We start from the raw sequence: 72,089 nt of genomic DNA, 5'->3' as shown, positions 1-72,089 counted from the left end.
TTATTACTAACCGCAAATGCATATCAAACATTTAATTGAAGGTTTTCATTAATGTAAGTAAACTAAAGACAAATCTGAACAAAATTATTGTTATGATTTATTGAAACTTAACTCCATTATAAATATTTGCTAAAAAGTATTAACATCAAATAATAGGAAATAATAAAGTAAAGGGGAATTTTTTATTTGAAGGGAATTATAACTTATTTGATAAGATTATAAAAGTAATTTAATTTTTTACAGCAATAAGTAATCCATTTAGGCTCAAAAGTATTATAGACAGAAGACACTTTTATCAAGACCTATTTTAAAATTAATCTGATATCATTATCTAAAACTGTCAATTTAAAAATAAAGAATTGATTGATAACTTCAACTACCTATCCATTTAATTTCATGAATAAAGTCAAACCTAAAAGAGGGGAAGCTGAGATCCAATATTTTAAAGCCAACTTAAAACTTTTCCGCGGATAGAAAAATAAAAAAAATTCGATTAATTCCAGTTTTGTTTTCTCCGAGTAGCCAAATGCTTAAAGCTTTAAATTATACAAATATTCACTTTTCTAGAAGTAAAAAGTAAAAAATGTGCATAAATATGTATTTGTTCAACACAAATAGGATTGATTATATGCTGAATTTTATCATTTTAGACACTTCTTTTACAACATAGAGATGTGTTTGTACGTATAACTATACGTAACAAGGATGACATAAAAGCAAAGCTTAACATATCAGATATTGACAATTGTGTAACACAGTGAATTATTTTTAATTTGGAAAAAAGGGAACTTTATTAGAAGCCGGAACAATAGCTTTTGTTTTGCCTCTTCGTTATAGTATTCCCCACTCAAAAGCCCCCCCCCCCCACATCCTAAAAGTTGATTTTATAAACTCCCCCTTCCCCCTTAAAAAATATTGCACGTTCTTGGATGAAACGGGAAAACAATTCAGAATAGAACATTAAAAAAGACTAGGTACATACATTATATGATAAAGAATAGAATAATGATAAACTAGAGCCTAGAATTGTAGATTTGTTTCATCTTTTAATCATTTCTAATATATCATGTTTTTTTTAAGGCTATCAAAGACAGAAAAAGCAACCCAAAAATTGAGCTATTTTATCTATGTTTAAAAGTTTAGCATTTAAATGTTTGATCTTTGAAAGGATTAGGTTGAGTAGCTGTTTCTATAGTCATAAAAAAATATAGAATTACAGCAAGTTAATCTTATTCAATATGCCCGACAATACAGCATAAATGTAGCACAGAAATAACAAACTAACAAATTTCGACATAAAATCATAGTTACCTACCTATACATTTAAGATAAGAAAAAATTCCTTTTTTTCAAAAGCCAATTAATTTTCTACAGAATTTATTGTATTTTGTGTATGCTTTTAATAAAATTCCTGCTGTCTCAAAGTTTAACGGTATGAGAGCAGAGAGGGATGGGACATAGGGCTGTTTATAACTCTAGTCTCTAAAGTTTTATAATAACGTTTTCTTATTAATTTGAATTTTGATTGGTTGGTCATTATGTTAAGTGGTAATTTTGTGGATCGTCATATGGGATGTACATCAATTTATCGGCAATTGTCTTATCCCTCTAGATCCCTGGTAAAAAAGACGAACGCTAAACACAGCGTGGTGGAGCCGTTTGATTTTGGTGCGGCTCCGGCTCCGACCTAAAATCAAGAAAAACTCGACATATTTATCCCCCATAAAAAATATTTTTTAGTTTTGACTTTTGAAGGTTTTAAAAGTTCAATTTTTGATAAAAATAGACTTGAAAAGAGCATTTGTACATGACAAAACAGAGTTATCAAATTATAATTTTTAAAAATCTCTTTATTTATCTAGTCCGGAGCCGTTTTTTAACGAAAATTACGGCTCCGGCTCCAGCAAAATATGGCGGCTCCACGGCTCCCGGCTCCGCAACACTGCTAAAACATTCTCTGCAGAATTAAGGAGATGGTCTTGTTACAAAACCTAAGTGTAAAAATCCTATTTAAATGACTCTAGAACCAAGCAAAGTTTAGAATAGTTATTTCTTTCATCGTATTATAAACGGCTTTCCGCGGATATAGAATGTACAATTATAAGATTAAAACTAGTTTTTTTATCCCCGAGATGCCGAAGGCACGGGCTAAAAAAACTGATTTTAATCTTATGATTGTACATTTCTATATTTGTAGAAAACTGGATATAATACGATGCAAGACATAGTTTTTTCGTATGGATGAGAACCGGTTCCTATCCACCGGATTCGAATGTATACGAGAATAGTTGTTATGCATTACAAACAACTGTGTATTTGTATCCAGAGAGACCTTGCTAGGGCTGTGGCTCTAGATTTGGCAAAACACGGAAAACCAGCCAATAAAATTGATGTACATCCCAAATGATGATATCCAAAATTACTAATTATGTAGATAACAACTAGTGCTTGAAAAATTTGGGCATTTAACTTAATGAACCAACCAATCAAAATTCAATAAGAGTCCCAAAGGTTGTTAAGTCAAGAAAAACGTTATTTTTAAACTTTTGGGACTAGAGTAATATACACTACAGCCCTCCCTTCTTGCAAGAAAACAGTTGAAACCCAGAGTTATTAGGGATAAGAAAATGTACGATAAATTGATGTACATACAATCCCAATGACGATGAATAAGAATAGCCCTATTATAGAGTAAAATTATAGGTTGGAAAGTTTTAAGTAACTGATTGAAATTCAATAAAAGTACCCAAAGTTATTTTAGGCAAAATCCTATAAAACAAAGATCCATATTACTGGTTTAAGTTTGATATCTACTTATCTAGCAAATAAAGTTTAATGAAATATATTATACTAGCGGCTACGCCCCTAGAGGTCTTTAGGGGCACTTGAGAAGAGAGGAATCGAATTTGATTATTTGATAACCCTATTTCTTATTTTAGATATAATAAGAAAAAATAAAGATAAATTTTTTTTTTATGGGGGGGGAATTTTTTTCTAGGGGCGATTTCTCTAGGGAGGGTCGTGTTACCCTCTCCCAAAATAGTTATAAACCTTCCTGGGACCTATTAGAAGCTACCCTGTAAAGGAGGACCCAATCGGTTCAGCGGTTAGCGAGATCCTTCACTACAGACAAAAAAAGCTTACTACTTTATATAATAGGATAAACAAACTTTCTTACTATATAAAAAGTGTATGTCCGTAAGTTCATCTGGCTACCAGTTCTTTACTATAAAACGAATTAAGTGGTTCATTTACAATTAGCCTGCCTTTACTATCATGATAAAAACTTAGGAATTTTAAAATACTGTATTAGACTCAAATGCTTTTTTTCCATCAAACTGCAAGTTGCTAAATTATTAATTCAGTTTGGTTTACAATATTTCCAGGGAAGGAGGGGACATTGGGCTGTTTATTGCACTAGTTCCCAAAGTTTTATAATAACGATTTTTTATTCGTTGGCTTAGCAACTTTGGGGACTTTTATTGAATTTGATTGGTTCATTAATACAACAAATAAAAATTCATTAAAAGTCCCCAACGTTGTTAAGACAACGAATAATAAAACGTTAATAAAAAACTTTTGGGGACTAGTGTAATAACAGCCTAATAACCCCTCCCTACCTGACATGTAACTAACCCCATAAAATCAACAAATTATAATTATTCTATAACCTATAGTTTACATAGGAGCAATGTTTACATTATCGAGAATATATTAATGTAAGTTTGCAAAACAGCAAGTTTAATGCCAATATTTCATTTTGCAAAAATAAACTTGGTGAATAATATTCAAAAGTATGGCAGTAAATAACTGGTGTTGATCTTATAATTGTACATTTTATGTCCGCGGAAAGCTGACTATAATACGATGCGATAAATAACTATTCTTTTAACTTTTATGTATTTCAACCTTGTAGATAATGATTTACCGATTCCACAGAATAAATAAACTTGTAAAAGCTTTTAGAGTAGCATTTGTTTGTTTGTCTGTGTGTGTTTGTATGACGTCACACATAAAGTTCACGAAAAATTGTTTTGCTTGTTTTTACTGCGAATCTTATCATTAACATGTTTGTCCTTGTTACACACGAAACTGCTCTACATTAAGTGTCAGTCTGTCCGTTCGTGATGGATAGCTCTCATCCTTATTAAGGCCTGTTAGAATTGTCCTTAAGTTTTTAAACTTGGCATGTTATTTTCTGATACAGTTACATACAATTTAGGAAGCCTTGCAACTCTATAATTGTTACCTTAAAGTATGTACGTCCATTTAAGAAACATGCAGATTTTTTTTACTTTTTTGACAACTTTTTGTATGTTCTGATTTTAGAATACTGATTCCTATTGCCACAAATATAATGTTATAAGAGAAGCATCTCTATAAACCAGTCCTAAAAATGTATGCTGTATTTAAGAATTTTTGCAACAAATTTACTTCTAATTTTGATTAGACTTATGCATTGATAATCTGCTTATACAGTTCTGACTTATTCAATTCTGACAAGTTTTAATGTTCGTTTGTCCTACCGTTTCAAGGCTTCGCTTTTATGGATGTTGTCATCCTTGTTAATAAAAGTAGCAATCTAATATTATCGTAAGATCTTGCCTATTAGCACAACTATGTGTTATATAAATACATATGTTCGGATTTAATCAATTTTTAAATCAAATACAAATATTGATTTTATTTTCAGTTCTTCGAATTTTATACTTAACTTTTTAGCAAGAAAAAAAAATATCTACAAAAAAATAATCTTATACGACCGAGTTAAGAATAGAAAAAAAAGAAAAGTTTCTGGATTGATTTTGACATATTTTTACAATTATTTGGAGATTTTAACAAATAAATTATTTTTTTGGCCTTGTACGTTCGAAAAATTGAAAACAAGTTAGAATAACCAAAGAGGGCATACCTAAACTTTGTATATTGTACCTTATTATTTATCTGTGCGAACAATAAGATTTCTTAAATGGGTATTCTGATTTTAACTGGGATCTAAAGGGATAATCGCCGATATTCGCCGATAAATTAGTCCTACTATAGATTACAATTAGTGGTTGAAACGTTTGGACATTCAACTAGATGGACCAAGCAATCATAATTCAAGTGCCTAAGGTTAGGTTGTTAAGTTAACGAATAAAAAACGTTATTATTATACTTAGGGGACTAGTGTAATAAACAGCCCAATTTCCCCTCCATCCCTGGATTTTCAGGAATGATTCAGTATATAGGTTAGAGTATTTAGATGAGAGGGATCGAGGGGGGCTTTAATTTCAACAAATATTATCATATTGAAAAATTGAGGAAAGGGATAAGGTGAAAAAATAGGAGCTTTGCTTGCATGAAAATCTAGCCTTTTAAACGTTTTCAAGTTTACGGTATTGCTAGGTGATATTTATTTGTATAATTTTGTCTGACTGTCAACATTTTTACACTTAATGAGCAAACATGAATACACATTTTTTAAGCGAAGATTTTCTACATTTGAGGACAGGAATCTTGAGGGATAAGAAAATGAACGATGATAAATTGGTAAATACCCCCAATTATTTTGTACAGCCTAATCAAGATTAATAGTGTCCCCAAAAGTTTGAAGTTAACGAATGAGTGTACAAGTTTAGTATGTTTTATATGTAGGTATTAATTGTCATGATTTGACCTGGATTTTTTTATATGAAAATTCCTGGAACAATTAGTAATTATGTTAAAGGCTCAGTATCTGTAAAAATAAACTAAATAGGTAACACTAAAAGATATACATTTGTTTAATATTAAAAACAGTGACACTCAATTGTTCAAGTATGTTTGTCTTTTGCTTCGCATGTTTGAATTTTGACTTTCTTGTAAAACTTAAAAATGAATGAAACATTATGCCTCTTGTTAGGCTATATTATTTCAAAGGTTATATAATTTCTTGGATCTTACACAAGATTTTCATGTTCTCTAAAATTTAAACACGCAGCGGGCTAAAATAACGATATCCTCCTTCCATCCTTTATACTCCATTCACGCCCCTTCTTCTGGATGGACGAACTGACCAATAAATGAAAGGGGAAAGGCAGTGTGTGCTGTAACAATGGATTTATTATTTCTTGGATCGTACAATGTACTCTAATGAAGTGTACGCTATAGCTGGCTAAACTAACGATCTCTCCCATCGCCTCCCCTCCGACTGGATAAACCAATAAATGACAGGGGAAATATTATGACAGAGGAAAAATTTAGGTTGCTATTTCCCCTGTCAATTTGTTGGTCGGTTCATTTATCCAGTAGGAAGGGAGGGGATGGGGGAGATCTTTATTTTATCCAGCTACAAGTTTCACTTATAAGAGTACATGGTAATTTGGTGTAAGATCCAAATAATAATAAATTCATTGTTACAGCAAACACTGCCTTTATCAGGGAAGAATTGGACAATCACATGTTCCCCAAAAGGTCTCAATTTGACGAAGCCGCTATACTATTTATAAAAAAAAATAAATAAGTAACTTTGATGTAATTACTTTTAATAGTTTATTTTCTTTCTGTAAGAATGATTGAATTTTTATAATTTTTATGAAACTTAAACTATTACACAAAAAATCAAAATAACTAGGTATTTGTGTAAAGCATGCTATGTCTACTAAAATGTAAAACATGTAAAATGATAATTCTGTACAAATAATTGTAAATCTTATGTAATTTTTACGTAATTATAATTTTTTTAAACACGACTTTAAGGCTAATTTCAAATGAACTTAATATGTACACATTAGAGATACATGTACATATGTATGTAGAATGTATAGGCCATGTTTTTAAACAACTCTAATTACCCCTGGGTGTATAATAGCCCAAAGCTATGTTTAATCTCTGAAAAGTGTGTCTAGATAACGACTTTAAAATAACAAGTTTAGAAATCTTTCCATTTAGAATTTAATGATTTAAATCTCTCATTTAATAAGAAAATTTATCATTATAGTTTTTAGATTATAGCAATGACGCAAAAAAGGTTGTAACTTTAACGTTATTTATCGAATCGTATTATAGGCATCATTCCGCGGATATTAAAATGAAAAAATATTAGATTAAAACCAGTTTTGTTGGACCCAAGGGGCCGAAGTCCCGGGCTAACAAAACTGGATTTAATTTCATAATTTCGATTTTAATGTTCTTGGAGAATTGTCTGCAATACGATGCTGTACATTATTTTTCAGTATGGCTGAAAACCAATTCTAATCTAACGAAACGATAATTAATTGATTTCGAAGCCAGGCTGAAATTTTTTTTCTTTCTTTCTAAAACAAAAATTTAAGGCAATCTTTCGGACTTTAGGGGCAAAGCCGTAAGAAATCTTCAAAAATATTGATTATAATACTCAAAATCATTATTTTTAAAATAGATCTATGTACTTTCTAGTATTGATTAAACAATTCCTATGTTTTCTAAATTGTAACTAACTGCTAAAAAAATATAATACCATGCTTAAAATTTATAGGACAATTTTAACATGCCTAAAGTAACGTTAAGAGCTATATGTTAAGAAGAGATTAACCCTAAATGTACAAAATTTTTGCTTATGTTTGTTTTGACTAGCAGAAAAGTTTAAAACAAAAGTGATATCAATGTCCCCGCTGAAGGTTATACAAGTACTTTATTATCATAGCCTTTAGTATCAATGAAAAGCTGCAGGTGAAATATCATCTCCGCATAAGGTCTTGTTTTTCAGCTATCAAAATTGGCGTTTTCTCTCAAAGACCAGAATTCCCCCCTTATCTTTTAAAGTAATTGAAAGTATGGAGGAAGGGAATTTTTTTACTTTTAAGTCTGGTTAGGTTATAATGGGTAGACATTCTGGGTAAGGTACTGCAGGTATAAACCCCACAGGGAATAGGTATAGGAAAAAAAATACTCAATTCTCTTTTTCAATTCATTTACAAGGAAATAGAGAGTTGCAGTGCTTTATTGAAAATTTGTGGGAAATTAACTAACATGTTACAAATAAATAAACTGCCTCTTACTCATCTCCAAAACTCTAGTATTATATTGGCCATTTTGCTTTTCCAGAATATGAAACAATTTGCAGTTTTAATAATATTGAGGAAACGATTGCACACCATGGCTGCATTTTATTTGAAAACAACAATAATAATGGGAAAGTGTTCATTATAAACACCTAAAAATGTAGAGAAAAAATTATAGTTTATGAAATAAAATATAATATTCTATATTTGTGTTTGTAGCTTAAGAAACGAAAACTACCAGTTGGATTCTCCCTTTTAATGATACTTCACATAGGTCCTGAGATGGTTTAGGCAACTATATTTTTAAATTCAAGTATTAGTAAGGTTTTAGGCTATTTTCTGCTGATCACTTCACCTTCAAATTTGAAGCCACTAGGTGCTAGGGGCGTAGCCGCTAATTTGATTTAAAAGTAACAAAAATACTTATTAAAACTTTTTACTGCTGTGCACATTATGGACATTATTATCTTAATTTTGTCTGTTTTTAAGAAACAATAAAATACAATAGATATGGAAGTTAGGATTTCACTTTCTATTCTTGTTATATAATTACTAATTTTCAGGGAAGGACGGGTCGAATTTGGTCTAGTCATTAGGAAACAAGGATGTCAATATCCATGAACGAGAAGCTCTAAAATCAAAAGGTAGGACAAACGAACACTAACTTTTGAAGAGTGTCACAAAGCAGAACAATAATTTGCGTAAATACAGGATACATTTTTGGGATTTGATTTTAAATGGACATACGGAATTTAAGGTAACGATTATTATAGAGTTTCTACGCTTCCTAAATCATACCTAATTGTTATTGGAATCAACATGCAAAATTTGAAATCATTTTGTTTGAAATATCATTTCATTTGTATCCATATATACTTCAAATTTTTAAAATAGTCAATAAAAAAGAAAGTTTTAAACAATTTGTAATATTTCTGATCTTTTTTATTCCTGATAAATCTTGAGAAAGTTTAAATTGATTCGGAAATAGTAATTATTGTTTGAGGATGTAATAATAATTAGATTTTAAATTTGGTCACCAGGTCTCAATTGGTCATTGTCAAGAAACAAATTTCTACTATGGCATCGAATCCGATTAATATCCGCTGGATTAGAACCGGTTCTCAGACACACTGAAATATCATGTATAGCATCGTACTAAAGAATTTTTTTCAGAATATTAAGATGAAAATAATTTAATTTATACCAATTGTGTTAGCCAGGGCCTTTGTTCCCTTGGGTCTAACAAAACTGGTTTTAATCTTATATTTTTGATTTCAACATCCACGGAAACACTGGTGTCCTGGATAGAAAACAGGTTTTTTTTTAGTTACGTATGACAAGACCTGTATTTCTATGACCGGGCGTGTATGACGGTTCAGCACATAACTTTCATTAAATCACAGCTGATCATTTTTGTGGATTTTTTTGAAAATTACTTTTTTATCCAGATTTTCATAGTTTTTCTCCAAAAAAACACAATGTTCTCTTATTTACAGCTTAGTTAATCTAAATTTATTCAAAGAAAAGTATAATAGATGACAGCTGAACCAAAGATTATGTTATCATCAATAACAAGATCTTTCAGAATCAATTAACTAATCTAAGATTTGTAGTCTAGAAGTTGGGTAAGAGTTATTTGAATTAATGCCTAAACAGTTAAACAAAACTTAAGTTTGTTTTGGTAGTCAACACAAAAAAAATACTCACTTTTTAAGTCCCTCATGCATGCCTCATGAATTCTTATATATGGCATAGTTCCTGGCTGTAATAAGATGTCCCTCTGAGGTTCCACCAATGAAGTTTAAACTAACATGCTTCAGAATCAGCAATCTGTATAAAGTTTTCCTTGTAATATTGACAAGTTATCATGCTCAGTATTGATTCCTTGCTGACTTGATGTCTAAATAGTTCCTGTGTTATTGTTTGTTCCTGCTCATCACCATTAGAAACAGTCAGTTCAGTATTGTGGCTGCTTTTAAAGGTTTTGATGGATTGTGTTTGCAGTTGAAATGATGGTGGTTGTGTGATATTCTTGCCAGTGTCAGACACAAACTACACCAGATTCTTGTTTACTCTGGCCTTTAAGGTAAACATTGTAACCTGAAAGTATTGGGACAGGTTGGTTTTAGCTGTTCTGGGTAATGCATTTGGATCTACTGCAGTTCATGGTAAAATATTGCTGGTAATGAATGTTTCCTGGTTCATGACGTGACAGTAGATGGCTGTTCTCAGAGCAGCTTTTCCAACAAACAGTAGGCTGTCCCAGCTGGCATAACTAAATATGGAACTGCAGTAGAATATCAGGGACTGGCAAATTGCTTTGTATGTATTTACTATGACTTACTTTTCTTTTTCTCTGGTGGAGATAGCTTAAAGCATTTTGTTTTTAGGGTTTAGTTTGTTTCTAGGCTCCTTAACAAGATGGTCGATTTAGAAAAGATCACATGTAACACCTAAGAACTTAGAATGTCTGACTTATGGTACTGTTTCAACAATGACAACAGTGCTTGCTTCATTCAAAAAGGTAGTTAAGACTATTGTAGATGATTTGGCTGGAGAAATGAATGGGTTCTGACTTTTTAACTAATCATTAAGAACTGCTAAGTTAGCTTTTATGTCTTTGACATAAGGATAAATAATGGGACCTATGCTGTTGGAGTTGTCAGCACAGGAAACTAGATGTAATTAGAGTGAGGTGTTGGCATTTATGAAATTTACTGTTCGAATAGTACATGGTATAGGACCCCTCCTTGTAGGTCAGCCTGTTTGGCAGATTTGTATGCATATTTAGATCCTCTGATAACAACAAATTGTTGTCTACCTCCCAGGTATTCACATAAAAACATTACATGTACTCATTCAAGTCTAGTGCATTAATATTATGCAGTAAAACTTCATTGTTTACAGTGTCAAAAGCTATTGAAAAATAAATGGCAACTGGCACTGTTCTGATAACTGGTTTCTTATTGTTTACTAGGCTGTTGATTAAGATTTGATACTCTGTAAGGCAGTGGTGGTGAACCTGCCTGTGTGAAAGCTATAATGTTGGTCTGCAAGTTTAACAGCATCATTCAGGTAGGGACAAATCATGCAGGCAGGAAAAAGAAGTGAGACAGGGCAGTAGCTGGAACCCTAATTGTCAAGTTTCCCTGGTTTCAGTAATGAAATAATTTTGCCAGTCCTCTATATGCTTGGTATCTAGAAGTGATTTACTTTGTACATTGTACAAAATAATTGCTGATTCTGATTTGTTTAAACTTTTTTGGTGGAACCTCAGAGGATCCTTTTATCACATCCAGGAAATATGTTTTACCTACAAATCTTAGAATAGTAAATTGAGGTTATTGATCTTGTTATAGCTATCGTCTATTATACTTTTTTGCATAAATTTAGAATAACGAAGCTGGAAATGTGAGAATGTTGTGTTTTTCGGGGGGAAAAAATATGAAAATATAGATAAAAAAGTAATTTTCAAAAAAATCCATAAAAATGATCAGCTGCGATTTAATGAAAGTTATGTGCTGAACCGTCATACATGCCTGGTCATAGAAATATAGGTCTTGTCATACGTAACTAAAAAAAAACCTGTTTCCTATCCAGGACACCAGTGGAAACTGTCTATAATACGATGCGATAAATATATAATAAAGTATCAATGCAAAGAAAAAGTTACAAAAATGTAAAATATACGTGGATATTATAACAGGAGAAAAATTGTCGTCAATTTAGATTGCTAACATAGACATCATATTGGTCAGTTTGTTCATCTAGTAGGAGAGGAAGGATTGGGGTAAAGGGGGTGGATGGGGGGGGGGGGTCGTTATTTTAGCCAGCTAAATGTTTCACTTTATTAGAGTACATGATAAGTGCAAAAGATCCAAGTAATAATAAATCCATGGTAAAAAACAGACAGACAGACGGATGTTGAAAAAAATTAGTATAAAACCAAACCATCCTTCTTATGTAATGGTTCAAAAGTTTGGACACTTAAATTTTAGACCATCCTCCCTTCTATAGGCTTGACTTAAATGAAGAAATTATGGTAAAATTAAATCTTATTTAAGACCCTTGACTAGATTTGTCTGAAGTAAAGGATTATATGACAAAATTCAATTACTGAAAGGATAATCTTATAGCTGGAAATTTATGATTACTAGTAGATCTAGGATTTTTATTAAAACATGACAAGATGAATTTATTTGTCTAAAATAAAAGATTATATGACAAAATTCAATTACTGAAAGGATAATCTTATAGCTGGACATTTATGATTACTAGCAGATCTAGGATTTTTATTATAACATGATGACTTCACTTGATTTGCCTATAGTAAAGGATTATATGACAAAATACAATTACAGCAAGGATAATCTTATAGCTAGAAATTTATGATTACTAGTAGATCTAGGATTTTTATTTAAATATGATAACCTGACTTAATTTGTTTAAAGTAAAGGATAATATAACAAAATAAAATTCCTGCAAAGGATAATCTATAGCTGGAAATTTATGATTACTAGCAGATCTAGGATTTTTGTTAAAACATGATAAGATGAATTGATTTGTCTAAAATAAAAGATTATATGACAAAATACAAAACAGCAAGTATAATCTTATAGCTGGAAATTTATGATTACTAGCAGATCTAGGATTTATATTAAAACATGATAACATGAATTGATTTGTCTAAATAAAGGATTATATGACAAAATACAATTAAAGGAAGGATAATCTTATAGCTAGAAATTTATGATTACTAGTAGATCTAGGATTTTTATTGAAACATGAAAACTTTACTTGATTTGTCTAAAGTAAAGGATTATATGACAAAATACAATTACAGCAAGGATAATCTTATAGCTGGAAATTTATGATTCCTAACAGATCTAGGATCTTTATTATAACATGATGACTTCACTTGATTTGCCTATAGTAAAGGATTATATGACAAAATACAATTACAGCAAGAATAATCTTATAGCTGGAAATTTATGATTACTAGTAGATCTAGGATTTTTATTAATACATAATGAGCTTATACAGGAAGGAAGGAGAAATTGGAATTTAAATCATACAGGTGCCCAAAGTATTATAACAATTTGATTAGCTGGTTCCTGACTAGTAGTGACCACATCAATGGGGATGTATATCAGTTTATCCTCTAATGTCTTTTTCCTTAAGATCCCTGGAAGTAATCCTGGTTCTAGCATCCTAGATTCAAACATAAAAAATTTCGTGTGTCCATCCAATAAAGAAGGATTTGTCCTATTTTCCCCCCCTTGACAATAATAATCTTTTCTTGCAAAATAATCATGTATTATCACCTTGGAGCGCAGCTTCACTATATCTACTTATGAATGTACGTGCGTTCTGATGGTTCTCAAACAAAATAAACATACCTACAAAATAGAATGGAATTATTAAAAGATTTCCAGATAAAATAGGTACAACAATATCTAATAGTAGTACAGCACAATAATCATAATTGACATAAAATAAATTATTTTATCCTTATTTAAAGTACAGACATTGTACAAAATCATCTGTAAAAGCAAGACTATAACTAAATATTAAAAAGACACATTTTTCAATTAAAATTTTTTTTTCTTTTCTACAAATTCATTCTTGTTAACAAATAAATACACATATACAGTGTATCATCACTTCTGAAGGTACATTGTTTTAACTCCAAATTGTTTCATATTCAAAAAATTCCATAATAGTAAATAAAATAAACTGTGCTTTCACTCAAACTTACTTCTTTACCACTAAAACGATCCCATTAAATCTTTTTTTTAAAAATAAAACACATGTCTAGCCCCTGAGAGGCTCTAACCACACGGTATCTTCCAACCTTTATCAACCTAACCTAACCAAAAAATCATAAATAAAATATTTTTTTTTTCAAATAGTGTTTTGTGGTCCATGAGCGATTTTAGGGAAACCGCGAATTATAGGAATAAAAATCATAAAAATAAAGAAAGCAGGACAGAGCTGTTTGTGCTGTAGTAATAATTTGCAGTTATGATATGACATTGCCAGCAGTGATCTAAAGGCCAATAAGGCAATGGCCAATAAATTGATGTAAATACCAATTGACCCCTATATCTCTACAATGCAATGACATAAACTTGGCGGAAATGAAATCTCACCATAGAAATATGAATGAATATAGAAAATAAATATATTTTTAATAAATATAATCCTTTTCTGCGGAAAGACAATTACATTATAGATTAAGGTAAATAAATCCGGTAGTAAATACAATAATACAAATAAGATAACAATGATTTATAATGATTTTGGATGTGATGATTGGTTGGTGTAAAATACCATAGTTTAAATTTTCCATAAATAAGTTAAGCTACAGAAGAGGTAATTTCGTTCATCATCATTTTGAGTTATAAATCAATTTTAGAACTAGAAAGATATCGATTAAGAGTTAATAGAAGATTATTCCATTATCATGTGATATAAATCAGAGATTTATTTATCATTAAGATATAAATAAATGAGATTAGTAAGAAAGGGGGGGGGGGGAATTTTGACACATTTGCGTAAACCGTGTGTATTAGGCTTTATCTTTGAACTGAGAGGATAGGTTATTTGGGATAAAATCATTCTTATATGATAAATATTTCAAAGTTTTAAGCAAAAGTTACAAGAATGCCATCTAACTTATATAATCTTGTATTACAATAAATATAAATCAATTAGGCACCACCGAAATAGTCATCATGTTGGTTTTATGAAAACAGTACAGCCATATAAGGTGCATATATCCAAAAAACATGATTTTCAAGTATTGATGTTTTTAAAACTACCTAGTAAAAAAATAAAATTCTTTCAAAATATGTCCTATTGGTGTAATTAAACTATTGAACAGAAAAAAATATGCAGTTCACTAAATTCAAGTTTAAATGCACTTCGTGCAACTACCCCTTTCAATTTTTCAAGATTAAACATAGAATTTTAAGTAAAAAAATCTTTTTCAAAAAACACTCCTTCAGGTGTCACAAAATTTGAGCATGCGAGCCGCAGTAAAATCCACAGTTGACAAGCTATTAGATTTGAGGTGGGGCTTATATGTAAGTATTTCGCTGGTGATTTAAGTAATTATGGCATGTTATAGAACTATTAATCTAGTAGGTATGAATAGGACAGTCAGTCAGGCATTATCATGCTAATTTACTCACAACGATATTCTTCAGGGAAGAGGGATAAAGCTTCTGAAAATAAGTTTTTCTCTTACATGCCAACTATGTTGGTGTTTTCCTTGAAACGGCTTATTTAAAAAAAAGGGATGTTCCTTTTTTCCAAGCCTAACCCCAGTTGGAGGCCCTTGATTTATTGATTGATTAGCCATAGTTTCTTAGGGTTTGGGCCTAAGTAGTCATGGAGTAGGCTGAGACACTTTTGTCTAGCCACTAAGGCTATCAAGCTCCACGTTCAAGCACATTATGACTTGACCCGCTGTCTCATGAGAGCTACTCATTATTACCTCACCCTCGCCGAGTATAACAGGTGTCCCAATTTAAGTCACCGTAATGAATGACACTCTCCTCAGAGAAGCTTGGGATAAGGGTAGTACTGATATTATGTACGTGATTATTTGATTATTTAGTATCCAAACTTACCCAATAATCCCCTTCTAACACAACAAGGGGAAGTTGTGTGATTATTATTGCGAATGAGAAATTCGAGTCAACACACGGAGAATTGGACTCGAACTCTCACCACCGTAGTTCAGTGTGTTACCACTGAGCCACGGCGCCCCTAACCCTGACTGGCCTATACCTTCGATCAGTAAACTTACCCTGTGAAGGGCAGACATGTAAACAATATGACAAGACCTAACTGAAAGTAATAAAAAAACGAAAAACTACCCCCTCCCCTTAAATTAAATCAAACAAGATGGGGGATGTTCTTTACGCAACAAGTCACTTTCAGAGAAAATTCCAAAAATGTTTAATTTATCTTAGGTGAATATATTCAAATGTCTTTTTATAATATCTGTCTTTGTTATGAAACGATGTACTTTCTTACTTTATTTATATGAATTTTTAAATTTACAATTCTATACAACACCCAATACCATAAAATACACAACAATTGGTTGGTCGATCTGTTATCGGTAAGGCTACAAGTATAAAAAGAGATTCTATTATATGAAAGGTTACTATTATATAAAGCAAAATATTTAAAGTAAGAATTGATGCGACTCGACCAAAAGTGCTTTAATTATACTAGTGGCTGCACCCCTAGCATAAAGGGGCTTTGTATTCGAAGTGGTATGGGCAGAAAAATGGATACAAACCATTCCAAGAATAAAATCTAAAAATAAAATAGCCAAAAACCATTCCGTGTCCTATGTAAAGATTAAAATAGAGAACGTTAATCAGTTCATTAGTTATTAAAATCTTAAGCTACAGACAAAAAAAAACTTTTAACTTTGTATACTAAGAGGATTATTTCTAATACTTGCATTTTGATTTCGTGTGAATTAATGAAATTATTTTGATTGAATTATGCATAGTGGATCAATGAACCGAACAAAAACCTACTTTTATTAGTAAACTTTCATTTGTACATTACATAGGTAGTATATCTATCTATTTAATTTCTATATGAACAAGGACGATTCATAATTATTCCAATAAAAAACAAAGTTATTTTTTTTGTTATCAAATCAAAATAAACACTAAATTTTAACAGTTTTGCTTTCCCTTATATAAAAGTAACAGGTTGTCCGTCGCATCTGTACGTCTGTCTATTTTGACGATCACGATACCACTGAACCAATATTGTTCTCCTTTAGAGTGAAGCTTTTTATAGGTCTATGGAATTGTTAAAAACTGTTTTAGGGGAGGGTACCACCCCCTCCCCCCCCCCCAAGAGATATCAACTGTAGATAAAATATTCCCCCCCCCCCTTTAAAAAACAATTATTTTTTTAAAGATTGAAAGTCCAAGGCCGACTTTCCCCTACCCCTTTTTCTCAAGGCCTCTAGGGGTGTAGCCGCTAGTTCAAATTAAACTTATAGAGTAGCTTCGTTACCCAGAAATATATATTCATAATGCTAATGATATTGGAAAGTTTAATTATCACCATGTAAGCTGTATATGAATAATATCATTATTTCCATATTTTAGCAAATTTCCTATTCCAAAAACTTGAATATTACTTTGTTTTTTTACAGAGTAGAAAGACTTTTTCTTATTATTCGCTATTTATAGACTAAGTAATAGGGTCTGAAATAAACAAGGATAAAAAACTCCATAAAAGTAATAAAGACAAAAAGTAAATATTTCAATATTTAGATATGCTAAGCTTCTTGCAATGTTTCACATGGGTATTATCATACAGTAAAAGGTTTGATAATAAAAATTTAAAATGGTCGTACAGATTTCTTGAATTGATTATAGATTTACTACGCTGTACATATTATACCTGGTTTTAAAAGAAGTTTTTAAAAATGTTAGATAAATTTTCTACATAAGGACTCTATTTTAATACAGTGTATGGCAAAACGTACAATTCTCGAAGAAAAAGAAATTAAATTAAAACATTCGTATACATACCTATTGTCTTTTGTAATGAAATGCCAATGACAAGAGCAATGAAAAGACGCCACCCAAACAGGAAAAAAGAGTTATAGGTATAGAGTTAATTTTACAAGAGAAATAAAATAAGTGGCCCTATCAAAATTTGTGTAGTCATCCACTTGGCTGTTAATTACCCTAGTCCCAAAAGTTTTATTAAAACGTTTTCTTATTCGTTGGCTTAAAAACTTTGGGGACTTATATTGAATTTTGATTGGTTGGTTTGATTCTATATTATTTAAACCTGCGTGGTTTTAGGGATTAGCCCTCTAAATGTATAACTTTAATATGTCTAGTGCAATGCTTTCACTGTGAACAATCCCCTTTATTTCCTTTTCCTTGGTGTAACCACTTCCTTGTTCTAATAAGCCCCTCCTTTTTTTCGTGGGTATTCCTAAAAATCAACAGAAAAATTCGTTTGAGAACCATAAACCTAGGGACTTTGAATTATCAAGGAGGGAGGGGACATTGGGCCGTTTATTAAACTAGTCCCTAAAGTTTTATAATGACGTTTTCTTATTCGTTGACTTTAAAAAAATTTGGAGAGTTTCTTGAATTTAGATTGGTTAGTTCATTAAGTTGAGTGTCTAAACGTTTCAACCCCTAATTATAATTTACAGAAGGGGTAATTTTGTGTATTATCATTAGGAATGTGTTTCAATTTATCGGTCATTATCTTATCCCTTTAGATCCCTGGTAAATTAACACTGGTCCCTAAAGATTTATCAACAAGTTATCTAATCCGTTCATTTCATAACTTATTAAATTTTGATTGAGTCCAACCAGCGCAGTGTCCAAACTTTAATACCAATAATTTAAATCTGCAAAGGGGTACTTTTGTCTATCATACAGGGGTGTATATTTTCAAATTTGACCCTGCTGAGGGGGGGAGGGGGAATAAAAAATATGTGGTTGGGGAAAAAAATGTAAAAATTTAAGAACTGAAAGAATTGTTTTCCATTTTTCTCACCTTTTTGGTGAAAAAAAATTAAAAGAATATGTGGGAAAGGGAATAATATGAATAAAATAAAGAGTTTGAAATACTATGAAAAAACTAGGAGGGGAAAAAAATAAAAAAATTTTGCAGCAGGGGAAAAAAATGAATCTTGTGCAGAATATACACCCCTGCGATCATAATAAATAATTTTGTTCTAGAAGTATGTACGCCTTAAGTTTTGAGGGGCTCACGCTTGAATTGACAAATCATTGTAATTAATCAGGGACATAGGTATAGGACATTGGATGATAAAACTTATCTTTCACCCAGTTCATGTATGGTAAATTCAACCTTGGAAATTATATTCTTATTGGAAGGAAGAAAGAGGGTTATATCAAGCACTTTTAACCAGTGATCTAAAGGCCGATAAATTGATGTACATCCCCAATGATGATACACAAAATTACCCCTTCAACAGATTAAAATTATTGGTTGAACACTTAACTTAATGAATTAACTAATCAAAAATACTCAAGTCCCCAAAGTTGTTAAGCCAACGAATAAGGAACCGTTATTATAAAACTTTGGGGACTAGTGTAATAAACAGCCCATTGATATTTATCCCTCCCTCCGTCCCTTGTAATTAATGAAAGAAAAAATATCGTAAAGCAGCTGGTAGTTATTTTATATAAAAACAAAAAAAAGGCGTTGTTCTAGAAAACAAGTACAAAGATGCCAATAAGTAGCGGAAATACACATTTCATTTAAATGTCAGGACAGAATATAAAGAAATGCAAGAAATCAAAACCTTTAGGTATTAAGTACCAAGAGGCAAAGAAAACACAATTCTTTTGTGTTTTTTTTACGATTAACTCGTCAAACCATAACCTAGAGTATCTACGCTTTTATAAAAAAAACCGAGGCGTTTTCCAATCAAAAAGAGATTTTGGTGGTTTTAGTGGTTCAATCGATATATTGGATGTTGCACCAGATTTCATGTACTTTGATAAAGTGATGCTTACAGCTTGCTAAAATAACGATAACCCCACTTCCACTCCCTTTACACTATCCCCTTTCCTTTTACTGGATGAACGAACTGACCAATAAATAAGATTCATATTAGCAAGCTAAATTGACGATAATTTTCCCCCTGTCAATATATCCACGTATATCCTATATCAATATATTCCTACATAAAATCGTGAAATTGCATGCTTGTTTTTTTAATGTAAGCTTGAGGAAGTGGGTGGGGCTGTTAGAGACTTTGTCTTATCTGATTCTTTAGTTTTACAACATTTTCTAGAAAATTAAAGATCTTAAGGGATAAGTCAACGTTCGATTGAGGGGAAGGGGGAAGTTTTGACACATTTGCGTAAACCTGGTACCTAGGCTTTATCTTTGGGCTGAGAGGATGGGTTATTAAAGATAAAATCATTCTTATATGATGAATTTCACGAAGTTTTAAGATTTTTTGGATAGACCTCCAGGTTCCGGAGCTGCAGGCCTCCAGGTGGTCTCTGTACAGGTAAAAATGAAAAAAAAAAAAAAAAGTGCATCTTTTTTCTTCAAATATGTGAATAATATTAAAAAAGATGCATAATTTGTTTTATAAGTTGACCTGTAAATTAAAAAAAATTTTTTTTTCATTTTTACCTGTACAGAGACCACCTGGAGGCCTGCAGCTCCGGAACCTGGAGGTCTATCCAAAAAATCTTAAAACTTCGTGAAATTCATCATATAGAAATGATTTTATCTCTAATAACCTATCCTCGCAGTCCAAAGATAAAGCCTAGGTACCAGGTTTACGCAAATGTGTCAAACCCCCACCCCTTGATGTACATCTAAGTGCGCAATGATTAAAAAAGTACACCTTATGTAGATAAAAGTTATTGCTTGAAAAATTTTTACATGCTAGTCTTAGCTACTAGATTATATAAAGTTCCAAAGTTATTAGGTCAACGAATAACTGTGTTATAAATATAGAGGATTTTCAGAATTTGGTATAGTTTGTATTATTGTATAATATAGGCAAAGTTTTGAAAACTAAAATTATTTAGGATATCTGTTTTCAAAGAGATAACAGAAAATTGCAAAAAAAAACATCTATGGACCTATGTGAAGCTTCCCTATAATGGAGAACTCAATAAGTTCAGTACTTATTAAGATCTTAATCTTCATACAAGCAATACTTATAATGGGTTAGCGTGGTATTGGTTTTCAAATTTTTCTTTGATTTAGAAAAATAACCCTTCTTGAACACAGGCCTACTAAAATATAATCAAAAAGCAAAAAAGTTAGCTATCTAAATTATCTAAGAAAATTAGGCTCTATTTTCAACTAAATAAATCTAACTGCACTTAATGTGCAGAAAAGGGTTATATCTTCAGTGCAATAGTAAGAGGTTAGTAAGAGGTTTTTTCGTTTATATTAATAATTGTTAGGTTAGGTTGTATCTCATTAATAACATGCAAATAAAAATAAAAACATAGGAATTATGATGAGAAATTTTTGAGAAAGAAAAATATTTAATCTTTTATGTCTAATCAAAGATGAACGTTACTTATTAGAATACAAGGAAAATTCTAATCTTAAGTAGAGCAGCAAGACCTAATGAAGATACAAATTTGCCTATGTCTTGGTTTCTGATAGTAGTAATGCAAATTTTCGTTGCAAAAAAGTTATACAATGCATTGGCGCGCAGAAGCTAAAGTGTCCATTCGAAAATACTAAGGTTTTTTGTTTGTTTGTAGCTTGAGATTTCAATAACTTCTAAAAGATTGAGTCGGGGAAGCTTTACATGGGTCCCGGGGTGGTTTTAGGCTTTTTTCTTCTTTAAATTAAAGTCATGGTATGGTTTTCGGCTATTTTTCTGCCCAACCCTTCTACTTTGAATACGAAGCCCCTAAATGCTAGGGGCGCAACAACTAGTTAAAGCGTAAATGTAAAATTGTAATTATTGCTGCTATGTAAAATGCGTGACATTCATAGTAAAATAAAGGATTAATGCATTGACATACAAACAGGCACAACTTAATACTATACATATCCATGACTGCAACTTTGAAATCAAATGGTCTGAATCAATGGAATTATTATTTGAATTTCAATATAAAATTTTTGATTTGCTGTTTTGAAGCACAACTGTGAAAATCCTATGCTAATTCAAGCAACAAAATTCTTGACACATTGCCCACTGGTTGCCGAAACTTAAAATGTTGTTACCACACCAAGAAGGATAAACAAGGATGAAGACATCAATACGTAGCGAAACACAAATCAAGGCTGAATTATAGAAGATTATAGAGCAGATGTGTTCAATGAAAAGAACAGAAAAGATAAGATACATGATATAAAATCAAGAAGCCATTACATATAAATAAATATATTATGTACCAGCATGACCGACATACGGACGGACCAAGTAAGTTATATACTGGAGCTCTTTGGTGAAGTGTATTTTAACCAAGAAAACATTAGTCATAATAAAAAACAGCCGAGAAAATCACAGATTTATTTAATTGGCTTATTTAAAATGCACATGTCACAAGAATTTTATTCAAATCTACTCATAGTAGAATATCTTTTATCATCGTATCGTGTTATAGACAGCTTTCCGAGGTTATTAAAATTAAAAATTATAATATTAAAACTAGTTTTGTTAGCCTTGAGGAACCGAATGCCCGGGCTAACAAAACCGGTAGGTATTAATTTCATGATTTTTATTCTAATATTCTTTTAAAAAATTGTCTGTTATACGATGCTATTATGACATTTCAGTATGGCTGAGAATTGTTTCTAATCCAGCGGATATTAATCGGTTCCGAAGCAATACTGGAAAATCAGTGACATGTTTCTTTGCAATTATAGAAAACAATGAAAATGTGATTTAGTTAAAAAATTTGCAGAAAACAAACTAATTTTGACATAGAAACACCTTGAACCTAATGCATTTCTTTGTTGAGATATTTTAAAAATAAAGCTTTTCTACAATTTAGGTAAGCACGTCCGTCCGTAATGGATAGCTCTGATCATTAATTGTAGCTTGTTAGAAATGTCCTATCGATTTGTAGCGTAGCATAATGATTCCTGAAACAATTGAGTATAATTTAGTAAGTGAGCAACTCTATACTCCGTACCAAAAAGTCCGTATGTCTATTTGAAACATGTAGATTTTTTCCTGTTTTAAAGCTATTTCAAATATTTACATCCACTTTTTTGCTCAGATATCTGAATAATATTATATGTTAGTTTGTCTAACTTTCTGATAAGATGAGATCTTCGTGGACGTTATCATTCTAGTTTAACTTTTTTTTTAGGTGTTGGGCTAAAGAATTTCTGTGTCCAAAATTTGTAAAGAATCTTCCAAATATTGCATCCAGGTTGTTTTCATGCTCTGTTTTGGGATTAACATGCAGCTTTTATATAATTTACTTTGCATAACCGTCTAAATTTTTAATCTAGTAAAAAAGTTAAGATATGTTAAAAGGGTGGAAATATTCTCTACTATTACAGTTTTAGACCTTCCCTTGAGCTAAAGAAAGCTTCACTGTGAAGGAGAACAGTTACATTAGGGAGATTCTTGCTTTAAACAGACGGACAAACATCCTGTTTCTGTTATATAAGGGTTTGCTCATTGAAGTTTATTAAGTACCCAAAGACAGAAATTAGCTAATAAGATTTGGAAAGGGGGGGGGCGGGGGGCATATTTAAACTTCAGGGATTATTCTTAACCCACTTCTTTTATTTTGATAAAAGATGAAGCAAATATTAATTTTTTAATATTGAGCTGCATACTTTAAAATAAGTATCATCCTTGTATGCATTGTACTCTCTCTCTCTCTCTAAAGCAAGCTGTGAATATTTCATTCAAGGCTTTTCATAATCCCAGCCCTGGGGATAATACCATTTAAAATTAAATAGCAGAATAGAATAGACAAAGATTTTATCCATAGGAATGGATGTAAAATATACGTGGAAATTATGAACGGGGGAAAAATTGTCGTCAATTTAGCTTGCTAACATAGAACTCGTGCATTGGTCAGTTTGTTCATTCAGTAGGAGGGGAGGGGATGGAGAGATCGTTACTATAGCCTGCTACAAAGTACACTTTAATAGAAAACATGATAATCTTATATAAGATCCAAGTAATAATAAATCCATTACTCTGGGTGAGGTTAGGTTGACATTAATTTCGTAAAGGATAGCTCCGCAGGGTTAGAACAACGGATAAAGACCCCGTAGGGTTATGATTTTGTTTCAAATGTTTATCAAAATTCTAATCCCTATCCTTTTGCTTTTATAAATGTTTAACAAAGTACATTGTTATTTTGACAGTTGGGATATGCTTTACATTATGTAATGGTCAATTTATAACCAACAAAAAATTTGATAATCCCAATTTTTTTGGCTTTATCAAAATTTATGTGAAGCTAAAAACTATTTAATAATACATGATTAAATTTGTTAAAGTGATAGGATGTCTTTGTGTCTTGTTCGATTGATGACATTGAACATGAGGGCTTATTTTGTTGATAATAATTGGATATAAAGACGTTTAAAGACTTTTCTTACAAAAAAAAGTCTGCCACTTATAAAAAAAAAGAAAAAAGTTTATAACCAGCTGTTTAGCTAAGATATCAAAAACTGGCAATGATTAACAAAAATATTAGACAATAAAATTGACAAAAGTACAACAATGGCAAAACTTTTGTTATAAAAAAAACCTTGCAAATATATTGCAAAATAAAAGTAAAATTCGGAATTATGTCAAAATCGTATTGAACTGCATTTTATAGATCTTTTATTTTGCCCTTTTTACACAAAGAAATGAATATAATATTTGTTATCTTTTTATCAATCAAAAATTGCTTCGATTATTTGAAAATTTTAAGCTCCCAAAAACTTGAAATAACTCTATAAAATCGGTCAGTAATTTAATGCGAAGGCGTAAATTGGAATTTTAAGTGGTTTTTGCAAAAATGTGCGTAAAATCTGGGTTTTTTTTTGCTCATTATATTAGATAGAAAAATAAAAGAGGGAGGGGGGGGCAATGGGCTATTTTTTACACTAATCCCCAAAGTATTAAAAAAACATTTTCTTATTCGTTAACAACTTTTTATTTGTTGGTCAAGGGGGGGGGGGGGAGTTTTGACACATTTGGACATTACAGAGACCACCTGGAGGCCTGGAGCTCCGGAACCTGAAGGCCTATCCAAAAAAGCTTAAAACTTCGTGAAATTCATCATATAAGAATGATTTTATCATTAATAACCTATCCTCTCAGTCCAAAGATAAAGCCTAGGTGCCAGGTTTACGCAAATGTGTCAAAACTTCCCCCCCCCCCCTTAAATACCAACTTTTTTATTAAATTTTGATTTGTTGGTCAATTAAGTTGAGTGTCCAAATGTTTCAAAACACTATTTGTAATCAACAGAAGGGGTAATTTTGTGTATCCTTTAGATCCTTGACTTTTCACCTTCTGAAAAATAAGGAATCACCATATTATTAAAAGCTGAAAAATAACTAATGTAAATACTTTTTATATATAGATAGAATACTTTTTTTGTTTTTTCCTAATGTAAATTAATTCTGTGAAATTCTAAATTAGACTGCAATGGTGCAAATTAGCACATACAATTACAACGTACTCAGGGATAGATAGGGCAATAGACGATAAATTGATCTTCACACAACCTCTAGGGAATGTAATTTGACCTAAAACGAATAATAATATTGGGAATAGAAAGGGATATTATTAATTTTGGCAACATTGTCCTTTCCCTTCCTGAATCATTTCTCCATTTGAAAGCGCAATCTTCACCGAGCCGTAAAAGGAAACAATTAAAGTGTTTATTAAAACCGCCAAAATTTGAACACTAAGCAGTAGCAAAATCCTTTATAATAAAGTAACAGGATGTCTCCGGATGATCTCGCTAACCGCTGAACTTATATGTTTCTCCTTTACAGAGTAGCATCTCATAGGTCCCGGGAAGGTATATTACTATTTTTTGGGGTGTAACACCCTCTTTCCCCTGTATTAGAAAGGGTAATTAATGTTAATGTCGTGTGGGTGAGTTGCACCAGGACTGAACAGTCAACTTGTCAACTCAAGGCCAGACTCTTGGTCCTTCACCTCATACCCGTGGTACAGTACATTACAGACAACCAACCCTTTGATTGCACGATCTTTGTCTGGAGATCCTAACTGTGCATGGTAATGAGTTGCGCCTGTTTGGGGCCAAGGCATTCCCCCCTACTCTAACTCTTTGATGTCCTGTGCCGAACAGAGCAGGTAGGTACCATTTTTAACATCTTTGGTATGACGCGGATTCGAGTTGCATCCTTCCCATCAATTTCCTTGGCACTTTAATTAGGACTTGTGGGTAATTTACACTTCAACCTTATGGGCGGAGAGTTCAGGTTTCGTGATTTTTCAGTCACGGTATTATTGCGACAGTTAATGCAACCCAAGCACGAAAATGACGCTGTATCAGCAATGACTGAAGCCACATCAAATCCTAGGGATTTTTTAATACAACCTAGGATCCAAGCATGACTCCTAGTCGTCCTAACAAACGCCACTAATACACTAGTGAGCTACTACACAATGCTATCCACAAGGACTTTTCAATCAACCTATGACCTTACAGCGTTTTTCGATCACTAGTGCACCATGCCAAGGACCACCCATGCATACCTGATTTAGGGCTAAGGCTTCCCCCCTACTCGTACTCCAAATCTCTAACGCCTGAAAGAGCAGCAGTAGGTACTAATTTTACATCTTTAGTATTGATGCGGTCTGGGGACTCGAACCCGACACCTCCCCAACAGATAAGCGGACGTTAAACCACTAAGCCATATCTGCGGGTTATTAGAAAGGGTAGAGATGTGGAAGAAAAATGTAGATGTAAAGAAATTCTACTACTTCAAATTTTTCAATTTATTAATAAATTAGGGGGGTGGGGGGGGGGGGGCACTGATAAGAAAAGCACATTTGAAGACCATGCAAGGGGCTCTAAGCCTTAAATGTGTTTTTCTTTTTAAAAGTTCGTCCCTAGTCTAAATAAAAAAAACGGTCTAAGATTTTACTGCATTGTCTGCGCACTAATTTGTTAATTTTCTGTTAACAAGAACGCCTTAATGGAGATACATAATTAACATTTAAGTTACTATAATGGATTTATTATTACTTGGATCCTACACCAGATTAACCTGTACTCTAATTGTACTCTAATATGGTAACTTGTAGTTGGCTTCAATTACTAACCCCATCCCTCCTCCACTCCCTTTAGCCCATCACCTCCCCTCCTACTAGATGAACAAACTGGTCAATAAATGAAAGATAACCTAAATTGACGATAATTTTTCCCCTGAAATAATATCCACGTTTATTCTACATCAATTGTTACTAGAAAACTCAGAAGGGGAGGGGGGGTGACGAGGAGGGTAGAAAAAAGTAAGACCCACCCTTACTTGTCAAAAATACATGCTAATTTGTGAAAGCTTTGCATTTTATTTATTGCGGTTATATACCTATACAGCGTTCATATGAGCCATAGCAATGTTTAAGCCATTTTGGTGAAGGAAAGCTAAAAATTCCATAGTGAAAACACCCCTGTAGGTATAAAAAGTACTCTCTTCTACTTAGGATCTAGGGGTGCAGCCACTGACTATTAAAATCCATGATTTTTGTAGTTTTAACAGCTTTGAAGACATAAAATGTTGTTGAATAAAGAATTGGCTCAAAGTTGAACATTTGCAAGAAACTTAATTTTATTTTATACTATGTGCCAGAAAATTTAAGTGCTACAAAAATTAAAAATCAAACTCATAGCCTTTTTGACATTTAAACAAATACAATTTTTTTTAAAAGGGCTTTTTTACATCAACTAAGTAGTAGTTTTTAAGCCATCGAATGACAAAACATAATAAAAAACCAGCTTAATCCACAGTCCAACCTTTGTATCCATAAACTATATCTGGAATTCCTGGCTGTTCATAAAATTATTCTGCTTTGATTAAGAAATTTTACCCTGTCTGCAGGGACGTCCAAGCTTTATATTCTTAGGAGAGGGAGGCGAGGGGATTCAAAGGTTTGAGGGGGTTAAACAATCCTTTACCTCCCCCCCCCTCTTGGACGTCTATGCCCATCTGAGCTCTTAATGTCACACAGCTGACTAAGTAGCAGTGGGTACAGTTTTCAATATATTTAGTCATTAAACAGTTTTATGCTGAGAATCAAGAAAAATGTATTATTTTTATAGAAAAAGTTATAAAATCTAGATTTTTTTAATAGCATTTAGAATCACTCCACAATGAGTTAGGTCTGAATAATTGGGATTAGTCTGTCTGAATCAAGCAGAAAATTAAAAGCATTAAACTTAATCCGCGGTTTTTAAATTGCTGCTACTCTATAAACATGAAATGTAAGTTAGTTTGTCTTCTTCGCTTTGCAATGATAGGTTTAGATAAAAGCTAAAATCTGAATTATAAAAGATTTTTTTTTTAAAGTGAAGCTTTTCTACATTCTACATGAGGTTCGTCTGTCCGTAACAGACAGCAATTATCGTTAATTAAGGCATGTTATAAACATCCTATTGGTTTTAAAAGTTAGCAAGAAGAACAGTTAGGTCTGTTTATAAAGCGTAGCAACTGTATAATCAAAGCAAAGCACCAAATACTATTTTCAATATTGATTCCTATGACCAATAGGTATAATATTATATCCAAAGCATCTCTGTAATAAAATTTATAAAGTAGCTGACTACAAAAAAAAAGGAACATCTTAATAATATCTAATTTAAAGAAAAATTGTTTATGTCTGATCTAATGTTTACAGATATTGATTACATTACATGTGGTATCAACAAAAAATAAACATTCGCGCATCTGTTATTATTCTTACAGCACAAATACTAGTTGATTTGAAGGCATATAAATATTTAAGTGAGATTTTATTTTTATGGCTGAGCTACTCTATAATTTACCTACTCCATCACGATATTGAAAAAATCGGATTTTCTTGGCTGTTATTTAAGATTTAAGATTTACAGATTTAGGTACAATAAACAATGTACATTCATATTTTCTGTGATTCACTACTAATGGATGTTGTCATCCTAGGATTTCAAGTATTAGAGTAAAACAATAGAGGGGGAAGGGGTTCAATAACGGTATGTTCCTCTTTCCGGGGACCCTGTGCTGACTTTCAATTTGGTCTTCAAAAATCATCCAATAGCGTCGGGAATATTAACACAGCCACGATGCTACAAAAGAGCAGAAAGCAATTTGCTAGAAGACAAAAAAGGTACTCAACAGGGGGAACCATTACTATTCCAAGTAGCTGAACGCATTAGATGTTGACATCCTTGTTAACAAATAATATTTATTACAATTATAAAATACTTTTCTAAGAAGGAGGGAGTGGCAAAAGAAACATTAAATCAATGACAATAAATAATATCTTAAATTATTCTTAGGTGTATAATCATAATCATTTTATAAAAGCAGATCTATTCTATAATTATGTTTTTTTTCAAGTATTGAATTGAAACCGAATAATATCCGCTGGATTAAAACCGGTTCTCAGTCACAATGAAAAATCATGTATATTGATTTTTGACTGACAATTCTCCACGAAGATTAAAATATAAATCATAAAACTAATACAAGTTTTATTTGCAAGGTCCCCTGGCCCCTTAGGGTTAACAAAACTGGTTTAAATCTTACAATTTTTTATTTTAATGTCTGCTTAAAGCTGTCTAAAATTCGATGCGATAAATAACTATTCTATTACTGATACTTATTCTTTTATTTCATAAAGGAATACTTTTTCTCGTATTCATTCGAATCCGGTGGATAGGAACCGGTTCTCATCAATACGAAAAAACTATGTCTAGCATCGTATTATATCCAGCTTTCTACGAATATAAAAATGTACAATCATAAGATTAAAACAAATTTTTTTAGCCCGTGCCTTCGGCACCTCTGGGCTAAAAAACTGTTTTTAATCTCATAATTGTACATTCTATATCCGCGGAAAGCCGTTTATAATACGATAAAAGAAATAACTATTAAAATCTTGATAAGTAGGTTCAAAATAGCAGAGTGAAAATTTTTCAAATCAATAAGTAATTTTAACTCATAATTTAAGATATATCTTAATCTATGGTCTATTGTCTTAACGCATAAGATCCCTGACATGTTTATCTATTTTTTATTATAGTTACATGACTGTATAAGATGGATGACAATTATAAATCATGTTATCCCCATTAATTTATTATCATTTTTATCAACATACTTATATTATGTAAGTAATGTTTATGCTATTACAGCGGCAATGTCTCTAGAGGTCTCTAGAACCACATGTTCTCCATTAACAATTTGTGTTTTAAAATCATTTAGTAGTGTAATTTTTTTCCAGATTTTTCTTGAAGGGTGAAGGTATCCTTCATGAAATAGTTATAATGCATCCATTAACCTATATGAAGCTTTACTGCAAAGGAGATCCATATAGGTCAAGAGGTTAGCGAGATTTTAAGATAAAGACAGACATTTTATATAAGAATAAAGGCGATAGGCGATGCCCATAGTCCAAAGGGGGGGGGGGGGCGAAAGTGACACTTTTTGAAACCAAAACTAAAAGTCAACAAAGGAACTCAACTAAAAAAAGAGTTACAGGTCTGAGATTTTGCATGGCAGTTGCTTTTTAGGGGTACAATATGAAACTGTGAAGGAACGGCGGCGGAACCGCCGAAAACCGCCGTTTCCCGCCGAATTTTTTATTCCTTTCCTGGTGGTTTTCGGCGGTTGCGCCGCCGTTTCTTCACAGTTCCATATTGTACCCCTATAAAGCAACTGCCATGCAAAATGTCAGACCCGTAACTCTTTTTTTAGTTGAGTTCCTTTGACTTTTAGTTTTGGTTTCAAAAAGTGTCATTTTCGCCCCCCCCCCCTTTTAAAGTAATAGATTGATTTTCTTAATTCGAAAAAGCTTTAAAATTCTTAAATAAGTAACATCTCGTATATAACAGTATTCTTAAATATCTATCAAAAGCCACCCAAATGTTGAATATTAATTTATCATCGATTGCCCTATCCTTATAACTCCCCCAAAGTTAAACCCGAGGGAAAAAATTGGAATTCAATCAATTTCCTTTCCTCAAATATTTCCCTGTTTTATTTTTGCAGAGCGAGGGGGGATAATGGGCTGTTTATTACACTAGTCCCCAAAGTTTTATAATAACGTTATTCGTTGGCCTAACAACTTTGGAGACTTAGATGATTATTAAGGTTGAGTGTTCAAACGTTTCAACTACTAATTTAAATCTGCAGGAGGGGAAGTTTGTTTTACATCATTGGGGAAGTAAAAAAAATTTCGGCCATCGTCTTATCCCTTTATATCCATGTATTTATGTCAAATTCATACATAGTTAACTTCTTTCTTTGTGTATATTTCCCCTCTAGTCTTAGATGAAAAACTACTAAACAACTTTACTTTCATGTCTGACTGTTATTCCCGTTTAAAATAGTTTCTACATTTTTTTATTTTTTCATTAATATATGAATTTATTCCAAAGATAATTTAGTGCATATAAGAAAATCGCATGACATATTTAGTAAAGCAATTTTTAAAGCGACAACTAATTCATGTGAATGTACCACAGTCTATGTGCGCAGCAAGAAGCTCTAGACTGCGTAGCCACTTAGAAAAAGACTGCATAATTGTAGAATAGCTTCAATACTAATAAAAAGGGGGGGGGGGGTAAAAAGGGGGGGGGGGGTAAAATGTGGTGACTCGTCACACGATATACCAGCAATTTTATTTTGGGTGCTACTCCCTTAGTTTTAGAGATAATTGGATGAAATCTTTTGGGCTGGGTCACTAATTACCCCAACTATTGGTATCTTATAAAAAAAACGGCGGCGGGACCGCCGCTCCCGCCGCCGTTTTCCGCCGCCACCAAAATTTTTTTTTTTTATTTATTTTCAAATTCTCGTTTATCAAGGTATATTTAAATACAGTAATTTTCCTGTGATTAAAAAGATTTTGTTTCAATATCTTTAAAAGCACAGGAGTAGCACTGTATTTAAGATATACCTTGATAAACGAGAATTTGAAAAAAAATGACTAAGTCCCCTCGCAGGGTTGCTTGTAAGGGGAAAAATTTTTGAAAAAAATAACATGGTCTCAAATGATTCCAAATTCCAACGGCGGCTGGCTGCGGGAGCGGCGGTCTCGCCGCCGTTTTTTGAAAGATACCAATAGTTGGGGTAATTAATTAGTGACCCAGCCCAAAAGATTTCATCCAATTATCTCTAAAACTAAGGGAGTAGCACCCAAAATAAAATTGCTGGTATGTCGTGTGACGAGTCACCACATTTTATCCCCCCCCCCCCTTTGCTTCTTAGCGTATTCGGTTCAGCGGTTTGGGTCGTGATTCGAACATATCACCTTCCCAGCTACGATCGGGTGCGCTACGTTTTACGCTACAGTAAAGGTTTATCTAAAAACCATACAGAAAATATCTTTGTAAATAGTTTTACTTGTTTGATTATTGATATAAACTTAGACACAATATAGCTGTGGATTAAATATTCATGTCTCATTTCAAATTCATTGTCTGTTTTCAAACAGTTTTAAATTTAAGTTTTTGTAGATTTTTCGTATACAAAAGTTTTTTTTCGTGGATTTTATTTGTGTTTTCTTTTGTTTATTTGTATCAGTAATAAAAGCTTCTCTATAACAAGTGAATATATGTTGGACGTATAACAAAAAAAATTAAGCAAAAATATTTTATTTCTTCTTATCATCAAATTTGCCTTTATTGAAATTTTGGTACCTACTTTCAATAATAGACTTGAACTTGCCTTCAAATACATACGCAATATTCAAATAAACTGTTGAATTTTTTATTTAAGCATAAAATTAAATTCACTTTCGAAACTGGACTTTCTATACTATACTATGTGTAATATGACCAGGGAGGGGAGAGACATTGGGCTGCATTTATTTCACTAGTCCAGTCCCCAACTTTTCATTAAAACGGTTTCTTATCATTTTAACTTAAGGGCCTTAAATTGTAATTTGATAGGTTGGTTCATTAATTTAAGTGTCCAAACGTTTTAGCCACTAATTGTAATCTATAGGGGTGATTTTGTGTATTATCATTAGGTATGTACATCAACTTATGAGCTATTGTCTTGTCCCTTTAAATCCTTGAATATGCCTGTACATATTTTTTTATCTAAATAACTTAACAATGTTGACAATAAACAGATAACATGATAATTTATTGACTTTATATCAACAAGTATAAGTTAGATAAAAAGTAGCACAGCCACAACAGATATAGATATCTAAAAACCTATTACTTGGATCTAGTGCAGCTCAGGGTGAAATGTTCCTGGTAACGATTATCTCAAACATCTATAAACTTTAAAGTCTGCTAACAGCCAAACGGTGGTACTTATTACCTACATATTCAAAAATTATCAACGTAGCTTTTAAAACTTTTCAACAAGCTTGTGCTTTATCCTATGTTATAAATCAATAAGGTTTTTTTTTGTCTGAAGCTCAGGATCTCGGAAATTGCTAGTTAGAATGGGTTGCACTCTGTAGGGAATATTTATAAATGTCTTAAGGTGGTTTTAGGCTATTTTCCTTACCTAGCCCACCATCCCCTAAGTGCTAGGAGCAAGCAACTAGTCATAGATATAGTGACGGTCATTCAGACATACGTAGTTCGTATCCTAATTATAAAGTTACTGCGCTACACTAACAACATTTAACACTTGATTTATCTTAGATAGTGAATTTAAAGGGAATCAAGATAAAAACTCTCATTAAAATTATTCAAAATTCAATAATTCTAATATTATTCAGCTAGAGTTTTTTTTTTAAATTAGAACAAGTGGCCGCGCCCCTAGCTTCTAGAGGCTCTGTATTCTAAAAACCACCCCAAAACTTAAATCAAAATAACCTAATACCATCCTGAGAACTAAAGTAGCTTCCCTATAATGGAGAACTCAATCGGTTTAGTAGTTATTGAAATCTTAAGCTTAAGACAGAAAAAACCATACTACTTTATATCTATAGTGAAGGATATCTTTAACAACTGGACTTTCATGCTCGTTACTTACATTTATATTAAAATTCGATTTATTGTGGATTATGGATATATAATACCTATTAAAAATTGGCTTTTTTGTTTAAAATAAAAAATACGCATATGTTAATTTATATTACCTATACAATAGTGTGGCCCAAATGAAGGTCTAAAACGCTTTTCAATGTGCGTTATGTAAAAATAGGTTATGTATTGTTTGTAGATTTTAGCACTATAATTGATTTTAAGAAAAAATCTATCGCTATCTCGTCAAATGCATATTTATTTTCACCTTTAATTCCACAAATTATGAAAGCCTTACACCAGGTATAAAGTAAAACATCAAATTTTTTGTCTGTTTGTTTACAAACATTGAAATAAAATATTAAAATCACCAGGAATAAACATATAAAGAAAGAAAGTATAAAAATTTATTTATGTACAATTACAATAATTTGGGAAAGCTAATTCATACTGCCAAATTATTGAAGAAAAATAATTAAAGATAAGCCTTACTCTTTATTCCTGGTTTAATAAAAAACAATCAAATTATTTTTTGCAATATTAATTTTTTTATTAGTATGCTTTTTTTAAAGTTGAATATGAGAATAAATATATTACATATTTTTTTACCTTCATTTAATTTTTTATTGAAGTAAACTGTCTCTTTATTGGCGACAATGTCTGTTGAGCCATGTACTTTATTAAAAACACTTTTTCCTATTTTATGTCTTTAAAATGTATATTTTTAAGAGTTTTTCATCATTTCTCTTCTCATAAGACTAATAGCTACTGTTTTAGTTCAATTTCTTACACAAATTATCAATTTAAATAAAACAATGTTATTAGACGTTTTTCGGAATTATTCGGCAGAAATGGCGGTTCGCAGTGGCGTGCGAAGCACTTTGTCTAGGGGGGGGCATTTTGAAGATTTTGTAAAATTTTGCCCCCCCCTAAATCAAAGTGCCCCGGGGGGGCACTTTGCTTTAGGGGGGGGCATTTTGATTATATATACTAATTTTAAGTAAGGGCGTTTTAAGGGGTGGGATTATTTGATTATGGGCCTTCTAGTTCTTATCCCTTCTTCCCCATCCCTTCCCCCATCCCTTTTTCCCATTTATATCCCACATCTTTCCCCCCCCATTTCTTCTCCCCCATCCCTTCTCCCCACCCTGCAATGACCGAAGGGAAGGGAGCTAAAAAGCATCTTTGAAAAAAAAGTACAGAAAATAATTTAACCTCCCCCCCCCCACAATACATTTTTTATGGGTGGAAGGGGATGTTATAAAATCTCAGCAGGAAGGATGAATAACCTCATTAAAAAATTTTGGGGGGGGGAGATAAAAACACTCATTTTGGAAATAATTTACCAAAAATTAACCTAATATGTAAAACTGATTTTAAATATTTATTTATTGTATGAAAACAAGGATGACAACATCTTTAAGTAGCAAAGCACAAAAAATCATGAATAAGAATACAGACAAGTAAATTTAAAGAGCATCTGTTGAAATAAATATATATTTTAGGTAGAAAAAGTCACAAATCCTTTTTCCTGTATGTTGTGTGATGACAGTCAAAGTAAATTACATACTGGATGCTCGAATCAGCGAGAAATTTTATTTTTTTAAATATTATAATCCACAAAAAATTACTTGTTCTTTCATCTACAGATATAAAAATCTCTTAGAAATATAGGGTATAGTCTCTTTTGTGGCAACGCCTCTTAAGGGGCATTTCGTTGTATTTTCATAGTAGCTTTTAAAAGGTTATTCTAGGTTAAGTTAGGTCAGGTGATTTCCCTGCAGGGTTAGGCAATTGGCCCCGCAGGAGCTATAAATAGGTGAAAAGCTACTGTGAAAATATGATGAAATGCACCTTAAGAGGCAATGTCACAAAAGGGACTATACCTAAAATTTAAAAGATACAAAAATAGCCAAAAACGTCCTGAAAAGCAGTCCAACCTCCATGAATTTTTAATAGTTAATTATACTCCATAATAATGGGAATGTTAACATTAAGTTTTAGTCTTTTATTTTTAATTGCAGTTGAAAAAATCACATTTACCCCTTAGCATTACGTACTGACAGCCATAGTGAATTATAGAGAAGCTAAAAAGTTAAATCAACATATCCTACCCTCTTTAAATGGCACTTTAAAACACTGTTAATTTTTGATTAAGTGGTGTTTCCAAGGATTTATAATGGCGGTGCGTGAAGCGCACCTAAAATATTTACTCCCCCTTTGAACTAGAATCAATTAAAGACAACAAGAGTGGCGTATTTGATCAGGTTAGGAATATAGAGTGTGGTTAGTTTTAATGCTTTTTAATGAAAATTGCCATAAAAAAACATGTCTTTTTGTAAGGGTATGTACACAAGAAAAATGATAAACTTATCCTGAAAATAAAATGACATCATATATAGTTATTTATTTAGACAGACATACAGTGTTGAGAAAAAGGCTTAGATAAATATCAACGCTGTTTCTTTTTTATATAAAATAACTTTTTGATTAAATATTTGTTGTTTACACATGTTTTTAAAGAAATAAAAACACAATATACAATGCAATGTGATAAAAAGCAGAAACCGTTTGGAAGGGCGCGAAGTGCAAATTTTTTTCTTCAAATATGCAGGGAGGGAGGGGTTTTTGGGCTATTTATTACACTAGTCCCCAATATTTCATAAAAAATTTTCTTATTCGTTGGCTCAACAATTTTGGGGACTTTAATGGAATTTTGATTGGTTGGTTAATTAAGTCGAGTTTCCATACATTTCATCCACTAATCTAAATAAGGGATTGTGATTTTGTGTATCATCATTGGGGATGTACAAAATTTCTTTGGTAAAAAGTTTATATTATAAAAAATAAAATACTTCCTATAACCTGGTTTGTTATGTTCAGTGAAAAAAGATTATAACCTAATTTCTACACTAATTAAAAAATTTGGTAAGGTTAAATGAATAGTAACTGTCTGTTTGGCGCGAAGCGCCAAAAAAATTTTTTTGGAATATTTCTTGATCTTTTTTTTGAAACTGGAATAGTTTTGCTTTTTGTAGGGTAGGGGGCAAAAAGGGGCATTTTTATTGACCAGGGGGGGGCAAAATGGGGCATTTTTCAACATTTAGGGGGGGGCAGGGGGGGCGGTGGCTAGGGGGGGGCAGGGGGGGGGCGTTTTGGTCGCTAGGGGGGGGCGATTGCCCCAAATGCCCCCTTCGGTTCGCACGCCACTGCGGTTCTGCCTACTTTTTATGATTGCTTCATATTTGAACTCTTGTTACATTATTTTAGGTTGGCACTTCTTTAATTATTTCTTGTTAAAATCATAAAAATATGAAGTTTTTGATAAAAAGCTTAAGATTGAAATTTCGAGATCAATTTTCATTGTATAGAAGTCTAGTTTTCACTAAAAGGTCTACATTTGAGCAGGTAACAACTTCAAGGTAACCGCAAATTGATATGGTAAAGATTTAACAATTCATGTTTTTTTGGGCCAGTCTACTATAAAAGTCTAAAAAATTCCATTATATAGAATCCATTTAACTGTTCTCAATATAGGGTAAACTACACATAGGGCAAGGAATGGTTAGAGGATATTATTATGTCTCCTCCTGTGCCCCCTAGATTTTAGGTATGCAGCCGCTAATATAAAGAAATGAACTGTATCGCAAAAAACACATTGTTAAGCAAAACAGAGGTTGATCAATAAATTTATAAGGCATCTGATTAATCGATAATCAATTTTAACTATTTTGATCTCACATTCTAAAATGTGTTTCTAAAATAGTAGGAAACAATACAATTTATTACACTAAAAAAAATAATTTTTATTAGTATTCTAACCTTTTAAATGTAATTTTCCAAAAATCATGACTATACTGTAATAAAAAAAAACTCACCCTTCAATTGCAACGTATAACGTCATCACCCCTATAGGGAAAATTAATTTGTGTAACAGGTTTTAAACTATTTCTTTCACTTTTTCAATAAAAACATATGCTAAACTTTATCATTATATTAAAACAACATAAAAATAATATTAATATCACTAATTTTGTAATAAAAACTTGTATAAAACACTTAAAATTTGAACGTTTGTAGTTTAACTATTTTTTTCACACGGACGTGTTTTCACCCTGCGATGTTTTTGTTTTAACTAAATAACACGGTGGCCAAAATCTATGATTATTATTATGATGGCCACAACATTATTAGGGGAAAAATCACAAAAAAAATTAAATTTTGCCGTAATTTTCCTAAACTTTTGAGAATTTAATTTTTAATAAAAATATAACAATATATATTTTTGACTAAAATGACCGAAATCTTGGCCACTGTAGGAAGCAGAAAATTTATGCTTTCTCAATTATCAGAACAAGTTGCCAACTTTTTAAAAATCAAAGATGCCCATTTATTTTTACATCAAATTAAAAACATTTTTGCGATCAGTTTTTGGCTTAGTATTATAATAAAAAATATTTGAAAAAAAAACATTTTTGGTATAAAATTATTAATTTTTTATTTGGCAACATAGCTTCCTATGGTCTTCTTGCTTGGGAGCGGCTTAGGTCACGTGACATCACTTGTATTGGCTGGGTGACGAATAAAAACTTTATGTATTTTTCTCCCCTGCCAAAAAAAAACGTTTTTGAGTACATATATACAACATTGAAATAAAAATAAGTATAAATATATAAAGAAAAATTCATTTTGTAAAAAAGTAATCAATTTTAAATTTTTTGGACCAATTTTTGTCTATGAATTTCAAAGCAAATACTTGTTGAGAAATATTGGTATAATTTTGTTTGATCACGTGATCAAAGTTATGGAATTGGACGTTTGCAAAGCAGTTTTATAATGTCGTCGTTGAATTATAAATTGCAAAAATGATTTGAAGTTCATTTTTATTTTTTATGGTTTTAAAAATCAAATTAGAATTTTATGTATACTATCAAAATCTTACCTAGATTTTATCTCACCAAAACACCAAGATCCAATCTTGTCACTACCAGAAATTTGTCTCAAAACAACAACCAGAAATAAACAACCGAATTTAACCAGCGAACAGAGTAGGCTCCGTTCTAGCTTGCCTCCTTCCAATCTTGTCACTACCAGAAATTTGTCTGTCCCTATAGAAGCTTCTAAAAAATACTGAATACTTCCTAAACAAAATAATTTGAAACAAACAATCAAAACTAAATTTTCTCAAATAAGCCTTCAACAAAAATCAAATTATTTTAAAAAACAATAAATTAAAACGTATTTACCCGGAACCAGAAGGCAAACTGAGAAAGAATTAAACATTACAACCCCTTTATATACTTTTGCTAGCCACACAAAATCTAAATTTCGTTTGCGCGGCTGCGCCGCGAACGAAATACCAATGATAGACAAAATTAAAATAATAATTTCTATCATTACCGGTTTTTTTTTGTTGCAAATATTCAATTTATGGGAATATTGCTAACATTTTATATAAATAATCTCGATTTGTCTTATATTTCGTTTTTTCTCAGTCATTTTCTTGAATTTACAACAAATAACAGTTTTATAATCTTTGCATTTATGAAATTTATTTTTATTGATTGTTTCATAATTTTCCATGGATCCTTGTGGCTTATCTTCAAAACTCCCCTTGAAGTTCTTGAACCCTTTATGTACTTTCCCCTTATTCCCTGCACCGCCTCATGTTCGTGCATCAAAAATACGGGGAACAAAACATGAGGAAAGGATGGAACATTCTAGAACTTGAGGCTTCTTGATGACGTCATAGTGTTGTCCCAAAAATGTTCATCTCCTAATTTAAATAATACTTTGAAAATTCATTTTTACAATTTTCACAAATTTTCCTACAAATAATGACAAAAACTGAAAAATATTTTTTTCATTAGAATTAAAATATTTGTTAGACATACTGCATCTGCGGAAAAGGAAAGCTAGGCATGGAAGGAGGAAATTTTTCATTTTCTGATGACCGCAGCTAGCTCAATTCATCTTTTAAACTCATCTATTATCGGTTGAATATAATTAACTAAGCTTTAGATTTCATAGTTATAATTTTTTAAAGGATTTCGGATGTTAGTAAAGTACAAAATCTACAAAAATTTATTGATTTGCGAATGAAGAAAGTACAAAGCTAGCTTTTCAGAAAGAAAATAAAAAATATCACCAAAAAACGAGGCATGACTCGACCCTCTTCGGAATACCGTAGTTCAGAAAATTTAAAATTCTTTTTTAATATTATAAGATTTAAAAAATGAATATCTGTGATATTTTAGACGTTTTAAGTTTTAATTTATGTAAAAAAAAATCCATAATAATATTACTTTGTCCAAAAATGCATATTTTTTTCCAAACTCTGCTATGATGAAAACTTTACCGCCATTGCTAGAATCTTCTCCTCTTTCATTTACACGCCGCATTTAACAGTGCGAACAGTACATCGTTAAATTAATAGTAAATTAATATAGAAATTTCACATTAAAATGGCCAAGAAGATTGCTATTGGTATTGATTTGGGTACAACCTACTCCTGTGTCGGTGTTTTCCAACATGGAAAGGTAAATTTAACCCTTTTTTCTTGTTTTTGTTGATCTTATTATTTGTACTTTTTAATAATCGGATTGTAGTATACGCTTGGTGCATAAGATCTCAATGCTGCACTGTTTTACATCTATTTAGTGTAATAAAATTGTCTAGATTTATAATATGTGGATTATAAATTTTTTATCTCTATAGTTTCAACCCTGAATTATGTTTATGAATAAACGTTTTAATACCGCTTAGGGCTCCAATAAAGAGCTTCTCTACCTATGGGCCTCGAAGGATAAGTTATTGTACGATTAAAAACATTATAAGGCTAAATTGTGGGCGAGATGTTTGTTTAGTGAAATGTTCAGAACTTATTGGTTATAAAATTTTTTTTTTAGTTGCTTTCGTTAATAAGCTGTCTGTTTCCGCTCATGCTTTTCTCTCATTATCTGATGATATTCTGTTAACTAACTATCTTACTTCTGTAGGTTGAGATCATCGCCAACGACCAGGGTAACCGCACCACCCCCTCATATGTCGCCTTCACAGACACTGAGCGTCTCATCGGAGACCCAGCCAAGAACCAGGTCGCTATCAACCCAACCAACACAATTTTCGACGCCAAGCGTCTCATCGGCCGTAAATTTGAAGACGCCACCGTGCAGAGCGACATGAAGCATTGGCCCTTCGAGGTTGTGGATGCCGCCGGCCGTCCCAAGCTCCAGGTCGAGTACAAGAATGAGACCAAGACCTTCACACCCGAGGAGGTGTCCTCCATGGTTTTGACCAAGATGAAGGAGACCGCCGAGGCCTATTTGGGTCACACCGTTAACGATGCTGTAATCACTGTTCCCGCCTACTTTAACGACTCTCAGCGTCAGGCCACCAAGGACGCCGGTGTTATTTCCGGTCTTAATGTCCTGCGTATCATTAACGAGCCCACCGCCGCCGCCATTGCCTATGGTTTGGACAAAAAGAAGGGTGCCGCCGAGTGCAACGTGCTCATTTTCGATTTGGGCGGTGGTACTTTTGATGTGTCCATCCTTACCATCGAGGAGGGCATCTTCGAGGTGAAGTCCACCGCTGGTGACACTCACTTGGGAGGAGAGGACTTCGACAACAGAATGGTCGACCATTTTGTCAACGAGTTCAAGCGCAAGCACAAGAAGGACATCAAGGTAATATAATCTAAATCACATTCTTAAGCATTATATTTTTTAGCAAGATTTTTTAACACTCTTACATCTTTGTTTACTTATTGTATGAGTGTAATATAGTATTATTTTTTATTCTTGTTAATACCGCAATAGCCTTCACCTTACCTTGAAAAGTTTTCTTTAAATGCAATTTTATGTAAATGTTTTGAAGCTGGTTTCATGTTTTGGGGCTACTCAATTTGTTTTAGAAAATATTATATTTGACGTCTGTAGATAATTTTTTTTTTAAATTAGAATTTGGGTCAAGCTGACTATTTTCTTCGATTTTTAACATGGATACATAAACATAAATGCACTTATTGCTTCGCAGCATTTATATTCTTGGCTACTGTGTTTGTAGAAGTTTTACCTTTAATCATAGATATGTTAAAATACAAAAAAATTCCTAATCATTTTTCTTTATAGGGTAACAAGAGAGCTTTGAGAAGGTTGAGGACTGCGTGCGAGAGAGCCAAGAGGACTCTGTCCGCCTCTGCTCAGGCCAACATCGAGATCGACTCCCTGTTCGAGGGTATAGACTTCTACACCTCCATCACCAGGGCCAGGTTCGAGGAGCTGTGCTCTGACCTGTTCAAGGGCACTCTGGAGCCCGTGGAGAAGGCCATGAGGGACGCTAAGCTGGACAAATCCTCCATCCACGACATTGTGTTGGTCGGTGGCTCCACTAGGATCCCTAAGATCCAGAAGCTGTTGCAGGATTTCTTCAACGGCAAGGAGTTGAACAAGAGCATCAACCCCGATGAGGCTGTTGCCTATGGTGCCGCTGTACAGGTATTTTTTTTTTGAGGATTTTATTTCCAGCTTTTATCAAATGCTGCTAGTCGTTACACTCTCATAGATTTGAGTCTAAAGTTTCCCTACCCCCTTTTTTATATAGATTCTTTATGTTGAATTTGTTTTCTTTGTTATGAACTAAATATTGTTTACACTGCAGTGATTCATAAAAAAAATACTGCATTAGCTAATTTGTTTACATAAACTTTAAGCTTTATCGCACTACTTGTTTGCTAAAAACAGTTAGTAGAAACAGTTAGATTTATCATACTTTTTACTTAAAAATCTATTAAGATAAATTAATATTTTCACCATTAAATTACCGATTAACTAAATTTATTTTAAAACTGGTATTGATACATACTGTTTTTTTTCTAGGCTGCTATCCTGACCGGAGACACCAGCGAGGCTGTGTCTGACCTCCTTCTGCTCGACGTCGCCCCCCTGTCTCTGGGTATTGAGACTGCCGGTGGTGTGATGACCAGTTTGATCAAGAGGAACACCACCATCCCCACCAAGCAGACCCAGACTTTCACCACCTACAGCGACAACCAGCCCGCTGTCACCATTCAGGTATGGGAAATGTTTAATAGTAAAATGTTCTCACTATTTAATCATAGCGCAATACTTTAATCTTTGACAAAAATGGGCTTTTAAAGACTTAATTTTACAAATTAAATAAAAATTCTGGATGTTAGGGCTTCACTTTTACTATATACTTATTATATTTAGGATATTTGCGGATGTGTCCCTAGCATTTAGGGGCGGCAGGGAAGGGCAAGAAAATAGCTTAATGAAAACCGTTCGCAGTCTGATATCTAAAGTTTTAACCTAATTAAATTTTTTTCTTTATAGGTGTACGAGGGTGAGCGTGCTATGACCAAGGACAACCATCTTCTCGGCAAGTTCGACCTCACTGGAATCCCACCCGCACCCCGTGGTGTGCCCCAGATCGAGGTCACCTTTGACATTGATGCCAACGGTATCTTGAACGTGTCTGCCTGCGACAAGTCCACCGGTAAGCTGAACAAGATCACCATTACCAACGACAAGGGCCGTCTGTCCAAGGAGGAGATTGAGCGTATGGTCAGCGACGCCGAGAAGTTCAAGGCTGATGACGAAAAGCAGAAGGAGCGTATTTCCGCCAAGAACGGCCTGGAGTCTTACTGCTTCAACATGAAGACCACCATTGAGGATGAGAAGCTTAAGGATAAAATCTCCGAAGAGGACCGCAAGAAGATCAACGACAAGTGTGACGAGGCCATCAAGTGGCTGGACGCCAACCAACTGGCTGAGGTCGAAGAGTTCAACGACAAACAGAAGGAGGTTGAGGGCGTGTGCAACCCAATCATCACCAAGTTGTACCAGGCTGGTGGTGGTGCCCCCGGTGGCATGCCCGGCGGTATGCCTGACATGGGAGCTGCGGCTGGTGGCGCAGCATCTGGCCAAGGCGGTGCCGGACCCACCATTGAGGAGGTCGATTAAACAACTCTTCCCCCACATCAGCATCCCGATCTCTACTAAATTCGTCCTCTCAAGAGCTTTTCAATTATCTGGGGTTTAACAATGTCAAGAGCTTCTAAGAAATGATATTTAATCAATAAAAATATTTCCTTAAGCATTTCAAGTTAAAAAATTCCTAATGTATTTTTGAATTTGTGGCATTTTAATCTGTATTGTGAAATCAATCCTGATAAAAATATTTAGTCAATAAAATAAATCCTTTCAGTTTAATATATTTGTTCATTATTATTACATGTTTGTTCAAGCAAGGTCGATAACTGCCATTAGTAGCGAAGATTTTGGAAGTCTGATAAGTAGAAGGCTAATATTTAAATGAGCGTTAAGAAATTCGAAGCATATCTAGAAAACGCTTCGGACCCGATTTTTCGTCAAATCTTAAAAGGAACTTCATTAGCAGACGATAGTTTTGTTTACTTTCGACTCTAGCCGAGGTAGATTCTTTTTTATTAAACTAGAGGCTTCGCCCCTAGCCTCTAGGGGCTTTGCCACAAGAGGTATAATTACATCTTCTATTACTTACCCAACTGAACGGATCACAAATTTTCGCACCTACCCAGCAGGAAAATTTTTTTGCGATTTAATAACTAATTTGTAAAAAAAAAATTGGGATATTTTTGTTTTGGGGGGTGGGGGTGTCCCACCCCCTAAAAAATAGCCTAAAACCACCACAGGACCAGTAGTTATATTCCCTAAAGAGTAGAATCCGATCGGTTCAGTGGTTACCGAGATCTTAAGCTTCAGACGGACGGACAGACAGACATCAAGCTACTTTGTATTATTAGATAGACTATGGTGAGGCAAAATTATTTTTGTGAAAAATCTTCCAAAAGCTTATTAAAAATCTACAAAAATTGAAGCAAAGTCATTTACTAAGTATATTTGCGATTACTTTTATTTAATGAAATCTTCTAATTTTTAACATGTACAAAACGGCCTGCTGTATTGCATCAAGATCCATGTCAGATCTATATAGGAAATAAATGTCTATAAATGAGCTCAAGTCTTCCAAGGAACTTATGTTTAAAACTTATAGTGCTCCAATAATCCATAATAAAATCCCATTGGCCAGAACGATAAGACCCATTATTTTACTCTATTAAAAATAAATTCATATTTTTCATTTCATGTTGCTATTTACATTATATTGAAGTATTTAATTTCTAATCATGAATAAGAAAATTTAAATCTATGATATAATAAATTTAAGAAAACTCTGTTTTAAAAGAATTCGATTGTGGCGACACTTTGTGTGTTCAAATATTAAACTAAAATTGTAGTAATCATATTAACCCTTTGGTGATGGTATTGTAAAGAAAAAAATATAATTTAAAAAATCTTTTTAAAATCATTTAAATTATTAAATATTTACTTTCTTTAAATAGTAATGCCGGGTGAGGAAAATAGATTTATTGAGAAATAGATATGCATATAGAAAACTAGCCAATAGGGAGATAGTTATATCGAGCAAACTCTAGTATATTAATAACTATTTAATTATTTTATTTAATTTTTGTAGATTTTTTATGCGATTTTTGAGGATTTTTCATAAATAAAGATTTGCCTCAACAGCGAGAAGCAAGCCTAATTTTTTTTTAAGATTCGCCTGTGTTTGAAGCTTTTTCATTATTGGCGAAATTTTTGAGCAAGTAAGGTTGATTCAGTAAAGCTTTGTACTAAGAAATGATATTGTTTACAGCTGACTTTTATCTATGTAAGAAATGAAAAAAAACACGTTCGTAATGAAATGTGTATACAATTTCAACCAATGAGATTTAATGTAGGTTCCGATGGGATTCTCCTATTGGCTCAATAGACATTACCTCTCTTGTCTTACTGGAACTAATGCAACCTTTCTTAATATTGCCAGTTTTTAAAGACTTTGGGGACAGGTGAACATAATGCCGTAGAATTTGTTAATGATCCTAGCAGACCAAACTAAATGAAAACAATCAACATTATTTTAGAAGACGGATACTCCTGGATTAAATAAGATTTATTTTAATTTATATTCTGCAAATATAAAAAAAAACATTAAAGCGTTTTCTCGTATTCATTCGAATCCGGTGAATAAGAACCGGTTCTCATCCATACGAAAATGTCTAGCATCGTATTATATCCAGCTTTCTACGAATAAAAAAATGTACAATCATGAGATTAAAACTATTTTTTCTCTCATATCCGCGGAAAGCTGTTTATAATACGATGCGAGAAATAACTATTCCAGTATAGCCTTGAAACCGATTAATATCCGCTGGACTAGAGCCCATTCTCAGCTATACTGAAAAATCATGTTTAGCATTGTATTAGACAATATTTCACGAATTTTTTAAAACAAGAAACTCAAGATTATTACCAGTTTTGTTGGCCCCTCGATGCGATTAATAACTATTTTAGTGATTGAAAGCAGCTTATACCAATAACGAAATTAACTGAAAAATCACGAAACCTATACGTGTTTTTCAGCTGTGGTTGGGGTGGGGGGCAACACATCGTAAATTTGAAGACCTCTCAGTCCAATTGCCCCCCAAATATTATTTTAGACTTATTTCGCTTGTTAGATATAACATATTCCTGGATTGAAAGTATGTAAAGATTAATTTTAAAAAGTTTTGACCCCGACGTGATTTGAACACGCAGCCTTCTGATCTGGAGTCAGACGCGCTACCGTTGCGCCACGGAGTCACTTAAAATCTATGAAGTAAAACTTAAGATACCCCACATCTTGTCTTTCTTAATCCTCTCGGGGCAATTTTGGAGAATTTAGATCCTCCAAAAAATTACGGAATGTATTGTAGGTACCTATTACTTTGAATTGTATGGAAATTTTCTTTGCTAAGTTCTGTGACAATAATAATAAATATATTGGAGAGGTTTATAGATCTCACTTTCCTTTTATTGCGACTGCAGTTGTTAATAATTATATTACTTAAAATATATATTATTATCATTATGTATAAGAAGGGGCGTGTGGCCTAATGGATAAGGCACCAGACTTCGGATCTGGGGATTGCAGGTTCGAGTCCTGTCACGCTCGTAAGGAATATATTTTTATATTTATAAATGGAAAGTAAATTTTTTTGTGAATGAAGCCTTGAATTTAATTTTAAATCTTGATTACTGAATCTGATAAAATAAAGTAGTTATACTTTTTTGCCTGAAGCTTAATATCTCGATAACTACTGAACCCCTTGACTTCTCCATATTATGAAAGCTTAAAAAAGGTCCCAGGATAGATCTTGGCTATTTCATTTCTAGATTCGGGCCTTTGAATGTTGTTATGCTACTTTTTTGTCTTTCCCAGTACCTAGATGATAGGGGCATATTCGCTAGTTAAATATAAAAAAATGCTGCATGTTTGGTTAAAGTTTTAAAGTTTTGGAGATTCTGTAATAATATTCCTCTGTGTAATAATGTGTATGATATACAAATAAATAGGTTTCGTGATGGAAAATATTTATTCTTGCGACTATGTTTTGTTCAATCTGAACAAATTATTAATTCTATCAGTGTGTTATAGAAGGGGCGTGTGGCCTAATGGATAAGGCACCAGACTTCGGATCTGGGGATTGCAGGTTCGAGTCCTGTCACGCTCGAAAGTACTATTTTCTTAATACATGAAATTTTCCTACTTTACAAAGTAAAATGAATTTTTTAACACATTTTCTTTTTAAAACTACTAACTGAAAGTAGGTGATCTACTCTCCCCCCTTCGCCTTAAGGACCCTTATAGACCTCTATAGCGGCGTCTTCGCGCTAGTCATATAAAATGCTGCATGTTTGGTTAAGAGTTTGGATATACTGTAAAAAAAACGTGTCAAATATACAAATAACAAGGATGACAACATCCATAAGTAGCGAAGCACAAAATTTCGTGGATTGGAATGACCGTCATGGTTGTTTTCTTCAAACGGGAAATTTAATTTTAATATCTAAAACAGAAAAAATTTTGAAAATCGGATCATAAACACCAAAGATATGGGGAAAAATGTAAAACATTTAAAAATAGCCAAAACCCTGCAAAAAGGCAGTCTGACCATTATTGTTGTTTTCCTCTAACGTCGGGAAATTTAATTTTGACATCTTTAACTGAAAAAAATTTGAAAATTGGACTAAAAACACCAAAGATATAGGGGAAAATGTAAAAAATATAAAATAGCCAAAAACCTGCAAAAAGGCAGTCTGACCTTCATAGTTGTTTTCTTCAAACGACGGGAAATTTAATTTTGATATCTATAACTGAAAAAATTTTGAAAATCGGTTCATAAACACCAAAGATATGGTGGAAAATGTAAAAAATGTAAAAATAGCTAAAAACCTGCAAAAAGGCAGTCTGACCGTTATTGTTGTTTTCTCCAAACGACGGAAAATTTAATTTTGATGTCTTTAACTGAAAGAATTTTGAAAATCGGACCATAAACACCAAAGATATGGGGGAAAATGTGGAAAATTTAAAAATAGCCTAAAACCTGCTAAAAAGCCGTCCGACCGCCAGTGATGTTTTATAGTTAATTGTGCTCCTTAATAATGGGAATGTTGTCAAAAAATTTCAGAATTCTATCCTTTATAGGAGCTGAGTAAATCCCATTTCCCCCATAGCGTTACGGACTGACGGACTGACGGACTGACTGACGGACTGACGGACTGACGGACGGACGGACAAAGTGAATTATAGAGTAGCTTCGCTACTAAAAAGGTTTTGTGATAGAAAACATTTATTCTTGCGACTAAATTTGTCATTTTGTTCAATCCGAACAAATTGTTAAAACTATCCCAAGTTTACAAAAGGGGCGTGTGGCCTAATTGATAAGGCACCAGACTTCGGATCTGGGGATTGCAGGTTCTAGTCCTGTCACGCTCGGAAGTACTATTTTGTTGATACATAAAATTTCCCTACTTTACAAAATAATTTTTAGTAGCGAAGCTACTCTATAATTCACTTTGTCCGTCCGTCCGTCAGTCCGTCAGTCCGTAACGCTATGGGGGAAATGGGATTTACTCAGCTCCTATAAAAGATAGAATGCTGAAATTTTTTGACAACATTCCCATCATAAAGGAGCACAATTAAGTATAAAACATTGATAGCAGTAGGACCGCTTTTTAGCAGGTTTTAGGCTATTTTTGTATTTTTCACATTTTTATCCATATCTTCAGTGTTTATGGTGCGATTTTCAAATTTTTTTCAGATATAGATATCTAAATTAAATTTCCAGTCGTTTAAAGAAAACAACTATGACGGTCAGACTGACTTTAAGCAGGTTTTAGGCTATTTTTTGTATTTTTTACATTTTTCTCCATATCTTTGGTGTTTATGGTCCGATTTTCAAAATATTTTTAGTAATAGATATCAAAATTAAATTTCTTGTCCTTTAAAGAAAACAACTATGACGGTCAGACTGCCTTTCAGCAGGTTTTAGGCTATTTTTGTATTTTTCACATTTTTCTCCATATCTTTGGTGTTTATGGTACGATTTCCAAAATTTTTTCAGTTATACATATCAAAGTAAAATTTCCCCTTGTTTAAAGAAAACAACCATGACGTTCAGACTTCCTTTTTGCAGGTTTTTTGGCTATTTTTATATTTTTTACATTTCCCCCCATATCTTTGGTGTTTTTGGTCCAATATCAAAACTTTTTGGGTTATCAGTATCAAAATAATTTTTCCCATTGTTATAAGCATCTTTTATGTAATTTATTTTGACTGTCATCATTATACAAAATATTTTCTCAAATATATCAATTAATAAATACACTTTAAATTTACTTCTACGTATTAACCCTTAACGGTCGGGGGGGGGGGGAGGGGCGTTGAACGCCCCCCCATCCTGTTTTTTCTATCTCATTTTCTGTGTGTGAAAGATAAAGAGCCCAAACTGCTTGACTTTTTAAGTATGGGTATGACACATAACTGAGAGTTGGAATTTTTTGAATATCTCCATCCTGGCGGGCACAGGATGCCAGCAAACCTGGCAGGGTCATCCAGGTAAAGAACAAAAATATTTTTTTGACTTAAACAAAGCATTTTATCTTACCAAAATACTAAAATATCCTCTAGTAGTACATCCTCATATTAAATACAGGTGTTCAAGTCAATTTCATGTTCCAGGTATGATCCTGCAGGTCCTGATCCTCCAGGTCTCCAGAAGTCTTTAAAATGCTCCTGTGGCCGAAATTTTTGACTTAGAGACTTCAAATTTTAAACTTAAGCTTTTCTGACATGTCTACATAATGTATTAAAATTTCATAAAGATCAGCCGCCGTTTTCCTGCCGACCGCCGACTGCGGCGGCTGGCAGCTGCCAAGTACAGCTGCGGCCGCTGAAACTTATGTTTTGATATCTCAACTATAAAATTTACATAAAAATAAACATTTTCTAAAAAAAAATTTCTTCTAGCTTCAAAAATAAAAAAATTACAGCCGTTTGAAATTTTTAAGTAAAAAAGGACATAAAAACAAAGGTTGTTAAATAAAAGTGTGAAGGAAGCGAAAATTGACCTTGACTTACTTAAGGTCGGAAATTCATCATAACATAGGGGACTTGCACAAAATTTTTTAGCCCTCTAGCTCTAATAGGAACTGAGATAAGGAGGGGGGGCGTTGAACATCCATGATTTTTTTGTGCTTCGCTACTTATGGATGTTGTCATCCTTGTTAATATATAAAGCCATGAATTTCTATTCAAATTTATATTCAGGCCATGAAAAAAATCTAAATAAAATCCAAGAAATTAAATATTCTATAATACAAAGTAGCTTGAGGTCTGTCCGTCCCTTAAGATCTCGGTAACCACGAAACCGATTGGATTTTTCTCTTCAGGAAATATACCTGTTGGCCCTGTGGTAGTTTTAGGCTATTTTCTAGGGGTTTGAAACACCCTCAACAATTTAAAAAAAAATGATTTTTGAAATTAGTGCTGGCAGCACCAAAGTACTTCCTTTTTTTTTTAAATTAAGACTTGGGGCAAAGCCCCTAGAGGCTAGGGGCGAAGCCGCTAGTTCTTATCTCTGTAATAAAATAAAAGGATCTTAGTCTATTGGTTTGTACCGAAGGATCTCGCTAACCGCTGAACCGATCAGGTTCCCTTTAACAGGGTAGCTTCTCATAGGTCCCTAGAAAATCATGACTCACCCCCTCAATTTTTTATAACATTTTCTTTTTAAAACTACTACTGAAAGTAGGTGGTCGACTCTTCCCCCTTCGCCTTAAGGACCCTTATAGACCTCTCCGCGCTAGTCATTTAAATGCTGCATGTTTGGTTAATGGTCTGGATATACTGTAAAAAAAACATGTCAAATATACAAATAAAAAGGTTTTGTGATATAAAACATTTATTCTTGCGACTAAATTTGTCATTTTGTTCAATCCGAACAAATTGTTAAAACTATCCCAATTTTACAGAAGGGGCGTGTGGCCTAATGGATAAGGCACCAGACTTCGGATCTGGGGATTGCAGGTTCGAGTCCTGTCACGCTCGAGTTAAATTTTACAACATGACTATATTTCTATACTTTGTTTTAATAAAATGCTTTGATACAAAGAGATATACATGTACAGTAAGAGATATAAGTTTTCCGGAATTGTAATGTAGGGAGTAGATTTGAAATATGCATCAAATTTTAAGGATTTTTTATAAAATTCGTTTTTTGTATAATTCTTTATCTAAAAGCGGAAATACAAATTAGGTTAATTAATTATGGCATCTGTGATTGGTGGATTTAAAAAATCTGCTCTCTGATTGGATGTCGTACATCATTCAACCAATTAGAGCGCCGGTAGTTTAAAATCCACCTATCCTATTGGTCAAAATTAATTAACTTAAAATGTATTTTCGCTTTTAGATAAAGAATTTTACAAAAAACGAATTTTATAAAAAAAAATCCTTAAAATTTGATGCAGATTTCAAATCTACTCCCTACATTAAAATTCCGGAAAACTTATATCTCTTAATGTACAGTACACCCTACTACTTTTGTATATGGAGTAAAAGATGATGCTTAATCGTTCAGCGTTTAGCGAGAATCTTCGTTAAACACATCTGAAAGACAAACATTTTATGTTAGGAATAAGGTAAAACCAAAAAGCGAAATAAATCTAAAATAAAATTTGGGGGGCTAATGAAGAGGTCGTCAATTTTACGATGTGTTGTCCCCCAACGACAGCTAAAAACACGTATAGGTTTCTGAATTAATTTTGTTATTGGTACAAGCTGGATTTATGTGCTGCGCTTTTATGGATGCTGTCATCCTTGTTGCATTAAAATTTTATTTAAACAAATTTTTAAACGTTTATTTACAATTTAGTTATAAACATTGATCTAATGACTAGATTTAACAAACAAATACAATTACATAACAAATATAAAGTCTTTTAATAGGTAATCAATAGTTAAATCAAATTCTATGGTAAATTTTAGGGTAAAATTCATAGATTTTTGGAGATTATCGATACCTGGAACTCTACCACAAACTTGCACTATAGATTTTCCAAAAGTTATTTATATTTTGATAATAAATATTTCCAGTATGGCTTCGAAACCGATTAATATCCGCTTGATTTGAACCAGCTATACTGAAAAATCATGTATAGCAGCTAATACACCTTATTGGGAGATGTTAATCTTAATATTTAAATTAAAGTTTATTGGCAATGGCCGTAGACAATCTTCTAATAAGTTCCACATTTGTGTTGCCAACATGTTGGATCCATTGCCGTGGCAACAGGAATCCCTGGCCCTTGCCAGGCAGCTCTACCAGGTACACGTATCTGCAAAAGAAATGGATATATTGTTACTTGGATGTTGCACCAGATTTTCATGTACTCTAATGAAGTGATGCTCGCAGCTGGATAATATAAGAATTACCCTTATCCAACCCCATACCTTCCCATCCTACTAGATAAAAGAGCTGACCAATAATAAGGCCCATATTGCCCATCTAAATTGACAACAAATTTTCCAATATCAATATATCCACGTACATCCTATATCCATTGCAATAAATTATATTGTTGCAACAAAATTAGTTTTTGAGATCATTGTTTTGGCGGTCCCAAGAGCCAATAAAGGTACTAATAATTCTATTCAAGACCCATATTAATAATAAGAAAGAATTAATAGTTATTTCTCGCATCGTATTATAAACGGCTTTCCGCGGATATAGAATGTACAATTATAAGATTAAAACTAGTTTTTTTAGCCCCGAGGTGCCAAAGGCACCGGCTAAAAAAACCGGTTTTAATCTTATGATTGTACATTTCTATATTCGTAGAAAACTGGATATAACACGATGCTAGACATACTTTTTTCGTATGGATGAGAACCGGTTCCTATCCAACGGATTCGAATGAATACGAGAAAATAAATTTAAATCGTTGCAAGAAGTAAAAAACTAATTATTTTTTAAGACAAAAAAAAGAGAGGTTAATAAATTTTTAATGATTGCTTGAAATTAGCAGATTCCCGCTTTGGTCTCAGATAAAAATGTTCAAAATCGAGCCACACTAATCAACCTATCGTTCATTGTCTTATTCCTTAAGATCCCTGATAAATTTACTTACTTGATATCAGCTACTCCTCTGGCCCAATCATCTGAGCCACCTAAAATACAAATACAATTACTTTCTTCCTCTTTATAGATAAACTATATGGTATGATTCTAGCTGAAATGTCCCTAGAGGCCTCTAGTGGCACTTAAAATAGGTCAAGGAAGGGAGACTAACACAGAAATTGGGTTTTTGAACCCAATATTTTTGAGTGGGGGGATTATTCTCTTAGGAGTTTGATGTTAGCCCAAAATGTATTTAAAATTTTAACAACCTGAAGCAGTTATGTTAGATTGTTCCAGATGATTCAACTTCAAATTAATCTTTCTATCTACTATTTATCTATCTATCTCTCTGTATATACCTGTAGCAGTGTACTGTATAGTGTCAGCTGTTCTAACTTGATATCTATCTTTCTATCTACTATGTATCTATCTATCTCTGTAGCTGTGTACTGGATAGTGCCAGCTGTTCCAACTTTATATCTATTTTCTATCTACTATATATCTATCTATCTATCTGTATACCTGTAGCTGTGTACTGGATAATTCCAGCTGTTCCAACTTCATATCTATCTTTCTATCTACTATGTATCTATCTATCTCTGTAGCTGTGTACTGGATAGTGCCAGCTGTTCCAACTTCATATCTATCTTTCTATCTACTGTATATCTATCTATCTATATCTGTAGCTGTGTACTGGATAGTTCCAGCTATTCCAACTTTATATCTATCTTTCTATCTACTATTTATCTATCTATCTGTATACCTGTAGCTGTGTACTGGATAGTGCCAGCTGTTTCAACTTTATATCTATCTTTCTATCTACTATATATCTATCTATCTATCTGTATACCTGTAGCTGTGTACTGGATAGTGCCAGCTGTTCCAACTTCATATCTATCCTCACCCCTGGAAGCCTCAAACATTCCCTCAGCTTTTATAATTCAACATGTTTTGAATTTTAAATTATGATAATGAAAAGCAAGGTAACAATTGATGTACAATATACAACAGGGGAAAATTGTCATCAATTTATCTTGCTTTCAACCAGTAGAAGGGGAGGGGATAGGGTAAAGAGAGTGAAATAAGGAAACAAATCTGGTGTAAGACCCAAGTAATTTATAACTCTATAATTCATTTGGTCCATCCGTTAGTCAATCAGTCCGTGATGAAATGAAATATTGATCTTCTCAGCTAATATTGAAGATAACCAGCTGAAATGTTCAGGGAAGATTCGTACGTCATGTGCGCATCTAGTATATACATTCTTTTGTCCCTCTGTAGGTCAGTCATGCCTCAAAAGACAGAAACTTCATCAATCCATGATTATTTGACTTCGCTATTTATGAATGTTGTCATTCTTATTTATTTAGTGTTTTTACAGCTATCATTTAATTTAAAAATGTTGGATTTCCTAAATGAACAGCTAAGTTGTGAAGTTCTTTCCAATCATGGGTCTAAAAACATATCTAGTACAAAGGGTTCTTGCATAAAGCCGTTTCCTTATAACATATTGAACCTAAGAGGGGTTAGTTTTCTAAGTGTTGATTGTTAACTAATTTTAGGTTACATTGGGTACAGAATAGCCCCGCCGCAGGCCCAGCAGGGTTAGGGACCTCCGCAGGGCATATAGGCATAGGCATATAGAAAAATACTCTCTTTATTTTCATTGATTTCAAAAATTAAGGGTGAGAGGGTTCTCTGCTAACTGGGCATTTTGAGGGAAAGCACCTTAAAATGTTTACCTTTACATTGGCATATGACCAAGGGTACATAAGCTTAGTTCCAAAGCTGTGGAAAGCCACATAACCAATAAATTTTCTGGGATGCGCCAATATGAAGTTTCTTACAGCCTAAACAATAATTATTTTTCCAGTATGGCTTCAAAACTGATTACTATCCGCTGGATTAGAACCGGTTCTAAGCCATGCTGAAAAATCAATATAGTATATAGTTTTAAAAATAAGATTAAAATCATAGAAAAAATCTCTGTTTTATTGGCTCGGGCCTTAATTCCCTCAGGGCTAAAAACAAAATTAATGGATCCAATGATTTTCATTTTACTATCTAAGCTATGGTAAACTGTCCAAAATATGTCGGCCTATAAGCCCAATACTACATAAATTTTCTTGTGTTTTTAATATGAAATTTCCTATATCTAAAAATTTCATTATTATTTTTTAAAAGTACAGCCACTATATATCCAAAATCTTTTCGTAAGTACTCTTTTGTTCTGCCAACGTGGCCCAAAAAAAGTCCTCTAATGTATATAGGTATAAGATTATTCTATTACAAAAATTGGTTGTCTGATGGATGTTACATAATGTGTACCTGTGTCTCTCTTTCTGAGAATGCTGAGTCTCCCATGTAGGTCTCCAGACAAGGAAGGGAAGTTCCATGCTAAAGTAAAATAAAATTAAACGACTGGATAGAAATATCCTAAATATATTACTGATGTAATTATACAATTAATTTTCCATATTTTTACATAAAATGTACTAAAGAGGTGGTAGTTTTTTTGTATGTTTGTTTTCTGCCTAAGGTTAGGTTATATTGGATTCAGGGTAACCCAGAAGGGTTATAACACAGAAAGAAGAAAGACTATTTCACCCCCCTTATTTTCTAATTTTTTCACAAATTTTTCACCTGGGGATTTTCAAGGAGTCCAACTTTACCCCATTTGTACCCAAAATTACGATTTAAGTCTACGCCTCTGCAGTTTAAAAAAAGAATAATAAACACAAATGAAAATGGGAATCATGAAACTAAAGCCAAAGCTTTTCATACATTTTACAGCAACCAAAACAATTATAACATAGGTAAGGTAAAACTTAATCAGACACTAAAGTCAAGCTGCACTCTTTCACAACATTTTGCCTCAGCAGCTGAGCTGCCTTTAATTGACGACTGTCCTCCTATGATCAAATTTATTATATTGTATTTTTATTGTAGTTGCACGGCTACTTCAGAGGTCATTTATGTTGGTATGTATTTAAGTATGGCGGTTTCGAATTTTTCTTCACACCTTGGCAGTCAGTAGCCTTTAATCTTCCTGGACTTAGGGAACACGGAAATTTGTAGAACGACTGATGGTCCAGTTGTTTACGAGATCATAGAGGACTTACGGATATCCTGCTACTTTAGTGTGTAGGATCTATTATTGTTTTTCTATTCTTTTTTCCTGCAATTGGTTAAAGTTGTGAGTAGAGCACTGTCTTGCGCTCTGCAGTTTTATAACAAATGCAATTTTTTTGATTGTTTAATTAATGAAAATAAAAAGTCTTGTTGAGCGCGATCCCTTATTTAGACCAATAGGAACATACAAAGTGCAGTTGGAATTTGAGGCTGCAGTTTTTTTCGTTGTTTTTCATCTTGTTTTTTAAAATAGTTTAAAACCAATAATTTAAATTGAAGAATAAAATTAAATGCCAAAAAATTAAGATAAAAAACCAACTAAAACATCATTGTACATTTTCATAAAATTTGCATTCCTGTTTTTTCTCCACATTCTATCAGTTGTATGTGTATATGCATACCTAGAAAATAAATAATTTTACATCAAACAAGATCAATCACGTCCAATAAAAGAGTAGCCTGTTAGAGAAAGAATTATGAAAGTCTAGCAGAATGAAAATATAAGTATGAGTGTTACGTGATGTGATTGTGCATGAAGGAAAAAATCAAAAGAAGGTTTATTAACTTTTTTGCTTTTTATTTAAGATAGCTAGCCGGTTATTTCAGTAAGTAGTAGATGTAAAAATTTTCATAGAATTCAGATATGCAATCGGTTTTTTTTGTAGACCTCTTATTTTTTAAGTAATTTAAGTTTTTTTTTTAAATAATCAAGTCGGTTTTAAGGTACTAAAACGCAACAAAATAAAAGAAGAAAATGGCCAGTATGAACAAAAATAGTAAGATCTTTAATTTGACACCTTACTTTTAAAATTCTGTTGAGTAATTATTGAAAAAATCTATTCTTTTAACCTCGGTTTAATAAAAACTTTAAACCTAAATATTTTCTCAAACAGACATAAAAAACATGGGTTCATATATACCTTTAGAATCAGAAAAATATTACGAATCCATTCTAAGCAAAATTGAAAAAAAGTAAAATCTTAAAAAAATAAAAATGGCCTAAAATATTATATTTCTACAGGCAACACCTAATTGTAACTATTAAACTGTTTTTAACCTATTTTTAAAATGTATATAAACAAGGATGACAACATCCATAAGTAGCGAAGCACAAAAAATCGTCGATTGGAATACGTAGATTTAAAAGGTTTTTACTAAAATCAAGAATAGATTTATTGGATAAAATAAACATGAAACCTTGTTTTATTTTGCATGATGACGATGGTCAAAGTAAATTATATTAAAGATGCTCATAACAATGGGAAAAATTATTTTGATACAGATATCCCATAAAAGTTTGAAAATTGCATCAAAATATACAAAGATATCGGGAAATATGCAAAACATATAAAAATAGCCAAAAACCTGATAAAAGGCAGTCTGGCCATCATGGTTGTTTTATTAAAACGACAAAAAATTTAATTTTTAAATACTTAACTTAAAAAAATTGGAAAATCGGACCATATACACTGAAGATATGGAAAAAAGTGTTAAATATATAAAAATAGCCTAAAACCTGCTAAAAAGGCAGTCTGGCTGTCATGGTCATTTTGTTTAAAAGACGGGAAATTTAATTTTGATATATATAACTGAAAATTTTTGAAAATCGGACTATAAACACTGAAGATATGGAGAAAAATGTTAAATATATAAAAAACAGCCTAAAACCTGCTAAAAAGGCAGTCTGGCCGTCATAGATGTTTTCTGTAAAAGACGGAAAATTTAATTTTGATATCTATAACTGAAAAAATTTTGAAAATCGGACCATAAACACTAAAGATATGGATAAAAATGTGAAAAATATAAAAATAGTCTAAAACCTGCTGAAAAGGCAGTCTGGCCTTCATGGTTGTTCCTTTAAACGACGGGAAATTTAATTTTGATATCTGTAACTGAAAAAATTTTGAAAATAGGACCATAAACACTGAAGATATGGAGAAAAATGTGAAAAATATAAAAATAGCCTAAAACCTGCTAAAAATCGGTCGGAACGCCAATGATGTTTTATAGTCAATTGTGCTCCTTAATGATGGGAATGTTGTCAAAAAAATTCAGCATTCTATCTTTTATAGGAGCTGAGTAAATCCCATTTCCCCCACAGCGTTATGGACTGACTGACTGACGGACGGACGGACGGACGGACAAAGTGAATTATAGAGTAGCTTCGCTACTAAAAATATACTATGACACCAGTAGAATGAGACTGCAGAGCCTAAATTTGAATTAAGTCCCCAATAAACTTTTTTGGGGGGATTTAAATATTAATTTTTACTGTTGCCGTGATCATTTTGATTGAAGCAAAAGGTCTTTTTTTTATTTGGGTAAAATTCGTAGCTTTTAGAGTGTTTTGCTTCATAAATATTGTATTCTGGTATAGAGTAAAATTAGGCCTTATGATTTTACTATAAAAATTCACTAAAAAGTTAATTCTTTATAATATATCAACGAATTAACATTAACATGTTTGTGTTCTCTCACTTATTTTAAAAACATAAAAAATGGCTGTAAAGGGTTAAATGACAACAAATGTTTATGCAATACAACAAATTTATCTTTGTCAAATATACAAATGTGTTATAAAATAAGATTATTAAAACTTATCTTTTAAAATAATTTTAAAAAGTATGTATCTTTTATGTGTATGGTTTTCATCCTTTTATTTTAATTAAATAAAAAATATTTAACTACATTGGAAATACGTCAATTTGTGAAAACACTCTTTTTTTGAATTGTAAAGAATTATATAAAACAAGACTTCTTATTGGTTAGATTTCAGAATTATTTGTTTTATTGTAAATGTTAGATTTTTCAATGAAAAAAAAATTATTTCCAATGAACAGAGTAATGTTTTTTTTATTGTATCAATATAAAGTGAATTATATAAAAATGTTCTGTAAGCCACAATATTACCCGAAGTAAAAAAAGAGCTTTTGCTTTGGTCAAAATGATTACAGCAACACTAAAAATTAATTTTTAAATCCCCCCAAAAAAGTTTATTGGGGACTTAATTCAAATTTGGTCTCTGCAGTCTGATTCTATAGGTGTCCTAGTATATTTTTGACCACCCATTCAAAAATAGGTTAAAAACAGTTTAAACTAGCCAATCAAAAATCTCGAAAATTGACCAATCAAGAAGCTTCACCTCAAAACTTAACCAATAGAATTGACAAAAAAAAAGATAATGTTCATACAATATATACAATAAAAATAGTGATACTTACATAACATGTAAAGAATGAAAAATTATGAACAAATATGCTTCAGTCTGTTTATAAACTTCAAAACAATGCAGTTAAAAATGCATTATTGTTTCTTGTGTTTAAAAAATATCTGTTATAGTGTATGTACATTTGTTTAGGTTTTGTTCAAGTCAACCCTTTAAAGCCGAAAATTATGATTCTTAAAATAAACTTATATTTTTTATTATAGTTTTATAAAACTTTTTCAATTTTGCTTAGAATGGATTCGTAATATTTTTCTGATTCTAAAGGTATATATGAACCCATGTTTTTTATGTCTGTTTGAGAAAATATTTAGGTCTAAAGTTTTTATTAAACCGAGGTTAAAAAATAGATTTTTTCAATAATTACTCAACAGAATTTTAAAAGTAAGATGTCAAATTAAAGATCTTACTATTTTTGTTCATACTGGCCATTTTCTTCTTTTATTTTGTTGCGTTTTAGTACCTTAAAACCGACTTAATTATTTTTTAAAAAAACTGAAATTACTTAAAAAATAAGAGGTCTACAAAAAAACCGATTGCATATCTGAATTCTATGAAAAATTTTACATCTACTACTTACTAAAAGAACCGGCTAGCTATCTTAAATAAAAAGCAAAAAAGTTAATACACCTTCTTTAAAAAAAATTAATGTTTTTGAAGCAAATGCTTGATTAACTTTATGTTGGGATAAGTTTGACTATAACATAGATAGGTCAGAGGAAAAATTGTCACCAAATTAGGTTGCTAACATGGAACTCATTCATTTGTCAGTTCGTTTATCTAGTAAAAGGGGGTAAAAGGGTTATCAAAACAGACTGATGATTAGGATTTGAATTTAAATGGACGATTCCACCAAAACTTACCCGTCAGGATTGAGAATTGGAAGAACAAAGAAGTCAAAATTTTCTATGGCATCTCTCAGATTGGGGTTTAACACTAAGGGCAATTCAAATATTAAGTTTTTTACATAAGTTTCAAAATAGTTATTCATCGCATCGTATTACAGACAGCTTTTAAAAAATGAAAAATTATAACATTAAGGATAATTGTATGTAACACGATGCTATGCATGATTGTTAAGTAAGGCTGAGAACTGGTTCTAATCTTCTGGATATCAATCGATTTCAAAACGATACTAGTATATTTATTTCTCGCATCGTATTATAAACAGCTTTCCGCGGATATAGAATGTACAATTATAAGATTAAAACCAGTTGTTTTTTTTATATTCGTAGAAAGCTTGATATAATACGATGCTAGACATAGTTTTTGTGTATGGATGAGAACTGGTTCCTATCCAACGGATTCGAATGAAAACGAGAAAAGACATTTCTTGGAAAGAATATTGTTGCGGGTAAATGAAAAAATTTGTGTTCATTGAAAGGTAAATTTTTGGAAAGTACGAAAATTGTTTTATTGGCCCATCCCTAAAACTTTGATCCCTATAGAATCTTAAGGAAGGGTCCATTTGATATAGTCAGGCTTGTAGCTATTTTCCTCTAAATAACACAATAAATACACTAAACTTGGAGCGCAGCTACTATATGATTAAATGTAAATATTTCAATCCTAGTTCATTGATGAGGTATGTAACACTGGCAGGAGAGATCCATTCTCTGAAATTAAATATCAAATAAAAATAGGAATAAAAAATATTTTATTAAATTGAAAAAAATTTCAATGAAATGATAGACATTGGATAAATGTAAGTTTTACTTTAATTAAACTCTTTAAAAAGATAATTTTAAATTGGCGCATTAGTTACTTATCGCACTGTATCAAAGACAGCTTTACGCGGATATAAAAATAAAAAAAATAAAGATTAACACCAGTCTTGTTAGCCCTGAGGGAGGTATTAATTTTATGTTTTCATTTTAATATTCATGGAAAATTTTCTGTTATACATTGCAGTACATTATTTTTCAGTAAGGCTAAAAACCAGTTCTAATCCAGCGGATATTAAAACCATACTGGATTAGTTATTTCTTTCATCATATTATAAACCGCTTTCCGTTACAGTTACCTGGCGTGAATACCACCCTCTATGAATATTCCAGGTTTCTTAGGACTTGTGTTGACTCCAATCTAACAATATAAATATTTATTTATCGCATCGGATTAAAGACAGCTTTCCGTGGATGTTAAAATAAAAAAAATGTAAGATTACAACTAGTTTTGTTTGCGCCGAAGGCCCAGGTACCAAAACTAGAATTAATCTTACAATTTTTCATTATTAATATATTATTTTTATTTTGATATGATCGTGGAAAATTTGCTGTAAATCGATGCTATACATGATTTTTCAGTATAGCTGAGAACCTGTTCTATTCCAGCGGATATTAATCTATTTTGAAGCCATACTTGATATCTATATTAAATATAGAATACAGTATTATTATAAAAATCCTTTATATTGATTCGCTCCTAGCCACTAAGTAAAGCAGGGATATCAAAAAAATAGCCTAAAACCACCTCAAGACATCTCTAAATCTTCCTTAAAAGCACAATCCATTTGATCCACTAATTTTAGTCATCTTTATCATAGGTCAAAATAAACTTTTGGGATAACTAAACTGGTTTTATTATTTACCTTTATAAGAAGGATATCTCTTCCCTCTACGGTTCTTCCGATTTTGTGCAATTTTACAATATTTCTGAAAAAATATTATGATTACAAAAAATAGAGTTTGCTATATTAAAGCAGGAAATTACACTGGGCTCAAAAATGTTGGTTACTTTTAATGACGTTGGTTCTAAACTAGAAATGTCCAAACTTTTCAACCAATAATTTTAATTTTCAGAGTGGGCAATTTCGCTAATCATCACAGGGAACAAAAACACTTAAAAAACTCTCCACCTTATTTTTAATTTACTTCTAAATAAAGATGGGTTGTGTTTCTGTGCTTTACTAGGTCTTTAGATTGAAACTGCCAAAATTTGCTTACCTGTGCTCTGCAGCTAATCTATCCATCCAAGCATAGATCACCTCAATTCTAACAAATAAAGCAGTTTAGTATAGCATCGTATAACAAACTATTTTCCACGAAATTTAAAATAACTATAAAAATTATGTATCATATTTTAGACAATCTAATAATTTTCACTTTACTTTCTGCTGAAATCTGTCTTTAAAGTAACTATCATTGACTTTTGTTCTTCTCAAAAAAATACGTATTGAAACACGGACAAGGTAATTTTATGAGCAGATGTTTAGTTCTCATAAAAAAGAAATGTGAAAAAGCTTAAAGAAAATCACGAAACCTATATGAAACTAAGTATTTTTGTCTTGTAAAGCATGAACGACAGACTAACATACAAAACAATGTATATAATAGATACACAAAGGTCATAGAAATCTTCACTTAAAATTTCAGCTATTTAATAGCAGACGAAAAAATCACATTTACCCCATACAGTTACTGACATACTGATGGACAATCGGAACGGACTGACTTAGTGACGGACATACAAACAGACAAAGTAATTATAAATTAGCTTCGCTTCTAAAAATACATAATAACCTGTGATAATGTGTTACTGACTGACTGAGTGACTGACGTACGGACGGACACACAGACAGGCAAAGTAATTTATAGGGTAGCCACGCTACTAAAAGTACATACTAACCTGTGATAATGTGTCCAGTCCATGAAACTTGACATTTTTATTACTTCTAAATAATGTCTTCAATTAAGTATATTACATTTAGTAAAAAATAATAACTTTCAAAATTTTGGGTTTTGAATTTTGGCGACTTGACAATAACATTTGATATCGTTCTACCTTATCTGAATTTTTGGAATTATGATTCCTATGTGATTTGGCACAATATAAAAATAATACTATAAAATACTTTTTTTGTGTTTATTTTTGAAAAATTAATTTATTAATCTTACCCTTGAATTGTGCCTCGCTAACATGGTTGTCATTAAATCCCAAATCTTAAAAATAAAAAAAATACTACCATTTTGTATTGCACTTTGTTTTTCCCTTTACAGAAAACACTAGAGGGAGAAAGGGTTAAATAACTGTATTTCCCTATCGCAATGACCTTGTTCCGACTCTCAATTGGATCTTTGAAAATCAACCAATGCAGGTAACGGGTATATTAACACAGCCAAGTAGTAGAAAAAAATTTGCTAGCAGACAAAAAAGGTTATTTAAAAAGGGAAGATGTAGTTATTTGTATATACATTATACATGCATCTATACTATAGATCTGTCTTTTCCTTGCCTAACCCCTGCAGAGTGTCTTAACCCATCGGGGTTACCATGTACCCAATATTTCCTACCCTAACTTGACCTGTAAAAAACAAACACACCAAAAATAACCCCCAACTTATTTCAGATTTAAAAGGGTGTTTGTGCTCGAAACGACACTTTAAGGGAAACTGCCTTCTTTTCAAAAGCGAAGCTTTTCTATAATTAGGGTCGGTCCGTCCGTACGTCCGTAACGGATAGCTTTTTTCGTTAATTTAGGCATGTTAGAATTATCCTATCGATTTCAAACTTTGCATGGTGATTCCTGTAGTAGTTAGGTACGATTTAGAAAGCGTATCAACTCTATGGTCATTACTAAAATGTCCGTACGTCCATTTTAAACATGTTAATTTTTTTTTAATTTTTTAACAACAAATTTTTATGTGATCTAATCATCCGATTTATCTGAATTTTGGTATATTGATTCCTGGGACAACAAAGTATAATGTTATAAGCGAAGCAACTCTATATCAAGCCCTAAAAATGTAAGTATGTTCATAAACATTATCCTGTATCAAGTAGTTTTTCAACAAATTTACTTACAATTTTGCTATGACTCTTATACATTTATATTCTGATTATTCAGTTCTGACACTATACAGGTGTTAATGTCCGTTTGACCCACCGTTTCAGTGCTTCGCTTTTATGGATGTTGTCATCCTTGTTTCAATATTATCATTTTTTTTCTATGTTTTATTAGCTAAAAATTTTTTTCTGACCTCCTGAGGTAATTTTTCTTCCACGTCTAAAGTTGGTGACATTGGACAAGCTTTCTGCAAAAATCTGCCATAACGTGTCTCTTTTGGATCTAAAATTTAATAAAAATTAGATTGCCATAAGCGAAGTTTTTTTTACATTTTATGTGGCCAAACACAGGGGAGTTTAAAATATAAAGTTGATTAAATATTTCTAATCAGGTTAGGTTAGGTTAAGATATGAATTTACAGATAAGCCCCACGCAGTGGTTAGGCATTTAAGAAACATATAAGATGGTATAAAATAGGTTTGTCCATGCACTCCGACGCCTGTCACTCCCGCGTTTGTCCTAGAACCCATTTTAGTCCTGTTCGTTCGTCCCATCGAATATTGCGGTTAGTTTAGTAATTAGAATCGCTTTCATTTGCATAAGGATTTTACAAGGGGTATTCTTTTAAATACGTATCATTTCCATAATTAATACCAGAAAGTCATTAGGTTGGTTTAGTTAATGCTTAAAAGAAATGTGACTTTAACGCCACGAGAACATGTATCGTTATAATTCCTAAAATGAAAAGTAGTTGTTTTTTCCCCCTTTATTTTGTATTAGATAAATTAAAACCCAACAGATAACTAACCCTTTTGATTTCATATCTCTTGTCTCGAAGACACAGCTGTGCATTGAGCATGGTAATGATTTGCACCTGTTAATTGACCAGACATTCCCCTTTTTTGTACTCCTGACAAAGTAACGTCTATAGTATTACGCCTGGACTCGCCCAAAAATTCTTTTAAAAAGTGTTTTACCTATGAACATTATTAAAATATTGTTCTTCGTTGAAATTTTGCACCAGCTCCTCATCAATAACTTTCTCGAGGTCTTCTATTTCAAGAGCATAAGGAAAGCTCTGAATATAAAGATGATATTAAAAAGACATTCTAAAAGCCATTGATAATGCCTATAAAAAACGACGCCATACTGGCCTACCATTGGTAATTTAGTCTGTGTATTGGCCTATCATTGGTCATTTGTAATGTATGACGTCATTTTTAAAGGCACTATAAAGAGCTTCGACATTCTATTGCATTAAATGGATTTGGCTGACGCTGACATGCCCTTACAAAAGCTTATTTGCACACTTAGAAACAAGGATGACAACATCCATAAAAGCGAAGCACTGAAACGGTAGGACAAACGGACATTAACACTTGTATAGTGTTAGAACTTAGTTATAATATAAATTTATAAGAGTCAAAGCAAAATTGTAAGTAAATTTGTTGAAAAACTGCTTGATACAGGAAAATTTTTATGGACATACTTACATTTTAGGACTTGATTATAGAGTTGCTTCGCTTAATACATTATACTTTGTTGTCCCAGGAATCAATATACCAAAAATCAGATCAATCCGATGATTAGATCACATAAAAATTTGTTGTTAAAAAAGTAAAAAAATCAACATGTTTAAAATGGACGTACGGACATTTTGGTAATGATTATAGAGTTGCTACGCTTTCTAAATCGTACCTAATTACTAAAGGAATCACCATGCAAAATTTGAAATCGATAGGACAATTCTAACATGTCTAAATTAACGGAAAAAGCTATCCGTTACGGACGTACGGACGTACGGACGGACGGACGGACCGACCCTAATTATAGAAAAGCTTCGCTTTTAAAAATGCAAACACAATCTAGAAATAAAACTACTCTACTACAAGTATTATTTTATAGCCTTTCAATGTCAATAATAGATTATGTATTATGTATAGATTGTAATGCTTAAATTTCGACGTTATGTTGAATGTTGAATTTTAAAATATTTTATTTAATGCTTTTTTTTAACATAACCTGATTTTGGAGGTAGGAATGAACAACTGATCTAAACAAATTATCTAATTAATTTAGGTTTTTAAAAAAGTATCTAATTTTTTGGAAAAATTTAAAATTTAACAACACAATAATCTGTGCCAAAAATATTTTTAAAATGTGAGTTAAAACAGATATTATATATAATTTATACTGAAAATTTAAAAAAAAAAGTTATTTATCGCACCGTATTATAGACAGCTTTTCGCGGATATTAAAATGTAAAATTAGAAGATTAAAATTAGTTTTGATAGCCCCGAGGCCCGCTCTAACAAAACTGATGTTATTTATTATGATTTTTATTTTATTATTCATAGGAAATTGCCTTTGATACAATGCTGTACCTGATTTTTTAATATGGCTCAGAATTGGTTCCAAACCAGCGGATATAAATCGGTTTGGAAGCCATACTGGAAAAATCTAACCTGTAGCCTGGAGACACAGAAAAGGTAGCTGTTTTGTCATATGGTTCCGACCAAAAATTAACCTCTAAAAATATATATCCATTATATATATTATATTATATGTATATTAAGAATATATGTATATAAGAAAAATTATGTAGATATAAAATTTAATTAGAAAAGATATTCATTGAAAAAATGTAAGCTAAAAATATTAAATTTTTTTGGTCAGTATATTATTAAAGAATTATTAATATCTTTATGTTCAGCTCAAAGCAAAAAGATGTAAAGAACACACTTACAGATTTAAAACGTATGACTTGCTTTTTCTTTTTTAATAATTTGATAATTATACAATTATACACTTTAAAAATAATCATTTTTATATATGAAATAAAGAAACCTTTATTACAAATATTTTTTTTTTATGTATATTCTCTTTAAAAATATACAAAAAATGGTCAAAAGGCTGAGGATTATAAAATTTTCGTAATTTTATTTGGAAGTTTTATCCATTGAAGTAAAAATTTAGAAGCTTTTTATATTGCCTATACAAATGATGCCATTCTGGCCTACCATTGGTCAATTAAAATGTAAAATCCTGCCATTGATAATTTAGTCTCTGTATCGGCCTATCATTGGTCATTTGTAATGTATTGACGTTATTTTTTATTTAGGTATTATAAAGAGCTTAAAAAATTTAACATAAAATATAATGAGCAAAATAAAAAAAAACTTTTTTTTACATTTGTGATATTTTTTAGAGTGTGGTACTTACTGTCACTCAAATATGAAATGTGCTTCGCATCTAATGGTCTATCTACTGCTAGTAACTGAAAAATAAACAAGGATGACAACATCCAAAAAAGCGAAGCTCTGAAACGGTATGACAAAAAAACATTAATTCTTATTGTCAGAACTGACTTAAAAAATAGGAATATATAAGTTTTGACAAAATTATACGTAAATGTGTTGCAAAACTTCTTAAATACGGAATTTTGTTTAAGGACATACTGACATTTTTATGACTTGCTCATAAATATTTGTTCTAAATATTGTACCTTATTGTAAAAGGAATAAGTAAACCAAAAATCAGAACAATCGGATGATTTTAATACTTAAAAATTGTTGTTAAAAAAGTAAGACAATCAACATGTCTAAAATAGACGTACGAACATTCTGGTAACGCTTATAGAGTTGCTACGCTTTCTAAATTAACGGAAAAAGCTATCCGTTACGAACGGACTGACGGACGGACGGACTGATCTACTATAATTATAGAAAAGCTTCGCTTTTAAAAAAGAGGATGTTTATGTGTCAAAGTAGCGCAACAAATACAATTAATTTGGATCTTTTTTATGGGAGAAGGGGGTAAACACCCCTTTACCCCTCGCCCCATGTACGTCACCGTCCCCTCGTTTTCAAATAAAGAAGGGAAATATGTATCTAGTGGTATTTCTCTATAAAAATCCCTTCTAGATATATCAGAAGTTTCCATGTCAACGGAGAAATAATTCGTTTCAGCGTCACAAAAATCTAAAGCCTAACCTGATACCCAGAATAGTCAACCCTGCGGGGGAACACCTCTGCGCTAATCTAAACCCTAACCTGATACCCTGAATAGTCAACCCTGCGGGGGAACACCTCTGCGCTAATCTAAACCCTAACCTGATACCCTGAATAGTCAACCCTGCGGGGGGACACCTCTGCGCTAATCTAAACCCTAACCTGATACCCTGAATAGTCAACCCTGCGGGGGGACACCTCTGCGCTAATCTAAACCCTAACCTGATACCCTGAATAGTCAACCCTGCGGGGGGATACCTCTGCTCTAATCTAAACCCTAACCTGATACCCTGAATAGTCAACCCTGCGGGGGGACACCTCTGCGCTAATCTAAACCCTAACCTGATACCCTGAATAGTCAACCCTGCGGAGGGACACCTCTGCGCTAATCTGAACCCTAACCTGATACCCAGAATAGTCAACCCTGCGGGAGGACACCTCTGCGCTAATCTAAACCCTAACCTGATACCCAGAATAGCCAACCCTGCGGGGGGACACCTCTGCTCTAATCTAAACCCTAACCTGATACCCTGAATAGTCAACCCTGCGGGGGGACACCTCTGCTCTAATCTAAACCCTAACCTGATACCCTGAATAGTCAACCCTGCGGGGGGACACCTCTGCGCTAATCTAAACCCTAACCTGATACCCTGAATAGTCAACCCTGCGGAGGGACACCTCTGCGCTAATCTAAACCCTAACCTGATACCCAGAATAGTCAACCCTTCGGGAGGACACCTCTGCACTAATCTAAACCCTAACCTGATACCCAGAATAGTCAACCCTGCGGGGGGACACCTCTGCGCTAATCTAAACCCTAACCTGATACCCTGAATAGTCAACCCTGAGGGGGGACACCTCTGCGCTAATCGACAATATCGGGATCAAAAACTGAAGACAAACACATTTTTTCATATTTTCTGAAAATAAAAAAAAAATAATGTACATTAATTATTAAGTTTTAAGCAAAGACAACGACCGATAAATTGATGTAGATCCCCAATGATGATTCACAAAATTATCCCTTCTGTAGATAACAATTAGTGATTGAAACGTTTGGATACTCAACTAAATGAACCAACCAATCAAAATTCAATAAAAGTCCCCAAGGTTGTTAAGCAAACAAGGAAGAAAACGCTATTTTAAAACTTTGCACAGTGCGTATGAAGGTGCTTTGACTTTTGTGTCAGAACCTTAATTGGGACGTAGTGCATTTCATTACCCGAGGTTAGGTAACTTCATTTCACTTTTCAACAAAATCTAAAATGCAGCCGTTTTTGAGAAAATTAGATTTGAAAATTTCAAGTTCAATTTTCATCCACGAGGAGTTATCGCATAATCATGACAAGAAAAGCAAATATTATTTATTTAAAATTTTGAACAACTTTGCTTTTATAAAGTCTGTCATAAAACCTCTCTATATATGATTTATTTAAGGCTGAATTTCCGTGACCTTAGCAAAGCAACTGATAAAAATGGCCATGAATCAACTCGTTTAAGGAGTGGTTTTATGAAGAACTTTATAAAAGCAAACTTGTTCAAACGCACTGTGTTTGGGGACTGTGGCAGCTCAATGTCCCCTACCTCTCTGGTATAAAAAACCTTATTTAAAGCGAAGCTTTTATATCGACTTATGCAAAGCTACTATACATGCTGTTTGGTCTGTCAGTCTATTTGTTCACTTTGGTCTGTGGCTAAGATCTTATTGGACTTTGAAAATTTTTATGGCAATTTTGTAGATCATCTAGCTGCTTTACTCCAAGCCTCTAGGAGAAGGGAGGGTAGGGGAGTAAGATAGCATAAACCCACCTCAAGATATAGGAATAATTCACGAAAAAAATTAGACCAATCATATATAAGATCTTTAGCTTAAAACACGCTACTACTTTATATCATAGGACAAGTGGTAGCGCTCCTAGCATCTTGAGGCTCTGATTCTATGATCTAAAAATAGCCTAAAATCATCCCAACACTTAAATATAAAAATTTAGATAGTCTAACACCATCCCTAGAGAGATTAACTCAAGCGGTTTAGAAGGCATTGAAATTTTATGCTTAATTTCTTAAGCAGAAAACCTTACTAATTGATATAATAAATGAAGGATATATCCCAATTTTTTAAAACAAAATTATGAAATAAAACATAAAAGCACAAAGAAATATTAATTTCCACTTCTCTAAAGTAATCTAACAAAGAAATAGAGACAGTTAATAAGTTAATTGTGGTATTTTATGAAAGAAATGTATGTATGTACGTATACACAATGCTTATATACAGGGTGTTTCAGAAATGGATATATGAAATACTTGGATATTATGACAAGGGGAAAAATTGACATCAATTTAGCTTGCTATTATGGATCTCATTTATTTGTCAGCTCGTTAAACCAGAAGGAGGGGAGGTGACACGGTAAAGGGGTAGAAAAAGGGTATCGATATTTTAGCCAGCTGCGAGCATCCCTATAAAATCTGGTTCAATATCCAAGTAATAATATATCAATTGTTTTATATAAATTGTTATTTGTTATTAATTTAATTGAGAAAGACTAAACTACATAACTTTTGTGTCACTTTTTGAGGAAGACGATTCCCTTTTCTCCCATCTCTTTTGAAGAGATTTTCTTTCCCCCTTCCCTTTTTCTTTTCCCTTTATATAACGTCATATAGGAATCGTCTTCCTCAAAAGTGACACAAAAGTTGTGTAGTTTAGCCTTTCTCATTTAATTTGAAAATTTGTCCGTCTGTAAGAAACCGAATGAAGGAAACTTAAGATTTTCAGCTGCTATTTAACATAGGAAGCTTAAATTTTGCATCCAGTTTATAATTTACTTGGTCCGTCAGTCTGTCGTAAAAAATAAATTTTCAAAAAGGTTTTTGTGATTTTTATGATTTATTGCGTATTTTCTCTCTTATTTTTCTATGTAATTACAACTTAACAATGAACATCTGCTACATGATACACTTTGTCTATGATTTTTGAGCTTCGCTACTTATGGATTTTTTATTGCAAGACATGGTATCTATAATACAAAGTAGAACGATGTTTGTTTGTCTGTCTGTCTGTTTGTAGCGAAGGATCTCGCTAACCGCTGAACCGATAGGGATCTCCTTTACAGGGTAGCTTCACATAGGTCCCAGGAAGGTTATATCTATTTTCTTGGGGGGTGGGACTACCCCAACCCCCCCCAAAAAATGAAAAATACCCCCCCCCCCCAAATTTTTTTTTATTTTTCTTTTAAATCTAAAATACGAAAAATTGGTTTGATCAAACCTCTTGGGGCAAAGCCCCTAGAGGCTAGGGGCGAAACCGCTAGTATATTATAACATACATAATAATGTAAAAATGTACTATAAAGATCTAATTATGGTTTTATCTAATGATCTTTTAATGAGGTTCTATGACAGTTATGCTTTACTTAATTTTGCACGCAGTACCTTCCAGAGAGATGGGACGATGGAAGTAAAAATGTTCTAACTGTTCCACCAATATGTATAATATAAATGTTAATTAAATACTTGATGGTATATTGATTTAATATCCATTTTCCAATCCTTGTTTCCATGTTACATACAAATTATTTCCAGAATTTTATCTTTTTAATTTTTAATTTTAACATTTTTGACAACAAATTTTTTTATGATATAATTATCCGTTTCATCTGATTTTAAGAATAATGATTCCTAAGACAACAAGG

At 32.5% G+C, this 72,089-nt stretch overlaps 2 protein-coding genes and 4 non-coding genes across 6 annotated transcripts; 4 read left to right on the top strand and 2 right to left on the bottom strand.

Annotated features, from left to right (window-relative positions):
• Positions 1-39,867: 39,867 nt before the first annotated feature.
• On the top strand, positions 39,868-43,911 carry LOC145327000 (heat shock cognate 71 kDa protein-like). Its single transcript, XM_080170474.1, has 5 exons — positions 39,868-40,215; positions 40,675-41,364; positions 41,809-42,174; positions 42,556-42,750; positions 43,033-43,911. The coding sequence occupies exons 1-5, from the start codon at positions 40,141-40,143 to the stop codon at positions 43,660-43,662; spliced, it is 1,956 nt and encodes a 651-aa protein (XP_080026600.1). The 5' UTR covers positions 39,868-40,140; the 3' UTR covers positions 43,663-43,911.
• Positions 43,912-46,311: 2,400 nt separating this feature from the next.
• TRNAW-CCA (transfer RNA tryptophan (anticodon CCA)) lies at positions 46,312-46,383 on the bottom strand. Its single transcript has one exon. It is a non-coding gene; the product is annotated as a tRNA-Trp (tRNA).
• A 279-nt stretch (positions 46,384-46,662) lies between these two features.
• On the top strand, positions 46,663-46,735 carry TRNAR-UCG (transfer RNA arginine (anticodon UCG)). Its single transcript has one exon. It is a non-coding gene; the product is annotated as a tRNA-Arg (tRNA).
• Positions 46,736-47,221: 486 nt separating this feature from the next.
• TRNAR-UCG (transfer RNA arginine (anticodon UCG)) lies at positions 47,222-47,294 on the top strand. Its single transcript has one exon. It is a non-coding gene; the product is annotated as a tRNA-Arg (tRNA).
• Positions 47,295-51,099: 3,805 nt separating this feature from the next.
• Positions 51,100-51,172, top strand: TRNAR-UCG (transfer RNA arginine (anticodon UCG)). Its single transcript has one exon. It is a non-coding gene; the product is annotated as a tRNA-Arg (tRNA).
• Positions 51,173-51,976: 804 nt separating this feature from the next.
• Positions 51,977-68,419, bottom strand: LOC145326995 (carboxypeptidase B-like). The gene is made up of 22 exons (XM_080170468.1): positions 68,377-68,419; positions 67,607-67,661; positions 66,850-66,913; positions 66,407-66,437; positions 65,362-65,462; positions 64,578-64,666; positions 63,495-63,539; positions 63,226-63,271; positions 62,544-62,591; positions 62,189-62,252; positions 61,622-61,683; positions 61,171-61,214; positions 60,462-60,537; positions 56,735-56,776; positions 56,427-56,466; positions 55,887-55,958; positions 55,572-55,640; positions 54,986-55,093; positions 54,657-54,697; positions 54,094-54,176; positions 53,254-53,293; positions 51,977-52,461 (listed from the first exon to the last, which is right to left on the bottom strand). Exons 8-22 carry the CDS (start codon positions 63,258-63,260, stop codon positions 52,329-52,331), a joined length of 957 nt encoding a protein of 318 aa, XP_080026594.1. The 5' UTR covers positions 63,261-63,271; positions 63,495-63,539; positions 64,578-64,666; positions 65,362-65,462; positions 66,407-66,437; positions 66,850-66,913; positions 67,607-67,661; positions 68,377-68,419; the 3' UTR covers positions 51,977-52,328.
• Between the last annotated feature and the right edge of the window lie 3,670 nt (positions 68,420-72,089).

The sequence above is a fragment of the Acartia tonsa genome, chromosome 8, assembly GCF_053477335.1.
Source record: "Acartia tonsa isolate MP-2025a chromosome 8, ASM5347733v1, whole genome shotgun sequence".
Taxonomy (NCBI): domain Eukaryota; kingdom Metazoa; phylum Arthropoda; class Copepoda; order Calanoida; family Acartiidae; genus Acartia; species Acartia tonsa.
This window is presented reverse-complemented; position numbering and strand designations above follow the sequence as displayed.

Coding starts and splice junctions, on each gene's coding strand:
- LOC145327000 (XM_080170474.1), top strand. CDS start 40,141: ATGGCCAAGAAGATTGCTATTGGTATTGATTTGGGTACAACCTACTCC. Junction 41,365..41,808: donor AGCACAAGAAGGACATCAAG/GTAATATAATCT, acceptor TTTTCTTTATAG/GGTAACAAGAGAGCTTTGAG. Junction 42,751..43,032: donor AGCCCGCTGTCACCATTCAG/GTATGGGAAATG, acceptor TTTTCTTTATAG/GTGTACGAGGGTGAGCGTGC.
- LOC145326995 (XM_080170468.1), bottom strand. CDS start 63,260: ATGTCAAGTTTCATGGACTGGACACATTATCACAG. Junction 62,592..63,225: donor GACTGGACACATTATCACAG/GTTAGTATGTAC, acceptor TTTATTTGTTAG/AATTGAGGTGATCTATGCTT. Junction 62,253..62,543: donor AGATTAGCTGCAGAGCACAG/GTAAGCAAATTT, acceptor ATATTTTTTCAG/AAATATTGTAAAATTGCACA.